The sequence below is a fragment of the Dromiciops gliroides genome, chromosome 2, assembly GCF_019393635.1.
Source record: "Dromiciops gliroides isolate mDroGli1 chromosome 2, mDroGli1.pri, whole genome shotgun sequence".
Taxonomy (NCBI): domain Eukaryota; kingdom Metazoa; phylum Chordata; class Mammalia; order Microbiotheria; family Microbiotheriidae; genus Dromiciops; species Dromiciops gliroides.
Window position 1 is genome coordinate 352,548,105 of NC_057862.1, and position 66,478 is coordinate 352,614,582.

General features: G+C 36.2%; 1 protein-coding gene across 1 annotated transcript; it reads right to left on the minus strand.

The window, feature by feature from the left end:
- Positions 1-27,320: 27,320 nt before the first annotated feature.
- Positions 27,321-39,969, minus strand: LOC122743404 (serine protease inhibitor Kazal-type 6-like). Its single transcript, XM_043988342.1, has 5 exons — positions 39,912-39,969; positions 38,177-38,202; positions 30,791-30,865; positions 28,308-28,423; positions 27,321-27,366 (listed from the first exon to the last, which is right to left on the minus strand). The coding sequence occupies exons 1-5, from the start codon at positions 39,967-39,969 to the stop codon at positions 27,321-27,323; spliced, it is 321 nt and encodes a 106-aa protein (XP_043844277.1).
- Positions 39,970-66,478: the final 26,509 nt, after the last annotated feature.

Here is a 66,478-nt window from a genome sequence, read left to right on the forward strand (position 1 = left end):
TATAGATATAGATATCAGTTTAGTTTGGACCCCTCTCACAGGCCTAAAGTCAATAGATGTGTATCTATAGTGTAATCCCTTGAAGAAAAGTAAATGCGAAAGATGAATAAGGTAAGGGAGTAGGACAATGAAGAAGTAGAGACTAGAGAGGATGGTCTACACACAATACCAGTCAAGTTTCAGCATTTTTCTTGATGATTTAATGCCACCTTTCTACCACTTTTCCTGTGAAAGAAAGAGACTGACATGACAGTCATAAAAGAGCAGAGCTGGAAGTGATCTCAGAGCTCATCTAGTTAAACCATTTGATTTCATAGACGAGAAGTGAATAGTCCAAAGAGGTGAAGGAATTGGTCCAGATCACACAGTATCTATGTGTCAGACATAGACCTAGGAGAACACAGGTCTCCCAAGTCCCCACCAGGGTTCTTTTGCATAAGAACATAAGCTTTTACTCCTCAGCCACAACAACAGGGTAGATTGTTGAGATAAACATTAGCCCATGTAGTCCGGCCATCTGAATCTAGCAATACTTGTCTAAAGCTCTCTACTTGTTGGCTAAGCTACTGTCAACCTGTGTAACTAGACAGGTATCTGCATAATTAAGTTCAATGAAATTGTTAATTTCCTTGTTTTAATATTTAAATTTAAGTGGCTTCGAAATAAATACTTTGGCTTGAATTATCCAAATATTTCACTGTTTGACATGAGTAGGAAGCATGACATTTTAGAAGGAACAGTTGATTTGGATTTATGACACCTGGTTTATATTCTGGACTTTTCAACTTGTTAGCTGTGTAATCTTGGATCAGTTCCTTATCTTCTCTATTTTCTCATTTTTCTCACCTATAAAATGAGAACATAGAAAAAGATAATCTTTGAGGTTCTTTCTATCTCTAACGTTCTCCAGCAGCAGGAGTTTCTGTGGCCAGTTTTTGGCAGCTGTAAACCTATGCCTTTCCCACTAGATGGCAGCATTATAATAAGTTTGACTTTATAGGAGCCATTGTACAAACTTTGTGGAAATCTAGGGTTTTTTTAACTAGATGGGACCCTAGAACCTGGAACATGGGATGTCAGAGCTGGGAGGAGCCTTAGAACACAGAACATAGAATGTCAAACTGGAAGAAACCATTCAGTGACCTGGTCCACCCTCCCACTATACATTTGTGGAGAAGAGATCAATGACTTACACCATTGCTTTGCCAAAAGGCATACTGGTCATAGTTCTGGCCATCTAAACCACAGTAAGGGTTAAATTTTCTGGTGCAAAATATTTTGGGGTCTTCAAATTCACTGCAGTTCACCTTACTATAAAAAAGAAGTCTTATAGCATTCCCAGAGGATGGATGGTCCTGTCATAAAGTCAGTATATTTTCTGTAAAGCTAAAGCCAAATCCTTTATATACCAGTTTTTACATTTAAACTATTCAAGAGGGTAATCTTTCTCAGCTATATTACATCTTCTCTACTTGAAAATAGAGACAATTGATCACAATAAAATCATATTAATAATGCTTAGTCATCATGATGAACATTCAATTTTGTACATTTATGTCATATAGAGATATGGTGGGGGTAGGATAGGAGAAGGTAGTTTTTTCCCTGTATTGAATGGCTCCAAATTGCTGAGGAGTTGGTATATGGCCAACCTACCTCCAAGATCCTCCTTGGTGAGCCCATCTAAAATGAAACTATATGATAGTTCTTGAATTCAGAAACAATAACTATGTTTGTGTGGTTAGGTTTATTGACTGCTATTGGGAAGGATATAAACCTTAATTTTATAGATAGTGAAACTGAGGCCCAGGGGGAACACTGATTTATCCAAGGATAGTGACAGAGTAGAAAGCAGAACCCAGGTTTCCTGAAGCCCAGACCAATATATTCTTGCCTATTTAAGATGATAAGGTTATCACTGGACTGTGCTGTCTACACTCTGGCCATGATCCTAATTTCCCTCCTGTAACTTTAGAGTCCAACCCCTCTAACAATGGGCTTTGACAGATGAGTGTTTGCTTTATCTTTCCTGGAAAGAGGCTTCCATGTCATTTCTTGATAATCTCTATAATGCTCCACCACATGCATAACTCCCCCGTCTCACCTGACCCCCTTCTTGCATTCTTTTATGCATTGTTATCCTTCATTACAATAGGACCTCCTTCAGAGCAAGGACTGCCTTGTTTGCTTATATTTATATCTTTGGTGTTTATAACAATGCTTGGCACATAATAAGCTCTTAATAAATATTATATCTTTTTGTCTGTCTGTGTATATGCTATACCAAGTTAGAGCAATTTGGAACTGTCCTAAAAAAAACACCAAATTGTTTTTGTTCTTTCACTGGCTATACCACTACTAGGCCTACAATCCATAGAAATAAAGGAAAGAGGAAAAAAAAGATCTATTTGTATAAAAAACATTTAGAGCAACTATTTTCATAATATTTTTTTCTTTTTTTCTTTCTTTTTTTTTTTTTAGTGAGGCAATTGGGGTTAAGTGACTTGCCCAGGGTCACACAGCTAGTAAGTGTTAAGTGTCTGAGGCAGGATTTGAACTCGGGTACTCCTGACTCCAGGGCTGGTGCTCTATCCACTGTGCCACCTAGCTGCCCCCATAATAATTTTTTCATAAAAGGGGCTTTCTACCTATTTGAGAATAGATATACTATGGTAAATGACTGTAATGGATTATTACTGCACCATATGAAAGGAAAAAAATGGTTGTTTTCAGAGGCAACTGAAAAGCCTCAATGAAGAGATGAAGCACGAGGTAAGTAGGACTAGAACAATTTATATCACATTAAAAAGAAAAATAATTTGGACTGATTTTTAGAACTCTGATCAGTGCAATGTTCAATAATGAGCTCAGAGGACTGAAGATCAAGAGTGCTACCTACCTCCTGACAGAAGATTCATAAACTAAAAGTCCAGAATAAGGCATACATTTTGGGATATGGACAACTTGTAAATCTATGCATATTTGTTGTGGGGATTTTCTTTTTTTTAATTACTCATTGAGACAGGATAAGTAGGAGGAAGAGATAACAAATGGTTGCAAAATAAATTAATATATTAACAAATGAATGAATAGATAAATGAATAAATAGATGAAGGAAGGAAGAAAGAAAGAAAAAGATAAAGGGAGGGAGGGAGAAAAGGATTTGTTTAAAGGCATGTAAAATTAAAATATGTAGTTTTTTCCTGGAAAACTAATATTCACCCATCCTGATTTCTTTAAGAATCTAGAGCTTTGCACAGCCCATAAAATCATAATGTTTATGGAATTTATTATTATCGTTAATTATAATAGTACAACTTACATAGTACCATGTAGTACCATAAAGTACTTTCCTCATAACAATCCTTTGATGTAGGTATTGCAAGTCTTATTATATCCATAAAATGAGATAAAGAAGCTAAGGCTTGGGAAATTTAAGTGACTTTACCTAGGTCACATGCCAAGCTAGTGTTAGAGATGAGGCATGAATCCAATCATCTTCAGATTCTAATTCCATTGGTCTCTCTACTACATCATTCCCTCTCATTTTACAGAAGAGGGAAAAAGCCCTTAGAAAGGTAATGTCTTGCCCTAAATCTTGCAAGTTAAGTAAAAGAACTGGAATTGTTACTCCAAGTCCAGAATTCCTTCAGTAATACCAGATCCAAGGTGCCAACCTTAAACCCTTGTGTTACCACCAGAGGTTAGGGAGCAACCTGTGTCACCAATGTGTCCCTCTTCCCCAAACAAAGGTACGTATACACACACACACACACACACACACACACACACACACACACACACACGCACGCACGCACATACACACTCATGATACTTATACCAATAGCAGCAGATTGAGTTTGTGAAAATCAGGTCTATCAAGGTAATAGGAGAAATGAAAACAATTAGTAATTTATAGTTTGAGGAGTGTTTTTCTCCTAACTAGCTCCCCCTATATTATTGTTTGAACTGTTTAGGATAGGATCCCCCTACTTGCTTCAGGCTAATATTCCTAATATGGAGGAAATTCTTCAGAGCACAAAAGGAGGATGAAACAATCTTTAAACGCAACAAGATGACTCATTTTCTTCACTAAATGTCAAAACCAGAAAGGATCTCAAAACATAAATTATAAGATGGAAGAGACAGAATGTACCTTAGAGTCGATCTATCACAACCATTGAGTCATTCCTTTTCTTCCCTAATAACTTTGCCCAAGATGATGCATCAAATTAAGAAAAGACTTGGCTGCAGAGGTACTGACTCTCAACTTAAGCTTCTTTCCACAACTGCATTGGTCAGAGTAGTCAATTACCAAAAGGATTCAGCCTATTTACCGGCCTTGTGTACCAAACCAATCTTTGCATGACAAAAGCCACCAAAGTATAACAATTGATACAGGGTATGGGATAATATTGACAGAGCAACATTTTGATTGGTTATACAAATACTGGTCATCAAGTTGGTTCTCAAAACTGTTTTGACTAACCACATGCAGAAATGAGCTTATTCCCTAACCCAGGAAATATGTTATCCTTGTGTCTAAGAAAAACATTGACAAATTGGTGTAGGTACAGAGCAAGGTACCCAGCATGCTAAGTGGAATAGAAACTGTGCTATATGAAGAAATCAGAGTGTTAAGTCCAGAGGAGGGAAGATTTCAGGGCATACATTGGTGATCTTGTTAGTTACTTTTTAAGGAGTGCCATACTGTAGGTGAAGGGTTACACATGTTTGTTACATAGTTTGTTACATATATTTTGGGGATAGTAATGAATGGTGGGAGATATCAGTTGTATAACATAGAAATAGCACTGGACTTGGAGATCAAAGGATCATATGATAGGTTTTAGAGTAATTATGGACATTAGAGATTATCTAGTCCTCATTTTATAGCTTAGGATATAGTCTCAAAAAGATTAAGTAACTTTATGAATTGCCTAAGTCATTTAAATTTTATGAAGCAGAGTCATGGTTTATTGACTCCAAGTCCATAGGTTCCATTTGAACGAGGTCTTGCAAAATGTGCAGCATTTCAATTAAGTTTGTTGTGGAGCACAGGACTGGTTAGGATATCATAGATGTGGGGAGCACAATCTATGACAGAATCTAAGATCCTACCCAGCTCTCATCCCATGAAACTATGATTCACCTATCATTCCATAGTCTACTTAACAATGCAGACAGTGTTTTCTCCCTACATATTTAATAAGACAGTCTCAAGCACTTCCAAGGGCAAACAAAGCTTTAAGGTACTTCCCTCATTTACTACCTTTGTTCTTCTATCGAGGAGTGGAGCCTTCTTTGGATTTCAGGTAAGAAAAATATTATAATGGCTACCCTGCCTCTTTTCCCTGTCAACAAGAACAAAGAGAAGGATGTCATCACTTTCTTTCTATGAACCCATAAAACAATAAAGAACAATTGAAGTGCATTGAAAAGAAAAATAGCCTCAGTCTATAAACAGCTCTATAAATATGACATGAGAGGGAAAATCACAGAGAGGTAGGCAATAACACTATAAAATGTATTTTCAATTTAAGCAGCAATTTCAAAATGTGAGGTAATGAACCTCATTTTAACAAACATTATAACTCAAGGGTGTTGTCCTTCAAATGACTGGAAGTCCTTAGAAGCTTACCTTTCCATAGAACTTTAATGTTTACAAAGTATTTCACTCAAAATTAAACAATACATCCAAGTAAGCCATGGAATATAAAATGTGAAGGGACTTTAAAAATCTTCCAGTCCAACCCCATCTTTTGAGGCCAAGTTAAATGACTGGCCCAAGGAAACATAATTAGTAAGTAGCAGGTCCAAACTTTGAATCAAAGTCTTCGTATTCTCCATCTAGAATTCTGTCTTCCACATACTGTAGACTACTAGAATTTGGAAAGCTTTGATTTCCAGGAAACAGGGTCAAGATGGCACTCAGCTGAGCTCTCCCAAAATTCTCCTCCAAACAACATTAAAATAATGCCTCAGATCAAATTGTGGAGCAAACAGAAGGTCAGATTGAGGCATTCTTTTAAATTAAAGCAATTTATAAGATTGGAAAGAGAGATCTGTGGCATGGGGATAGAAGCTGACCAAAAACCTACATGGATGAAACAACAGTGGTGAGTTCAGGTGGTGGTGAAGAAAATCAGCAGTAGCTTTAAAGAGTTCTCAAACCAGAGATGGTAAGTGGACCTGGCAACTAGTCAGAAAGTGATTACAGGTGACCTCTATACTAGCACAAATCACAGGAATAGATGCTGGTTGGCAACTCCATTGTCTAAACCAAATTCTAGGTCATGGTTCAAGGACAGACAGGAGACTTTCAATCAAGAGGGAGTGGGAGCCATTAAGGGCAACCATCTGGCAACTCCATTGCCTATACCCATTTCCAAGTCATAGTTCAAGAGAAGAGAGAAGTACTTTTAGTTAAGAGGGAGCAAAAAAAACATAATGGGCAGTATCACTTTTGGTCACAAAGGATGAGGGACAATGAGAAATAGTATTACTTCTGGTCCCAAGGGATCAGGAACTGTGAGGAACAGTATTGACTGCAATTTCACAGGATAAGGGACCCTTTCTTGAGTAGGGACCAGGGTGTAGAAAAGAACAGCAGTGACCAACCTCTCCCTAGATCACACCATTTTGGAAGCACTGACAACTTCCAAACCTCCAGAACTAGTTCTGAAAACAATAGTGTGTAAAAGAATGAAGCTTGGGACAGTGCCTATACCCAAACACTCACCCCATGAACAGAGTCCAACTTAACATGAAATTCAAAATCAAGAAATAGGGTGTATAAATGAGTAAACAAGAACAAAAAAAAAGAAAGCTACCATGGTGCCAGGGAAGATAAAAAGCTACTATGTTGAGAAGAATGATCAAGACACAAACTCTGAGTAAGGCAATACAGTCAAAACAATAATAAGCAAAGTGTCAAAGAAAAATGTGATTTGGATACAATCCCTAAAGAATTCCTGGAAGAGCAAAACTGATTTTTGAAATAAAATAAGAGTGATAGAGGAAAAATTTATGTAAAAATGAAAGCAAAGGAAGAAAGTTATAAGAGAATTATGACAGAAAGTTAACAACTTAGTAAAGGAAGCACAAAAATACTGAAGAAAATAATACCTAAAAATAGAATTTGTCAGGTGGAAAAAGAGGTACAAAAAAACTCACTGAAAAAAATAATTTCTCAAAAATTAAAAATTGGCAAATAAAAGCTAACAACTCCATGGGACATCAATAAACAATAAGACAAATTCAAAAGACTGAAAAAGTAGAAGAAAATGTGAAATATCATATTGGAAAAACAATTAACTTGTAAAATAAAGGAGAGAGAATTTAAGAATTATTAAGGTACCTAAAAACCATGATTTTTTTTTAAAAAAGGTATTATATAAAAGTTATGATGAACATCATAACTGGAAAAAAACCTGGAAAGACATACATGAACTGAAGCAGAATGGAATATATTGTATATGAAATAACAGCAGTAGTATAAGATTATCTGCTGGGAAGCACGTGGTTATTTTCAGCAAAGAAATGATCAAATATAACTCTGAAGAACTTATGAAAATTGCAGTCCACCTACAAAGAAAGAACTGATGGTATCTGAAAACAGACTGAAACACATTTTTTGTTCACAATTCCTTAATCTGAAGTTTTGTTTTTATCTGTTTTCTCTCACAGCATAGCTAATGTGGACACGTTTTCCGTGACTACTCATGTATAATTTATATTGAATTGCTTGAGTTCTTAGGGGTGGGGGTGGGAAGAAGGGGAGGAAGAGAAAGTGGAACACAAAGTTTTAAAAAATTGATGTCAAAATTTGTTTTTACATGTAAAATAAAATTCTAAACAGAGAAAAATTTAATGAAATAAATAAAAAGCCTACACATCACATTTCAAGAAATTATCATGGAAAGCTGCCTCAATATCCTAGAATCAGAAGGTAAAATAGGAATTGAAAGAATCCACTCATCATCACCTAAAAGAGATTTTTTTAAAAATGAGCTATAAGGTCAAAGAGAAAAATTCTTCTAGAAGTTAGAAAAAATATCATTCAAATATTGTAGTCACAGTCAGGATCAAACAATAATTTAACATCTACCATGTTATAAAAGCATGGGGCTTGGAATATGATATTCCAGGAGGCAAAGGAGTTGGGATTACAACCAAAAATAAACTACCCAACAAAATTGAATATAATCCTGCAAGAAAAAATGGATATTTAATAAAATAGAAAACTTTCAAGCATTCCTGTTGAAAATAATAGAAATTTTGACTTTTGACGTCGAAATTCAAGAATCAAGAGGAGCATAACAAGGTAAGCATGAGAGGGAAAGTAAAAGGGACTCATTAAGTCTAAACTCTTTACCTCTCTCTATGGGAAGATACATGCTACTTCTAAAAACTTTATCATTATTGGGATAGTTAAAAGGCTTTTGCAAAGAAAGAGAGGGCAAGAATCAAGTTGACTTGGGTGGGATAATGTAAAAACAATGGATATGTGAGAAAGTCAGATGCCATAAGAGAAGATGAATAGAGAAGAATGGGGAAAATAATCTCACATAAAAGAGGTGCTCAAGAAGAGTTTTACATTATAGAGAGGAATGATGGGGAGTGTAGGCAAGGCTTGAACCTTACATTTAAATTGGTTCAGAGAGGGAAAATATATACATACTCAACTAATAATGAAACAAATCTCACAGAACAGGGAAGTAGAAGGGAAAGGAGACAAGGGAAAGGTAGCTTGTGATAAAAAGGAGGCCAGATAAAAGAAGACAGTGGTCAAAAGCAAAATAGACTTTAAAGGAGAGACAGGATAAAAAGAGTCAGAGAAGGATAAAGAGAAAAAATAGGATGGAGAAAATACAGTTATTAATCATAACTGTGAATATGAATGGGATGACTCATCTGTAAAATGGAAGCAGATAGCATAAAGTATTAGAAACCAGAATCCAACATTACGTTGTTTAAAAAGGAACAACACTTGAAACAGACACACACAGAGTCAAAATAAGGGGCTAGAGCAGAATCTATTATGCTTCAACTGAAGTAAAAATGTCAGGGGTAGAAGTCATTATCTCAGACAAAGCAAAGGCAAAAAATAGACCTCATTAAAAGAGAGGATAAAGAAAGCCACATTTAGCTAAATAGTACCATAAACAATAAATTAATATCTGTACTGAACATATATATACCACATGGCATAACATTCAAATTCATGAAGGAAAAGTTAAACAAGTGATATAGTGGGAAAATGGGGTATGGGTTGGGGTTGGGGTTCTTGGGAATTCCTCTTTAAAGAATTACACCCTCTTGCACACAAAACATAGTTAGAACAAGGTGATAGTTTATTTAGGAGCAAGGGAAGGGAAGGGTGGGGGAAGGGAAACCATGAAAGAAATCCTTGGACTTTTCATGGGGAGATTTGGCATAAAGCACATGGCTCAGAGGTACCAAATCTCCTCGAACAGGAGACCGGAAGGTACTTTTATAGAGGACTGATGGGGGTGGACCATCTGCCCATGAAAAGTTCCTTTAGTGAGAGAGGACCATCCCCCACTGGTGGTAGCTGGGGGAATTGGGTGAGCAGTGGAGGACCATCCCCCACTGGTAGTGACTAAAGGAATTGGGTGAGGGGTGGCTACGGATCCCTCTTCAGGACACAAAGGCCGAAGCCACACCCAAACTTATCTCCCCAGGATAAGGGAGACGGGAATGAAGGGTAGGAATCCCAAGCTAGCTCAGTCCGATTTGGTTCCTCTAGGCGTTATCTGTCCTCTGGTTTAGTTTCTCAAGGAGAAGATTCCTCGGTGTGCCCCAGAGAAATTCTGGGGTGCTCTGCGCCCCATGACACAAGTTAAGGCAGGAAAAAAAACAAATAGTAAAAATATACTAGTGGGTGACCTCAAATTTCCCCTTTCTGGATTAGATAAATCTAACCATAAAAAAATAAGAAAGAAGTTAAAGAAAGTAATAGATTTCTAGAAAAGTTAGATAGCATAAATCTTGAGAATATTGAATAAGAATACAAAGGAGTATACATTTTTCTCAGCTGTGAATGGTACCTTCATAAAAATTGACTATATATTAGTATATTTTTTTACCTCACAACTAAATTCAAAAAAGTAAAGATATTAAATGCATCCTTTTTGGATCATAACACAATAAAAATTACTTTGAATATATGCCCTTTGAAATATAGATTAAAACTAATTTAAAAGCAAATAATATAACCCTAAAAATGAGTGTCAAAAATCAAAGAAATAATCATTTCATCAAAGGAAATAACTATAAACAGATTTGGATGCAGACAAAGCAGTACTTTGGGAAATTTTATATAATTGAACACATATCCAAGAAATAGCAGTTCAATGATTGGGGCATGCATCTAAAATATTCTATAAAATGTACAAATTAAAAATTCCCAATAAAACACCAAAATAAAAATCCTGAAAATCAAAGAAAATATTAAAAAATAAATATAAAAATTGAACTAATAATTAAAATGAAGATATGCTTTTATGAAAAAATAATAAAATAGATAAACAATTGGTTAATTTCATTTGAAGAAAAAGAAAGAATATCAAAATTCCAGTCTCAAAAATGAAAAGGACAAATGAACAACCATTGAAGATGAAATTAAAGCAATTATTAGGAACTATTTTGCCAAACTTTGTGCCAATAAAACTGACAATGAAATGGATGAATGATTGCAATATTTTACAATCCACAGATTTACAGAAAGTAAAATACTATCTTCAGGTAACCTTATTTTAGAAAAAGAAATAGAACAAGTTAAAACAATTGGTTGTACTACTTTATAAACTATTTGAAAAAAATAGGCAAAGAAGGAATCCTATCAACTGACTTCTGTAACACAAATATTGATTTAAAATTTTTAAAATTTATTTGATATATAACTATATGTTATACATATATCAAACATAGACACATATATGACATATGTAATGTAAATTTTCTGCATTATTACATTTAGATAAACCAAGAGATTTTCTAATGCATATAACTTAGTATTTTAATTCCCTAAATAACTATTTCATAAATAACAAATACATAACAATTTATATAAATAATTTATGATAAATTGGTTTAAACATGATTACTATATAAATAATACCTAAATAACTCATAAATGCACAACATATATATGTGTGTGTGTCTATGTGTATAAATACACATATAACTCCTGTACACTTCCACAACATGACCCTCCCCCACCTTTCCAGAATAAACATTTTTATTTATATTTTTCTATACAAATATTGTTTTGATCCCTAAATCAGGGATAGAAAAAGCAGAAAAAGAAAACTGTAGACCAATTTCCCTAATGACTATTGAGTAATTAAAAGAATACTAACAATGAGACTATAATAATATATCACAAAGGTCATAGACTATGATTGTGTTGCATTTATATGAGGAAAGAAGGGATGGTTCAATGTTCAAAAAATTATAAGCACAATAATCCAAATCAATAACAAAAACAACAAAATTATATAATTATATCAATAGTTGCAGAAAAACTTTTGCCAAAATACATCACATTCTTATGTAAAACATTAAAAAACATTGGAAGAAAAACCTGGGCAGCTAGGTTATGCAAAGAATAAAAGTACCAGACTTGGACTAAGGAAGATTCATCAAATCTGGCCTCAGATACTTATTGGTTATGTGACCTTGGCACGTCACTTAACCCTATTTACCTCAGTTTCCCCATCTGTAAAATGAGCTGAAGAAGGAAATGGCAAACCACTCCAGTACCTCTTCCAAGAAAGCCCCAAATGAGGGTCACAAAGAGTCAGACATGACTGAAACAAATAAATTACAACAAATATAAAACCAAGATGAATGGGGGGAAAAAAAACCTAGAAACTTTCCCAACAGAATGAGGGGTGAAGTAAGTATATTCATTATCGCTGTCATTGCTAGAAATATTAGCTATGTAAATAAGGCAAAAATAAAGGAATAAGCATATGTAACAAAGAAGCACATCTATCACTTTTTACACATTATGTGATGGTATACTTAGAGAGCTCTAGCGAGTCAAACAAAACAAAAAAATCAGACAAAACAATTAACAACTTAAGCAAAGTTGTAAGATATAATATATCCCTAACCACATAATCAACATTTCTTTATATTATCAACAAATGCAGGCAGGAAGAAATGGAAAGAAAAGGCACATTTAAAATTCCTCTACCGGCCAATAGACACACAGGAACTATATGAACTCAGTTTATACATATATATATATATATATATATATATATATATTTCTTCCAGAAATAATGTATGATCTAAAGAACTAGAGAGATTCATTGCTTATAAGTTTAATATCAATATGATAAAAATAATTATACTACTTACATTAATTTACTTTTTTATGCCATACTAATCAGACTACCAAAAAATTACAGGTCTAGAAAAAATAACAAAGTTCATCTGTAGAAACACAGAGACATGAATATTAAAAGAATCAATGGGGGTGGAAGAGAGAAGGAATGGGGGCTTACCAGTACCAGATCTCAAAGTATACTACAAAATGGAAAGCATCAAAATAGTTTGGCAGCGTATAAGAAATAGAGTGCTTGATCAATGAAATAGATTAGGTATGCAATATAGAAAAGCAAATTTGCACAGTAACTAATCATTTGATAAACACAAAGATCTAATCTATTGGGCAAGAACTCAGTATTTGACAAAAACAGCCTGGAAAATTGGAAAGTAGTTTGGCAAATACTAGGCATAGATCAACATCTGATACCCGGTATAACATCTAATAAGCTAAAAATGGATACATGATTTAGACATAAAAGGTGACATCATAAACAAATTGGGGGAACTTAGAAAAAAATTACCTGTCAGATCTCTGGATAGGGAAAGTGTTCATGACCAAACAAGAGACAGAGAAAAGCATAGGAAATAAAATGGATAGTTTTTGATTACATGAAATTTAAAAGGCTTTGAACAAGCAAAACAAATGCAGTAAAAATTAGGAAGAAGAAAAAATATATGTATTTTATAGTAAGTTTCTTTGATAAAGAATACATGTCTCCAATATATTCAACACTGAACAAAATTTATAAAAATAAGAGACATTATCCAATTGATAAATGATAAAGGGATATGAACAGGCAATTTACAGAAGAAATCAAAGTTATCAATAGTCATATTAAAATGCTCTAAATCTCTAATAATTAGAGAAATGCAAATTGAAACAACTCTGACTTATCACTTCATACCCATCCATTTGCCTAAGATAATACAAAATGAAAATGATAAATGCTGGAGAGGATGTGGAAAAATTGGGATTCTAATGCACTGCTTGTGGAGCTACAAACTAATCCAAACATTCTGGAGAATAATTTTGAACCATGCCCAAAGGACTATAAAGCAGTGCATACATACCCTTTGACCCACTAATACCACTAGTAGGTCTAAACCCCAAAGAGACCAAAGGAAAAGTAAATGGACCAATGTGTAGAAAAAATATTTATAGCAGCTCTCGTTGTGTTGGTAAACTGAAAATATGCATTAATTGGGGTATGGCTGCATAAGTTATGGTACATGATTTTGATGCAATACTATTGTGCTATAAGAAATTATGAAAGGGATGGCTTCAGAGAAACCTGATAAGATTTACATGAAATAACTAAAAGTGAAGTGAGCAGAACAATTAGAGCAATTTATATATTAACAGCAATATTGTAATGATAATCAACCATGAAAGACTTAGTAACTCTGATCAATACAATGATCAACAATTCCAAAGGACCCATGATGAAAAATGCTATCCACCTTTAGATAAAGAGTTAATGGACACTGAGTGGTAATAGCAGTATATTTTTTTCTCTTTATTTTTCCTGATTTTTTTCCTGCAACATGAGTGATATGGAAATATATTTTGCAGGACTGCAAATGTAAAAGGAGTGTTATATTTTTCCTTTATCTTGGGTGTCTTCTTTATATGTAAAATGAGAGAATTTGGAATACACACACATATATACACATACACATATACATACACACATATATACATAAAGAAATGGAAAAGTATAAGTGACTGATGAAAAAATCCAGTTTGTGAGTGGCAGAACCAGGTTTAAAATTAGGTACTTTGGGCAGCTAGATGGCGCAGTGGATAAAGCACCAGCCCTGGACTCAAGAGTACCTGAGTTCAAATCTGGCCTCAGACACTTGACACTTACTAGCTGTGTGACCCTGGGCAAGTCACTTAACCCTCATTGCCCAGTGGAAACAAACAAACAAACAAAAAAACCCCCAAAACTAGGTACTTTGACTTGAAAGTCAGGAAGTTTCATATCTGTCTCATCCATCCCTTTCTTTACACTCACATCTCACCTATCACATCCTTGCATTTAGATTCCTATGTCTCTAATCCAGCCTCTGTCCAGATGCCAAATGGTCATTTATTTTTATTATAATAATAATAACAAACATATTTATTTAAATTTTTGAGTTCCAAATCCATCCCTACTTTTCTCCCTCCCCTCCCCACTCTCTGAGGCAGTAAGGAATCACATATAGGTTATACATGTGAAATCATGTAAAGCATTACCATATTAATTATTTTGTACAAGAAAACAAATAAAAGAAAATATAAAATGGGGCAGCTAGGTGGCACAGTAGATAGAGCACAGGCCCTGGATTCAGCAGGACCTGAGTTCAAATCCATCCTCAGACCCTTGACACTTACTAGCTGTGTGACCCTAGGCAAGTCATTTAACCCCAATAGCCTCACCCCCCAAAAAAATCTTAAAAAAAAAAGAAAATATAAAATAAAGTAATATATAGTATGCTTCAGTCTGTGTTCAGTCAATATGAGGTGGATTGTATGTTTTATCATTAGTCCTTTGGGATTGTCTTTGATCATTGTATTGCTGAGAATAGTTGTCATTCACAGTTCTTCATCAAACAATATTGTCAAAAAAAGCAATATTGCTGTCACTGTGCACAATGTTCTCCTAGTTCTGCTCACTTCACTAGATAATCAGTGTATATAAGTCTTTCCAGGCATTTCTGAAATCATCCTGCTTGTCATTTCTTATAACACTATAATATTCCATCACAATTATATACTGCAGTTTATTTAGCTATTCCCCAATTGATGGGTATTCCTTTGATTTCCAATTCTTGGCCACTACAAAAAGAGGTGATATAAATATTTTTGTACAAAAAGGTCTTTTTCTATTTGTGGGGATATTTTTGGGTTATAAACCTAGCAATAGAATTACTGGATCAAAGGGTATGCACAGTTTTATAGTGCTTTGGGCGTAGGTCCTAATTGCTCCCCAGAATGTTGGATATGTTCACAATACCATCAACAGTGGATTAATGTCCTAATTTTCCCACATCCCCTCCAAAATCCAACATTTTCCTTTTTTGTTACATTTTCCACTCTGAGAAGTGTGAGGTTATACCTGTGATGAAATAATGGGATTTAGCAGATACTCAAAGACCCACCTGGAGATTAATCTATACTGATTGAATCAAGTGAGAGTGTTCCTGATTAAAGCAGGCTCATGGAGGAGGACTTCAGGAAGAACTCAACCAGGCTGGAACTCTAGGCTAGACTGGAGCTGAAGCTTCTGATTTAAGGTTTCTGATTTAGATTTTAAACATCACATACCTCAGAGTTGTTTTAATTTGCATTTCCCTGATCAATAATGATCTAGAACATTTTTTCATATGATTATAGATAGCTTTGATTTATTTTTTCAAAACTACCTGCTCATATCCTTTGATCATTTATCAATTGGGAAATGACTTGTATTTTTATAAATTTGACTCAGTTCTCTATATGTTTGGGAAATTAGGCATTTATCAGAGATACGTTTTAAAAATTCTTTCCCAGTTTTTTTTTTTCTTTCCTGGTTACAATAGTTTTGTTTCTGCAAAAGCTTTATATAATCAATATTATCTATTATACATTTTGTAATGGTCTCTATATCTTCTTTCGTCCTAAATTCTTCCTCTGTCCATAAATGTAACAGATAAACTATTCAATGCTCTCTTAATTTCCTTATGGCATCACCCTTTGTGTGTAAATCATGTACCCATTTTGACCTTATTTTAGTATATAGTATGAGATTTTGTATGATAATTTGTGTGGCCATGGAAGTGATTTTATAAATCACCTAGTCAAATCCACTCATTTTTAAAATAAGAAAACTGAAACCTATGGATGAAAAATAGTTCATTCAGAGTCATTCAGTTATTATCAGCAGAGACTCAAATCCAAGTACTTTGGTGCCTGATCTCTTAACCCTCTAGTCCAGGATTCTTTATACTTCATCAAGCTGTCTTCTATTCATTTATTGCTCATTGGAAATGATTATCACTTCTCTAATAAGGAAAATGATGGAATAAGGAAGATGGGACTGAGGTAGAAGGCAACTTACATCCAGAGTATATTTTGAAGTCTCATAAATTTTTATACTTAAGAATATGTTTGTTTCATATCTTCTGAAAGATTCCTAGTCTCTCAAAACTAAAAGATATTTCAGAGGTCATCTAATCTATTTCCTATTGGAATAAAGAATTCCTAATAGGTGGTCATTCAATCTCCACCTGAACAATTGAAATGGCATAGAACCCTCTACTTTTAAGGCATATAATTCAATTGTAATTAACAATTTTTGACCATTGTTATTAACAATTGGTTATTAATACTGGCTTAGATATATTTATTGCTTTATGATTACAAAGTAAACTGAAATCAGCATCTCACTTGTTCCTCCTGACAGCTCTGTGAGTTATGTAGAATTTCTTTTCTTTACTCAAATAAAGAAACTGAGGCACAATGAGAAATACTTACTCAAGGTGAACTAGTAAATGGTTAATGTGAAATTTGAACCTAGGTTCTTAAATATAAATCTAGATCTTTCTGATGAACTACATCTGGAAATTCTCCTTTTCCTTATATCAAAATCAGACTGCCAGGGGCAGCTAGGTGGTGCAGTGGATAGAGCACTGGCCCTGGGGTCAGGAGGACCTGAGTTAAAATTTGATCTCAGACACTTGACACTAGCCGTGTGATCCTGGGCAAGTCACTTAACTCTCATTGTCCCACCAAAACAAAACAAAACAAAACAAACAAGCCAAAAAATCAAAATGCCTCCCTGGCAACTTCTCTCTATTTTTCTTAACTCTGAGAAAGTTGTCAGTTTCAAGGGCAAGCTGGTAGTGATGGAGGAAAAGGGACATATTTTGTACATGGTTAAAAAACTGGGTAGACCTGTTCTCTTTGAAATATAATTATCACTATCATGAGAAGCCAGGAAGCCTCTTAAATGTCTATGAAGTCACTGCTCAGTGAGAATGAAAAGTTTGCCAACATCTATAAATCCCTGGGGAAGATCAGAATAAGTCACTGTTGACTATATTTAGTCCTAGGAAGATGTTATTATAAGCAATAGTGGGTTCAACCTCACAGTCCAATTCCCAGAATTGTTTAATCTTACCATAGCATTCCTTACCTTCTCTGTCAGAAAGAAGCCTTGCCTGGAACATCATGGGCATGGAAGAAACACAATAGAAGATATGCTCAGTTGGTCAGTGATGATGATGATAAGTAAAATTATAACATCTATAGAGATTTAAGATTTTCAAGGTAAATTTCCATAACAACCTTGTGAAGCCAGTAGTGTAGGTACTGTCATCCCCAGTTTATAGTAAGGACATTGAGTCTCGAAGATGGGATAAGATTTTCCCAGAATCACAAAATTAGTTACTTTCAGAACCAGGATGTTAACATTGTTATAATAGTATCTCTCATTATCTTAGTGCTTTAAATTTCAATTGAAAAACATATTGTATTTGGAGTCAGAACACCTGTTTTGGGATATAGGCTCTGCCACAACATCAGTTACCTATGTTATCTTTTGTAATGATCACTATCCCTTTTTTAGTTAAGAATATATCTCCTTTTCAAGAATAGTAGTGAAGCCTGTAATATTGGCTCCTGGGGAGGCTGAGACTGGTACATCACTTAATCTCTGGTGTTACAAGTTGCAGTAAGGCTAAAGCCAATTGGGACCCTGCATGAAGGTTACACTAATCTAGTAACTCTCCAGTAATGGGAGGCCACCAGGCTAAGGAGAGAGAAACCATCTCCAAAGCCTCCATGCCCATCAGCAATGAGATTAGAGTCATTAGTGGCTTTTGCATTTCCAGCCTAGAAAAAATAAAGAAAACTAGTCTCAAAAGCAATTATTAAAAAGTAAATAGATATAGATCTATAGATATATCTAGATCTAAATTTATGTGTGTCTATATATATATGCACATATATAAATAAATATATGAATATTCATACACATATTGACATGCATATAATAGTTCTCCAAGCAATTAGAAAGATATATGTGTAGATATATAGTACAATTTTTACTCTATGATGTAATAATTGGAATGACGCCACCTACTGGAGACTGACTCTAGGAAAGTTCTGCCATGAAGCGAAGGTCTTTGAGGGCAAGACCAGGAGTCTTTTCTTTGGCATCAGGAAGTGATGTCTGCTTGTGGGAGGAAGAAGGAAGAGATGGGGGCTCTGTCTTGCACTCTTTCCTGAGGGCTCCTGAGGAGAAGGGAGCTAGAAATGCACTCTCCCTTTAATAGATAGGAATCTAAGCCTTTCTCTCTCTCTTTATCAAATTCTTATTCTCCTTAATAAATGCTTAAAAGTCTAACTCTTGCTAAAGCTTATAATTTGTTGGTGACCACTCATTAGATATTTTAGACAGTTTAGCTAGAATTTTAGCCCTTAACAATGATAATTAATATTAAACTCAATATTGAGTATGAATATTTTGTACAATAAAATATGATAATAATAATAGTAACTAACATTTATAAAACATCGATTATGTCCCAGATAGTATGCTAAGCACTTTACAATTATTATCTCATTTGATCCCCACAACAATCTCGGGAGGTAGGTGTTATTATTATAATACCCATTTTACAGATGAATAAACTGAAGGCAAAAAGAGATTAAGTTATTTGCCCAGGGTCACACAGGTAGTATCTAAGGTCAGATTTGCACTTGTATCTTCTTAACTACAGGCTCAGTGCTCTCACTCTATCCACTGTGCCTCCAACTATCAGTCTACTTTCTGCCCAGTAGTTTCTTTTGTGATTTTAATAAACAAAATAAGGTCTTATTAATTAGTGAATTTATATTTTCAGGCTTATTGAACACTTTGTTATAGAGTTCCATGGTTTCTGATTGTCCTGCACCAACAGTATTCCTTTTGATCTATTTCTCTATTTTTAAATATACCAAACGTTTCTAATGAATTTTGCTTTACAATATGCTTTGTGGTCTGGAGCTTCTACAACTCATTTATTTTTATTTGTTTCATTACTTACCTTGATAATTAAGATCTTTAATTTCTACCAAAAATTTCCATTTTCATTTTATCAAGTTCTATAAGTATCAATTACATATGTATAACCTATATATGATTGTTTACCACCTCAGGATGGGGGAAGGAAGAGAGGGAGGGATAGAATTTGGAATTCAAAATTTTAAATATTTTTTTAATTCCATAAATTATTCTTTTGATCAAATGATTAATAAAGCACTAAAACAGTAAATTAACTTTGATAGCATCATATTGACATAGCCCAGGTATGAACATCAAGTATTTATCTGGCTACTTAACGAGTTTTTAATTTCTTTACGGGGGAATTTTTAATTAAATTGATATAAATATTTTGTATGTTTTCATAGAATATTCTCCAAAATATTTTATTCAATTGTTTTGAATGTGATTTCTCTTTCTATCAATTTCTATTAGAGCTTGTTATTATTATATAGAAATTTTGTTGATTTTTGAGGATTGATTTTGTAACCTGTAACATTGCTGAAGGTATTAATGCCTTCACTTTCTATCTTTGTTAGTTCCCTAATATTTGCTAAGTAAACCAACTGGTTATTAGGAAATATCAACAATTTTTTTGCATGCTATGTGATGTTGAGTTATTCACTTCCTCTCTCTGGACCTCAGTTTCCTTCTTTATAAAATGGATTGAATAAAGTTTGTTAACATTCTAACTTCATAGAACTGAGATAGTTTTGAACATCCCTTTCAGAGCTAACAAGTTCTTCTACCCCCCAAGAACCTATCATTATCTAGCCAGGTCTCTTTTTTCATACATGAGAGTGAATTTTATATGTGAGGCACAGGAAAAATGACTTGTCCAAGGTCAAATAAGTAAAAAAAAAAAAAAAGGATTTGACGCCAGGTCCTGAATCTAAACCCAGTACTATTCAGTTATTACTGAGAAGTACTTTGCTTTGTCCAATGAAGATTTCAATCTCAGTGTTGGCAGGAAAGGTCTATTTCACTGCGAGAGAAGTCTTTTCTTTTTTTAGGGCAATGAGTGTTAAGTGACTTGCCTAGGGTCACACAGCTAGTAAGTGTCAAGTGTCTGCATCTGGATTTGAACTCAGGTCCTGCTGAATCTAGGACCAGTGCTTTATCCACTGTGCCACCTAGCCACCCCCTATTTCACTGGGATGAGAGTAGAGTGCAATCCAATACAGGCTATTCCCCAGCAAGCCAACAGCCAACCTTAGCAACAAGTGAATTGGTAGCAGTGCTTCAGAAACTCTCAGTCCATAGATGGTAAGGAGGTGACTGCAGAGGACCTTTTGCTGGCACTGGGTACAGAATTCTGTTGCTTTATCCATAAACAGTTCTAGGTTACAGTCCTAGGATGAGGAGAAGCACTAGCAGAATTGGGCACCGTGGCCACACTTCCAGGGTAGAAAAGAGTGCATGGTTGTCCACAGACCAGAGTACAGGCCAGGAGAGCAGGGACCACACCTCTCCTTGGTTCATACAAGCTTGGGAGAACTAGAAGCTTATAGACCTCTAAAACTAGCTCTGGAAATAGCAGTACAAACCCCCTGAAATTTGGCACAGTACCCCCTCCACCCTGGAAGCAGAGCCCAACTTTAACATCAAGTTAAAAGTTGAAACGTAGTCTGGAAAAATGGGAAAAAAACACAGAGCCTGACTATAAAAAGTTACTAAGGTGACAGGGAAAAATCAACAAACTAACTCAGAAGACAAGAAAGAATTTTCCTAGGAAACATCATCATCTGCATTTAGAGAGTTTTTCCCCTCCCCAAAATGGCTTTGAATGAATTTGTGTATATACATGCATGTATATTCATACATATATGTGTATATATCTTATATATGCACACACATTACATGTGTGCATGTGTATACATATATCTCTACATGTAGGCATATAAATGTGAATGCATATATACTCATATACAGAATACACACATATATACTGATGTACTTGTGTGTGTGTGTGTGTGTGTATAGTACATGTTGTACATCTATTCCCTCAATACAATGTAAACTCTGTGGGGTGGGAGACTATATTTTTTTTCCTTTGTACACCTAGGGTCTTGCACAAAGATGTAGAAGACACTTTAAAAATCACTTCACAAATTAAACTGAATTGAAATGAAGCAACAACACAGGCCTATTGAGGTTCTTAGGAATTCCTTTGTCATATTCAGAAGGAACCAAAAAATCATTTTTAAGCTTACTTAGCAACATTGCAAAATATACATGCATTGAAGTGTGTGCTGCTAACTGTGGAATAGACAGGATCATAATTTTGGTCACACATGTGGTGATATTTTTTCAAGCTGCCTATAGTCGGATTGCAAAAATCACAATGACACACAAAGAGCCTTGTGATTTCAGGACCTACCATGTCAGACCTACAATAATGAGCAATAAAGTTATCAGGGCATCTTGTGCCTTTGGACAAAGTAATTACAGAAATATGAGATTACAAAGCCAAGAATGCCTCTGTTAAGGGTTAAAATTCTAGCTAAACTGTCTAAAATATTTAATGAGTGGTCGCCAATCAATTACAAGCTTTAGCAAGAGTTAGACTTTTAAGCATTTATTAAGGAGAATAAGAATTTGGTAAAGAGAGAGAGAAAGGCCTAGATTCCTATCTATTAAAGGGAGAGCACATTTCTAGCTCCCTTCTCCGCCAGCGTCCTCAGGAAAGAAGCCCGAGACTCCGCGCCAGTCTCTTCCTTCCTCCTCCCACTAGTCTGCGTCACTTCCTGATACCAAAGACAAGACTCCTGGTCTTGCCCTCAAAGACCTTCGCTTCATGGGCAGAACTCTTCTACAGTTAGTATCCAGCAGGTGGCGTTATTCCAATCGTTACACCTCTGGGTTAAGGGTACAGTGATGTAAAGTGAAGAAAGCAAAATCAGGTTAAAAAAAAAAGACAGTGTAGTCTACAACGATGTAAATGGGAAAGAGAACAATGACAAAAAGTGAATACTGAATTGTGTACAATTATAATGACCGAGAATAACTCCAATGAAGTGATCAAATCCAGAATCCTCTGCTTGGCACTCAACTCCTTTCATAACTCTGCCCTCTCCCATATTTCCAGTCTTCTTACCTTATTCTCTGATACATACTCTTTGACCCAGTGATATAGACCCCTGGCTGTTCCACAAAGAAGACACTACAGCTCATAGCTCTGGGCATTTTCTCTGTCTCCCATGCCTGGAATGTGCTCCTTCCTCATCTCTGCTTTCTGTCTTCCTTGGCGTCATTTCAGTGACAACTAAAATTCCATCTTTTATAAAAAGCCACTTTCAACCTCCTTTAATTCTGGTGCTTTCCTTTTTACATTATGTATTCTGTATATAGCTTATTTCTCCACATTTCTTTGTTTCCTCCATTATATTGTGGGCTCTGTGATGGAAGGGACTGTCTTTTGCCTTGTTTTGTATCTTCATGTTTAAAATAGTGCTTGGCACATAGTAGTGCGTGATAAACATTTAGTGACTAAGGTAGCAGAAGGCAAAGGCTTAACTTCCATTTCTTAGAAGGGACTATGGACTTGGAATAGTGCATACTTTGTTGGACTTACTTGCATTATTTTAATGAAGCTGCTTTTTTAGTCAGTAAACAAATATTTATTAAGTGCTTTCTATGTGTTGGGTGTGAGAATCAGGGTGCCACCCCTGTGCTGAGAAAGACTTTGTGAGAACCAGGGTAATACCCCCCTAGGGAGAAAGCATGTGCCTAGAGTCTGGAAGCTGTCTGGCATCCAGAAGTTACATCTATTCATAGAACCACCTGTAAGTCATGTCAATCAATGCTACCAGCCATTTAGCTTGGAGCTGTGTGTGGGGACTGCCCCTCTTGTGGCCCCGCAGAGAGCTTCTGCTCTAGGAGACTGGGGATCTGCCTGCTTTTGGGTTGCTGGGACTGCTGGCGGTGGCAGAAAAACTTGGGAGAAGAAGGAGACCAGGTTGAATTCATCTCTCCTGTAGGGTGTCTAGGCTTTTTCGTTCTGAACTACATGTGATCTTTCTCTCTCTTTTGCTAACTTCTAATATACTTTAATAAATGCTTAATGCCCAAAGACTGGTGCTTCTAATAAGCTTCTAATTTAAGGCCACCATGCATTAGATTTTAGTCATAAAAGTTAGATTTTAAACATCACATGGGCACTATGCTAAGCACTGAGGATACAAAGGACAGCAAAAAATAAAAACAGACTAACAAACAAACAAAAACAAGTCCCTTCCCTCAAGGGGCTCACACCCTAATGTCAGGGACAACATGCAACAACTACATATAATAAGCTATGTACAGGATAAATTGAAAATAATCAACATAGAGAAGGCACAAGAATTCATGGGAATTAGGAAAGGCTTCCTGCCAAGTGTTTTGTTGTTGTTGTTGTTGTTGTTGTTTTGTTTTTTATCTAGGATTTGAAAGAAGAGAGGGAGTGGACATTAGAAGCAAGAATATTTCAGACATGGAGAACAGCCATAGAAAATGTCTAGGGAATGTGCGTCTTGTTCCAGGAACTACAAGGAGCCTGGTATCAATGGATCAAAGAGTAGCTAGAGGAAATGAGAATATAAGATATAAGAAGAATGGGAAAGGGGTTGGAGTGAAATTAGTTATGAAGGTCTTTTAACACCAAACTGAAGATTTTGTATTTGATCCTGGACATAATAGGGAGGCCCTGGAGTTTATTAAGTTAGAGTGGTGGGGCGGCTAGGTGGTGCAGTGAATAAAGCACCAGCCCTGGATTCAGGAGTACCTGAGTTCAAATCCGGCCTCAGACACTTGACACTTACTAGCTGTGTGACCCTGGGCAAGTCACTTAACCCCCATTGCCCCCCCCCCCAAAAAAAAAAACACAAACAAATCCAAAGGTTCTTTCTGTAGGGTTTGGGGGAGATTTTGGGGGCAGCTAGGTGGCGCAGTGGATAAAGCACTGGGCCTGGATTCAGGAGTACCCGAGTTCAAAGCCGACCTCAGACACTTGACACTTAACTAGCTGTGTGACCCTGGGCAAGTCACTTAACCCCCATTGCCCTTAGCAAAAAAAAAAAAAAAAAGTCAGAGTGGTGACATAATCAGCTATGCACTTTAAGAAAATCTGCCAGAGTTGCAAATGAGAAGAGCAGGGGTCTCAGGTCATGCACAAGAGACAAAGTTTAATTGTGGGATGTTAAGCATATATACAAAAACATATCAGAAGGCTGGTCAGTGTATCTATGTCAGTGGAACAAACTTAAGCAATATAACATTAGAACTTTCACAATGATGATTATCAGGAACAGGGTTCTTTTTGGGTGCGTATTTTCAGTTAGCATGACCAAAACACTCTGTTACTCCATTCTATCTAATCTTGTACTTGATAACTTGTACTTCTGTATCTTAGCTACTGCCCTGACATCATGTTGCTGGGTGGTTATTCAAGTAAAGAAATGTCATACTATAATTTGTTAAACTATCTAACCCCCACAAAGATCACTTTGGCAGCTCAGTGGAAGATGGACTAGAGTAGAGAGAGGCTTTTTGCAAAGGGTCCAGCCAGAAAGCAACTGTAGCAGTCCAGATGTGAAGGAACAAGAGCCTTCAGCAGGGTGGAGACAGTGTCAGAAGAGATAAATCAGCATCCATCTATCTATTTATTCATTCATCCCTTCATTTGCTTGACTGTTTATTTGTTTGTTTAAAGAATGTCTCCCTATCTCCACTGAGTTAGAATTGCAGCAGCCTATTTCAGCTACAAACTCCTAAACTCAGGCAATCCATCTGCCTCAACCACCCCAGGATCAAGGATTATGGGTATGGACCACGATGCCCAGATTGGACATTTGCAATGTCCTTTCTAAAGTGAGATTCTCCAGAGCTCAGCACAATAAAGCAAATATATTTTGATCAGGACATCAGCATTACCCACATTTATCATTTTGGGAACTATCAAATCCAAATATTTCACTTTGTAACCTTGCTCTAACCTATAATTCTAGCCTTATTATACATTATTCCTCTTCACCTACCTCTTCCATACAACCAAATTGATCTTTTTGCTCTTTGTCTCAGAGAATATTCTATCTACCATCTCTGGACATGTCCCAAACCTTGCTTGTACTCCATATTCACTTCTGTCTCAGCATTTCTTTATTACTTTGAATCTTGGTTGAAGCATTACCACCTACAAATGACCCCTCCTAATCCTCTAGGCCCACTAAAATAACCTTGCATTTTTATAATATATGTTCATATGTATATATATATATATGTATATAAGTTGACTCCTCTTAAAGAATGAGAGATATTTGAAAGCAGGGAATATTTATTTTTTTATATATCCAGCCTATACCACAGTGACTAGCACATAGTAGGTATAAATGGATGTTTATTAATTCTTTCTATGCCAATCTCAATGTATTATAAGAACAAATTAGTTTCTTTTAGCTGTCAGATGATTGTTAATTCATGTTTATTTTGCAATCCATCAATTTTTCCACATGAAATGCTGTCTAGATTCATTTGCCCTATCCTATTTTTATTGATAACTTTTATTTTCGTATTACTTTCATTTGTAAATATATTTCTTACTCTTTCCCACCCAGAGATCCATCTTTCATTTTGAAAAAGTTTTTAAAAAAAGAATAGGAGGGGAGAGTAGATCCATAAAACTAACCAACACGTCAAAAGAGTCTGACTATATATTTCATGTTCCACATCCATAATCCCTCACCTCTGTTAAGAAATTAACCTTTATGTCTTCAAGTGATTTTTTTAAAGAAGGGAAGGAAGGAAATAAGCATTTTGTAATTTTATTTTTATTTTTTTGGAGGGCAATGAGGGTTAAGTGACTTGCCCAGGGTCACACAGCTAGTAAGTGTCAAGTGTCTGAGGCTGGATTTGAACTCAGGTACTCCTGAATCCAGGGCCGGTGCTCTATCCACTGTGCCACCTAGCTGCCCTGTCTTCAACTGATTTTTAAAACTCCAAATGCTTTCTTATATTGCTCTCTCAGTTTTTACTTATCCTCTGATTTGAGGCTGTCAAGAACTTTTTTTAGTTCATGATTCTGTCATTTTTGTTAGCTATCCTTTTTTCCCTGTTAGTTATAGTTTTATTAGTATAATATAACACATCAGACTTCATTCAAGTCATTGAAAATATATGTTAAATAGAGAATTCCAATGACGGACACCTGGGATGTTTGACTAGACCTCCTTCAACCATATTGACATTTATTCCCAAATCTCTATCCTTTTGGTCCACTACCTCTACTTCTGAAACAACCTTTTTTCACCCATCTATCAGTAAAAACATTATGAGAGACTTTGTCCAATACTTTGGTGAAATTCAGAAATGCTTCAGCTACAATATGCCCTGATCTATAATGTAGCAATCTTATTAAGAAAGGAAATTAGTTTAGTCTAGCATGGCTTACTATTGATGAACTCTTATTGTTTGGGAGTGATGATTGCCTTCTTTTCTAAGGGGTCACAAATCATCTCTTTAATAATGTTGGCATAGATAGAGAAAATGAGGTTCAGAAAGAGAAAATGACCTGCATAGTTTTTATGGCTGGTTAGTGGCAGAGCTGGTATTTGAACCCAGACCATCTATTGCTATCTCAGGATTCTTTCTGCTATCCTGCATATCTCTCTGTGCATTTCCATCTGTTGAAATGAAAACAAGACTCAGACTTCTGTTGAATGTGTTTTATTCATATAGATTATGTCAGAGGGCAGATATGTAAATTGGTTTAGGTTGAAGCCCCTTCCCCAGGCCTGAAGTCAGTAAAAGATGTGAATTTGTAGTGTGATGCCTCATAGAAAAATAAGGCAAAAGAGAAATAATGAAAGGGATCAGGACAATGGAAGAGTAAAAACTGGAAGGTGGTCCACATGCAACACTAGTCAAGCTTCAGCATTTTCCCTGATGCTTTAATGTCACCTTTCCACCACTTTCCCTGTGAAAGAGACACACATAAATTTAATAGTTATAGAAGAAGAGAGTTAGAAGTGACCTCAGAGCTCATCTAGTGAAACCACCTGATTTCATACATGAAAAATAGTGCTTCCAAGAGATGAGGTCATAAGAAATCAAAGTCAGACCTAGGAGAGCACAGATTCCCTAAATCCCAATGCAGGATTCCCCGCCCGCCCCAATAAGACCATAAACATTTATCCCTTGGCAGCAGCAACAGGGTAGGAAGATCTTAAAATAACCACTAGTCTCTGTGGCTGAGCCATCTAAATCTAGTAAAAACCAAGCCTAAAGCTCTCTTTTTTATTCCTGAGCTGATGCCAGCCTATGACCCTGGACAGATATCATGAAACTTTTACTTTGATTGTTTTAATATTTCGAATTAAAGAGGTTTCAATGAAATGAATACATTTGCTCGAATTATTGAAATAATTCATGATAATTAAATAACATGAATATTTTGTCTGACATGAGTAAGAAATATGGCATTTTAGAAGGAAAATTGAGAAAATTAAGAACACCTGGTGTAAATTTTTGGGCTTTCTCACTTGTTAACACTGTGACCTCTGTTTAGTCCCTTACCTTCCCAATGATCTTATCTTCCTCATCTATAAAAAAATCATCGTTGAGGTTCCTTCTAGTTCTAACATTCTCCAATAACATGAGATTCTGTGACCATGATATTTTGGCAGATACACACATTCTATCCCCTAGCTGACAGAATTATAATAAGGGTGACTCTGTAATAGTCTTTGAACCAGTTTTATGGAAAACTTGGGACCTTAGATGGGACCTGAGAACTTCAACATGGAATGTAGAAGCTAGGAAAGACCTTAGAACATAAAATGTTAGGCTCAAAGGCATTTCTGAGTTACCTAGTCCATCCTCTTACTTTACACATGGGGAAACAGGTCAATTACTTACACCATTGCTTTACAGAAGGAACACTTGTTGCCGTAAGTCTGTCCATTGGAGCCACAATGAGGGTTAGATTCTCTGGTGCAGTATACTTTAGGGTCTCGAAATTCACCGCAGTCCACCTAGCATAGTACCATAGAATGATGTCTCACAGAAACCCCAAAATAACCATGTTTGCAAAGTCAATATATTTTCCATTAAGCTAAAAAGAACCCCTTTATGTACCAGTTTTATGCTTAAGCCATTTGGGAAGAAGATCTTTTTCAATTGCATACCTGTGCCTCTGCTTTTATAAATAGAAATTGACTATGGTTTAATCTTCTTATCAACAATGCTGGGTCATCATATAAGGGCCAAATTTGGAACATTGCTGTCATAAAGGAATATGTTGTTGGAGGAGGGAGGAGGGAGGTAATCTTTTCCCTGTACTGAATGTCCCCAGATTGCTATCTGAGGAGCTGGTATGTGGCAAACCTACCTCCAAGATGATATTTCTTGGTAAACCCCTTTAAGATTATACTATATAAGGGGCAGCTAGGTGGCACAGTGGATAGAGCACTGGCCCTGGAGTCAGGAAGAACTGAGTTCAAGTCCGGCCTCAGACACTTAACACTTACTAGCTGTGTGACCCTGGGCAAGTCACTTAACCCCAATTGCCTCACTAAAAACAAAACAAAACAAACAAAAAAAAAGATTATACTATATGATAGTTCATGGATTTAGAGACAATAATCACATTTAGGTGCTTAGACTGACACCTACTGGAAAGGACATTATAGAACATATAATGCGAACTTTAATTTTACAGATAGAGAAACTGAGGGCAAGAGGGAACAGTGATTTTTCCAAGGCCACAAAGAAAGATAGTGGTAGAGAAAGAAATAGAACCCAGATGTCCTGATGTACAGCCCAATACTCTTGCCTTTATAGGAGAATAAAGCCATCTCTGCACCATGCTGTCAACACTCTGGCCATAATCCTATCTTTCCCCCACTGTAACTGAGGAAGTTAACCCCTGGGACACTGGCCTCTGACATAAGTGTTTGCTTTATATTTCCTAGAACCGGGCCATCATGCCACTTCCTGACCATCTCCTAAGCATGCAGCCACATGTATACATGTATAATTCCCCACTCTCACCTTTTCAGCTTTCATTTATCTATCATTTTCCCCTTATTAACATCAAACTCCTTGAGGGCAAGGAGTGCCTTGCTTGATAATATTCATATCCTCAGTGCTTAGAATATTGCTTGGCACATAGCAAGTGCTTAATAAATGTTCTATTCTCTAAAACCCCAAGTTAAAGCAATTTGGAATTGTTCAAATGCATCACTAAGCTGTCCATAACCTTTGATCAAGCTATGCCACTACTGTATCTATATCCCAAAGGGATCAAGAAAAAAGGAAAAGCATTCATATAAATAAAAATAATTATAACAATTGTTTTCTTAGAAACTTTTCATGATAACTTCTTTTTCATAAAAGGAAGTATCTACATATTGGGGAACATATAAACTGTAGTATGTGAATGTGATGAAATATATTGCACCATAAGAAAGGATTAAAGGAATAGGTTCAGAGGAGAACTATATATATGACAAACACCGCAATTTAAAACATGTAGGGTTTATTTCTTGGAAAACTTAATATTTATCCACCCTAATTTCTTTAGTAATGTAGAACTTTGCACAGCCCATAAAAATCAAGTGTTTGTGGGATTTATTATTATTGTTAAACATAATAGTACATTTATATATCATCATAAAACACTTTTTTCACAGCCATCTTTTGATGTATGTAGTGCAAGTCTTGTTATTATATTCCCATAAAATGGGATGAAAAAGCTATCTCAGGAAATTTAAGTGACTTTACCTAAGGTAACATGTGTAGCTAGTGGTGGAGATGAGGCATGAATCCAAGTCATCTTCAGATTTTAATACCATTGGTCCTTCTACTAAACTTTTCCCTCTCATTTTACAAGAGGGAAAAGAAGACCTCAGAGAAGTAGTGATTTACCCCAAATCTCACAGGTTATATAGAAGAGCTGGGATTGTTACTCCAAATCAAGAGCCCTTTTCAGTAACACCATATGAAAGCTGCCAACCTCAATCCTTTTTGGTCCCACCAGAGATTAGGGAACTGCTTATGCCACCAACCAGTCCCTCCTTCACCATACACACACACACACACACACACACACACACACACACAAACACACCCCTACACATACAACGGTGGCAGCAGATTGAGTTGGTGAAAATCAGGCCCTTCTAAGGTATAAAGTGGTTTTAATTCCTAATTAAATAGTATGACATATAGTCCAACAAGTATACTTTGTGTGGGTCCCTACTATTCTCTCTTACTGCCTAAGAAGGGATATTTTGTCCAGGACAGATATTAAAATTTAACTCAGAACTCATTGAAAAGGTCATCTTGCCTTAATGGATATAGTTATTAATAAAAAAGAAAGAAAATTTAAAGTCCCTTACTTGAGAGAGATGATTCCTTAAGACACTTTTCCCAAACACTCGGCCCGATAACCTTGGAATCCAGGCTCTTTTGTCCTTTGGCAAAGGAGATAAGGAAGAGGCACTAGTGGCCTTGTCTTAATTCAGTCACCTTTCACCTAATCTACTGCGTAGGATTTTAGCTAGAGACCTGGGATTCTCTCACAGTTCCCTGGGGAAGTATGCAGGATGAGGGACTTGAGCTGCTGAGAAAGGCCAAGGTAGAAAAGAGGACTGGGGTTGGGGGGTTACCCAAGAGATTTGACTTCATCACCCATCAATTCCCCTGGTGACTGGGGTTGAGAAAAGGTACTTCTCTCTGAGTCTCTGTGATGGGCAATATATAATTGCCACCCTCAGGGTGGCCAGAGTGCCTGGTCTGTTAGCCCCAAAACAGTCCCTAGTAAGAAACCACTAATCATGTCTTTTTGGGACTTGAAGAGAGAATATAGAAAATATAATGTTAGATCTAAAAGAGAATATAGAAGTCAGAATGCCAGAGCCTGGGGAAATCTGAGAGGTCACCTAATCCAGACTTCTTATTTTACAGATGAGGAATTTCAAGGTGAATTAAAGTATTTTCCCAGTGCCATATTGGTAAATATTTTAACCCATGCCCTTTGTCTCCTAATCTAATAATTTTCTCATTATCAATGAGGACAATACGAAAGTCCTGTAGTTTCCAAGATATTTATAAATTGTGAACTTTTTAAACTTAGAATCTGACCTCCCTTTTTAGGGTTTACCACTTGAGTTTTGCTAGTCATTGAACTTCACAGGAAAAAAACAGGCTCCATGGTGATCCTGTCTAAACATAATATCATGACATTTCACATTTCATTATCATGGTACAGTGTGCAAAATATTTTCCTTGCAATATACCATGGAACATAAGGAATGATATATGACTATCCTAATTTTGTAGAGGAGGAAACTGAAGCTCAGAAAGGAGAAAAGCTGGTTGGGAGAATGAGGATATGTTCCTGCCCTCATAATTTCCTAAAGTTAGCAACAGTCATTTTCTTCCCCTCCCCATAGGCCAAGGTCAGTGCAATTTTCTGAGACTTCCTCTTTAGACAGGACAGCCCACAGGGATTCAATTCAATTTGAGTTTGACACCAGTATCTGATCCAACCCCTTCCTTATTTAGATAAGGAGAGACAGAGACAGAGAGAGAGAGAGAGAGAGAGAGAGACAGAGAGAGACAGAGAGAGACACTCTTATTCAAGGCCAAAAAACTACTAACAAGATCTAGGCCTTGAACCCAGGTACACCAGCTCTAAAACCAATATTTTAACATATTTTTGATGATCTATTCAGACAATGAAGATAAGGAACTTGCCTACTGGTCACTATTTTATTTGCCAACCCCATCCTACCTCCCCACGTACATTTTTCTGAAGGTTGATGGAATAAATGAGTCATAGAATTGTGTGTCAATATACACTCTGGCATGTAGGCTTCCCTGATCCTTCTAGCATCTGGACTCTGGGACCATTCCTGCACCCTCTTCCCCATCAGGGAAGTGATCATATGGATCAGCTGGAGGCAGGGAATAGGATGTAATATCAACATCAAGGAGGGTGTAATACTACTCCTTAACCTTGGCCCCCAACTTCAACCTTGATAAACAGTCCTCTTTGTTTAAACCTTGTTTTTAACTACCAAACACTCTTTATTTAGTACCAGTTTCTGTTCTTCCTCTATAATTTAATAAAGTATCATATCCAAATTTATCCCCCATCTGACCATGGCCCCTAACCCCTTCCCTATCAAACTATGGTCCCCATATCTTCTTACCCAGCCCTGGTTTTCAATATTTTCACTTAACCTTGGTCCCACATTCCACCATTCACCCATTTCAATCCTGGTTCCAGAACCCATTCATTCAATTCTTGATCCCTAACTCTCCCTCTCCAACCCTGGTTCATAATACTTCTCATGTAGTACTGGTCCTCAGCCCTTTTCATATTCAGTTCTGACTCCATTATCTCTTTCCGAACTTTGTCCTCAAGTTCCCAAACTTGGTTCCCAATATATACCATCCAAACAATCTTCCTCTTACCCCCATGCTATGATGGTCCCCAGACAGCTGGGCAGCACAGTGTATAGAGTATTGGGCCTGTAGTTAGAAAGACTCATCTTCCTGAGTTCAAATCCAACTTCAGACACTTACAGCTTAGCTGTGTGACTCTGAGCAAGTCAGTTCAACCTTTTTGCCTCAGTTTCTTCATTTGTAAAATGAGTTGAAGAAGAAAACGGCAAACCACTCCACTATTTTTGTCTAGAAAATCCCAAATGAAGGCATAAAGAGCCAGGCATGACTGCAAAATGACATCCTTGGTGCCCCATATGCCTCATCTAATCTTAATCTCTGAAATCTAATCTTTAACTACCCCATCCCTATCTAACCCTGGCCATTAACCTCAAACTGTTCCTGAAAGTGTCTTTGTAAAAGGCATTCCTGGTAGCATGTTAGAAAATTTGGATAGATACATTCCCCCCTTCTGTTTAATGATGTCTTGGTTAAAAAACAAAACAAAACAAACAACTTCTTGGATTTCTTAGGCATCTCCAGGAAATGCTGAGAGTCAATTTCTAGTTATAATATTAAATCTTTTGAGCTGGAAGGTAGAAGACCTCAAATTATTCCAGTTCTGTCTCTGTAACAATGTGTGATCATGGGCAAATCACAAACTCTCCAAGTCTCACATTCTTTTCTGTAAAATGAGGGCATTAACCTTGATGGTCTTGAAGGTCTCTTCTAGCTCTAACATACTAAGACATAGCTCACAGAAGCTCATCTTGATGTTACAAGACCTGGTTTAGAATCCTAGCTCTGCCCTTAGCTGTGTGATCCTGAGTAAGTCTCTGAGCATTAGCTTCCTTATATTACAGCCCAGTTGTTTTAATAAAATTACTTCAAGTCTTAGGGGAGGATGCATTGCTTTTGCCAAGAATAGTACTAGGAATAGCAATGGTAACTAAAATTTCAGCTCCCAGACCAAATTATTGGTGCAAGGCTGTCTGTGTTCATAGTCACCACACTAGCCTATGACTATGTCCATAAAATCTCTATACATAAGTCAACAAAAATTTATTAATTGCTTCATGTGCCAGGTGAGTCTGTACTCACGGTTTGCTGTATCAATAGGCTTATGCCAAGCTTCAGGCTGAGCTAATTCCTATACACTATGGGCAAGTTTCAGTAATAAATTCCACAAAGCTTAGACTTGGCTTTCTCAAAATGTATCGGGAAGAATCCTGTATTTAGGGTATTTTATTTTCTTTTTAGGATTTTTTTTATAGCTCTCTCTTATCTATCAAAAGCTTCCTAACAAAGAGATGTATATCTAAATTGTACTGTAAAATATTTTTTTTAATTTATGAAAGACAGTGAAATATAGTATAAAGAACTTTGGTTCTGAGTTAGGTAACTTGGTTTTCAGTCTGGGTTCTGAACTTTACTTTTTGTATGACCTTGGATGAATTACTTGTTTTCTCTGTGTGATGACCTCATCTGTAAAGTGGGTATAATAATAATGCAATCCCCGCCCCTCACAAGACTGTTCTCAAGAAAACATAATGACATAAGAATAAAGCAGAAAGGGACCTTAGTGGTCCCTACTCCCTCATTTTATACATGAGGAAATTGAGATCCAGAGATTACATGACTTGCCTAAGGTTTATACAGGGAGTGACAAAAGCAAGTCTTCTCACTCCAAATTCAGTGCTAATTCCACTGTACCTCTAAATCTTAGAATGCTATAGCCATCAAATCTGTTGCTGTCATCATCTGTGTCATGGCTATTTGTGTATGTGGTTCATGGTATTTCTGTATTCTAAGCTCCCTGAAGTCACATTTAGTCATCTTTGCATCCGGAACAAGTCATGATAGAAGGAGGGTGCTTAATAATTATTTGTCATTTTTGGATGGCAACACTTGGTTTTCAATTTTACCTCCATTTCCTACTTATTACATGATGGTAGCCAAGTCATTCTCACTCTTAAGACTTCTGTTTCCTCCACTATAAAATGAATGGATTGGAGTAGAAGACTCCTTATAGTTCTAAATTGATGATAACCAAGGTCTATCTATATCCTAAAAGGCATACTAGCCCTGTCCCTAATATCAGCACGAAGTAGTAGAAAGAGGGTTTTGGAGTCAATGAACATTGGGCTTCTACTTTACTACCTAAGTGACCTTAACCTTTCTGGGCCTCAGCTTTCTCCTCTGTGAAAAGTCAAGAAGATACCTGGTGTCCTTCGCAGCTCCCTTATTCTAGGAGGCAAATCCAAAGAGATTAAAAATAGATTCTCAAAACAAGAAGAAATCTTTGAAGTATTGGCCAGCCTAAATCTACTTGGGAGAACAAAATGATAGTTTTATGTATTTTGAAACATTGATCCATATATAGATAATTGAACGGTTAATCACAGTCCATTCTGATCTATTTGTTAAACTATCTCTTGAGTACACTTTCATACTCTAATAATTTAAAAGCAATTAAAATACATCTACTTAAATTAGTTATTCAGACATTTCAATATAACTTTCTTTCCCCAAAGTTTAGAATCATGCATTAAGGATTTTAAGATCAAAGAACTGAAAACTGAAAGGGACCTAGCCAATTTTCTAGTCCAAACACTCTCATTTGACAAAGGCAGAAACTGGGGCCAAAGATGTGCAGTGATTTGTCCAAGATTATACATGAAGTATTGTGTAGGAGAAATAGTATTAAGCCAAGACTCAGAGGAAGGACCTGGGCTTGATTTAATTAAATTCAACAAATATTTATTAAGCATCTAATATGCATAAGGAACTGTGCTGGGCACTGGAAATTTGTTCAAAAAAATAGTCCCTGCTCTCAATCAGCTGGTGTTCTAGGAAGGGAAGACAGGACTATGAGTATGGAAAGAGGGAGAGAAGAAGGAAGACAGATAGAGGAAAAGACAAACACAAAAATTAGAAACAGATACAGAGAGACAGAGAGAGGGGGGAGAAAGAAAGGAGAGAGACAAAAAGAGACAAACAGAAAGACAAAAAGAGATCACATCCTGCTGGGAGTCAGTTGAACCTGGCTTCTAGTCCTAACTCTAGCCCTCAATCACAACATAACCATTTTATATATTGCAGGTTAAAAGTGAACCAATTTACCAGTAAGGTCCTTTCTAGTCTTAAGATTTTATTGTTTCCATGACCTTATAATACTTTATCTCTTTGAGACTTAACAAAAGGAAGAAGCCTGACCAAATGATACCTAAGGTCCCTTTCAACTCCAGATCCTAAATAGTTGAGTCAGGATTTGAAACTAGGTTTCTTCTGACTGCAAACCCAGTACTCTTTCCATGACACCCAAAGTTAATGTAGGAATAGGGTAGAAAACATTTAATTCTGGGAGATTTTTTTTCTTTTACTTGAGCAATCAAGAGCAAAGAAGTTAAAGTGGATGTTTTCACCTTCTCTCCAACACATTTCAGGGAAAACAGACTACTCAGGAACTGACCTTGAGGGGACAAAGATGGCTTTGATGTGTTCTAAAAGGGAGATTTTGTCATCTGCCTTGCAGGTATAGGTAGTGTGAAGCTCATCCTAACAGGGTATACCTCAATCCATCATTCATATTCAAATGAGAGACTCTTAGACCTGGAATAAAGCCTTGGAATATGCTGAGTCTGATCCAATAACTTTAAAGGGGAAGAAACTTGGGCCCAAAGAGAAGCAATTTGTTCAAAATCATATAGTAAATTTATGATTAATAGAGGCTACAACCAGACCTCTTGACTTTTTCAGTAAGGTCTTTTGACATTACAACATTCTACCCTGCCCAGCTGTGTTCTGCTACAACATGGATTTACCAGTCGCATAAGAGAAATCAAGGAGAATGTCTGATGCACATGTGGTGTCCGTGCTGTGAGTTACTATCATTGCATAGACCTGTATCTAGACCTCTATTGAGGAAGCTAGGTGGCACAGTGAGGAAGTTTATTGCACCTAGAGTCAGGAGCACCTCCATTCAAATCCAGCTTCAGATATTCACTAGCTGTATTTAGCCTTTGTCTACCTCAGTCTCCTTATTTATAAAATGGGAATGATAACATTCCAGGGTTGTTCTGAGAAAAAAAAAGATAAAATTATATCTATAAAATCTTTTTCAGACCTTAAAGTGTGCTATAAATGCTAGTTTTTACTATTTATTTTTATTGTTGTTATAATCATAATTATCATTATCATCATTATCATTGTTATCATTGTTAATTTATGCCTATACAAATGTGCAAAATCAGAAAACATTGTATCTTAAGAGCTGGAAGAGATCTTAGAAATGCTTTTAGAGGAATAAACTGAAGCCTAGAGTGAAGTACAGTTTTGAGAACAAGGGATACGATCATTCTGTTTTCCTCTGCCCTAGTTAGGCCATATCATAAATACTATGTCAGGTTGCAAGTGTGACAGTTGAAAAAGGATGTTCATAAACTTCAACATTTATAAATGAAGGCAGCTAGGAAAGTCAGTGGATCAGAAATCATGTCCTCCCAGAATTTGTCAAAGGAGCTGAGAATGATTAGCCTGAAGGAAAGAAGACTTAGGGGAAAAATCAATTTCTTAAAACATTTGAAGGACTATCATGTTTTTTTAGATTTATTTTGCTTGGTTCCAGAGGACAAAACCAGGTATAATGGGGAAATTTTACAAAGAGTTGAATTTCAATTTAATCTAAGAACTAATTAACAATTAGAATTGTCCCAAAGAAAGGTGGGCTGCCAAAAGAGGTAGTGAGCTCTTTATCATTGGACATCTTCAAGTAGAGGTTGGATCCATACCTGTTTGGGCCTTACTTAGAGATGTCATAGAAGATATTCTGGTATAAATAGGACTAGATGTGTCCCAAAATCCATTCCTGCTCTGATGTTCTCTAAGTGACTTGCTCATAGTAAAATAATATGTTACACTTTACATAGTTGAAGCCAAAATGTGGTCTGGTGCAGGGGAGAGAACACTGCATCTGGAGTCAGAAGACTTTGGTTCAAATCCTTACTCTACCACACATGACCTAATATGATAGTTTCCTTATCTTCATAGTGGGGGTGTTGAACTAGCTGATTTTAAAGATACCTTTGAGTTCTAAAAACTATGATCCTAGAGTTTTGTTGGATGTATCCACCAGACAGTTAGGGTAAGTTGGACCCCTTCATATCTCTACCAGTTTAGATTCAATGGTCTAGGAATCCCATCTGTATTGATAAGGCTCACATACTCATGGGTTCGGTCTCATATTTTTTGTGTTCAACCCCAAGCCAGATTCTCACATTTGCATAGAGGTGAATTGCTTGATCTGGAAAAAGGGAGAAGTAACACATACTGACCTTCCCTCCTCCTTGACTGCTGACATCTGGAAAAACAAAAGCACAAAACCTATACAATGAAATTCCCAAAGCTTCAGTGAAGGAAAAGTTTGGTATCTAGAGAGATTATTGACTTATCAAAGAAAGAGGACAGTAGTAATGACAATATCAGAGTAATCAGTTTTAAGACATTTCACTAGTATTTACCCCCAAGGCTACTAAGGATGAAATCATTCTGAAACTAGAAAAGGAAATGGCCATGGTCAGGAACTGACTGACAAGTGGTATGGTCGTGTTTAAAGCAGGTGAGAAAACCTAGGTTCCAGCCCTGACTTTGACACTGACTCTTTGTATGACTTTGGGAAAGATATTCTCCCTATCTGGGCTTCAAGTTCTTCCTCTTTAAAATGTATGCCCCTATTTGCTCCAGGCTCAGGGTCCAGGAAGAGATGAAATTTTTAGGAGCACAAGAGGAGGGTTAAATAGTCTTTAAATCCAATGAGATGGCACATATCTTTCTTCAGAGAATGTCAAGACTTCTTAGAACATGAAGTACAGGATAAAAGAGCTAGAAGGTACCTGGAGTTCATCTATCACAACCATTGAATCATTCCTTTTACTTCCTAAGAACTTTACCCAAGGTCATGCATCAAATTAGTGGCAGAGTTGAGATCTGAATGCAGAGTGATGACTCTCAACCTAAGACTCTTTCTACTACTCCATGGTAGGGGGAAGTAGGTCAGGAAGAGTGAATAACCAAATTATTCAATCTCTTTACTAGCTTTGTGGAGCAAGACAATCTTTTTTCATATGACAAAAGCTACCCAATTGGAACAGTCAATACAGAGTGTGGGGTAATACTGACATAGCAATATTTTGATCAGATATAAAAATATTGATTATTAAGATGGTCCCCAAGACTGTTTTGGCTAACCATATGTAGACATAGACTCATTCCCTAACCCAGTAAATCTTCCATTCCTGTGCCCAAGGAAAGCATTGACAAATTAGAGTAGGTACAGAGGAATGTGTCCAGGATGCTAACTTGAATAAAATCTGCTCTATGTGAGGAAATTAGAGTGTTGAACCTGGAAGAGGGAAGACTGTAGGGCATACTTTCATTGCCTTGCCAGCTCTTTTTTTAAAGTATTACCATGTAGATGAGAGATTAAGCTTGTTTGTCTTGCCCCCAGAGTTTAGAACTAGGAATGATGGGTAGAAGGTGGATCCCAAAAGTGACTTGACTGAAAAGTAAATATTTCAATGATCACATCATTCCCTAATCCAATGCATCTGCCATCTCTGTGCCAAGGAAGAAACCTTCCTGTGCCCTAGAAATTTTGGCCTAGAAACTGACAGTTTTCTAAGTGAGGTCTGACTAACATGGAAGACAGTGGAAATTTAGCTTCCCTAATTCTCACCTCTAGGCTTCTATTACTGTAGCTTAAGATTTCATTAGTTAATTTGACTGCCATGTCACACTATTGACAATAGCAGACAATTCTGGTCTATTAAGACCTTCCCACACCCCCACCTCAGGAACTTCACATGTGAATTGTCTGTCTAGCTACATCTCCTCACATCCTGTCCTTCAAAATGAACTTATGCAGAGCCAGTCCCTCTACCATTTTGGAAAGTGCTGATTCCTTTAAAGATCTGTCCATTATCAGGCCCCGCCCTGACCAGAAAAGTGTAGTTGCCAAATAAGTGGAATACTAACAAACTACTAATAAACCCAACAATCATAGTAACTCACCTGAGAAGAAGCATAAAAGGGCCAGAGAAAGAAGTACAAAGGCAGCTGTTGCTTTCATGGTGGCCAAGAGAGGCTGTTCTAGTTAAACCTGCGATAGTGAAGAAGTGTTCCACATAGCACACGTATATATAGACATAGTATTGGGAGTGGGAATCCCCACCTTGTTTATAAAATCAAATTCTAAAGTCACCTCCAACCCTAAAAAGGGAAGATATTTATTGGGGCATGTCATGAACTTAAAGGAATGTTTTATGCTCCACATCATTGTGAGAAATTAGACCAATTATAAGAGTCGCACCTTAGATCTCATTCATTAAGAGGATACAGCCTTCAAGGGACAGGTAATCTCCATTTTTCTGACCAACCAGTCCCTTTCTCCAGATTTCCACTGCCTTCAAGCAGGTGAGTCACTGCAGAAGGTGAATCACTGGGGAAATTCTGGCTGATCTCTGTATGGAGCTTTCCAGCTGAGACCTATTAACATTGGTCCTAGTAACTCACTCTAAAGGAATGATGGGGCTTGATGAAGCAATTGTTGAATGTGACTTAAACTTTGGAAGGGTCTTAATCCTCCTAAAAGTGGTGGGAAAGGGGCAGTAATTCTTTTTTTATTCCTCGCAGTTATTTAAATGTCACTAAGGAGTCCAGTGGAATAAGCATCAAACAATGACAAGATGCTCTTCTAATTCATTAGCTAGATACAGTCAGGGGGTGGGATTAGATGGTGGGAGATGGTAGTATAATGGAAAGAACAATGGATTTGGGGGTCAAAGTATCATAGGATCCTATGTTTTAGAGTAGTAAAGGACCTTAAAGATGATCTAGTCTTCATTTTACGTATGAGAAACTGAATCTCAAAGAAGAAAATTTACTTTCATGAATTACCCAAGTGATTAAAATTTTAAGCAGTGGAATTTGAGCAATGTTCATTAAATCTAAGTCCTTAGGTGCTAGTTAAAGGAAACTTGAAAAATAGGCAACATTTCAATTAGTCAATATTGTTATGGGGTACAGAATGGGATAGGATATTAAAGGTGTGGGGGGCAGAGTAAGATTCTTTGCACTACACTGTCCTCGAACACCTAATACCAAATCCAGACTATAGATTATTAGTTGTGTAAATCTGGGCAAGTTACTCACTACTCTGTGCCTCAATGTCTTACTCTGTAAAATGGGTCTAATATTATTTCTGCTACTAACATCTAATTCGCAGAGTTGTTTTGAGCAAAAAATTAAATAGTATAGGGGCAGCTAGATGGCGCAGTGGTTAAACACTGGCCCTGGATTCAGGAGTACCTGAGTTCAAATCTGGCCTCAGACACTTGACACTTACTAGCTGTGTGACCCTGGGCAAGTCACAGGCCATTGCCTGCAAGAAAACAAAAAACAAAAAACAAACAAAAAAAAATTAAATAGTATAAAAATTAAATAGTATGGATTATTAGTAGTTTTTATTTTCTGAAGTTGAAATCTTTTTATTAATAAGATCTAAATGTGAGTCATGTCATTCTTTTATATTTTTATCTTTTGCTATCTAACACTTTCTTTAAATCAATTCAGATTCTTACTCTCCCTCAAAGCTTTTCCTGACTTCCCTAGTTAGAAGTGATCTTCCCATCTGATCTCATAACACATTTTGTTATTTCCCTTTTAGATATTTATATTCCAATTAGTTTTATGTATCTATATTTTGTTTATATATGTATGTGTATATATATGTATGTATGTGTGCATGTATATATATACCCACTATTCTAAGCAACCTCTAGAAGAAATATATATATACTATATATGTATATAATATATATATATATATATTTCTTCTAGAGGTTGCTTAGAATAGTGGATAGATAGATGACCTAGAAACCAGAAATAATTTTTAAAATAACAGCTAATATTCCTAGATCTCTTCAAGGTTTCCAAAATGCTTAAACATACATTGTGCATATTGTCTCCAAAAAACCTATAATAAGTAGGTACTATCATTATCATCTCCATTTTACAGATGAGGAAACTGAGAAAAGAATGATTAAGTGATTTAGCCAAAATTACACAGTTTGTAAGTGTCTAGGGAAGGATTCAAATTCTCTCCTTTCCAACTCTAAGTCCAGCACCTTGAATTCCAGTCCCATTCCTGTATATACTTAGTTATGTCATCTTGGGCAAGTCACTTAACTTCTCAGGAACCCAGGTGAACCACTTAAATTATAAATTTTAGAGAACATACTCATTTACATTGGTAAAAGGAGTTTCCTCATCAGAAATTTCAGTATCTTTTCTGGTTTTTTGTTTGTTTGTTTGGGTTTTTGTTGTTGTTGTTGTTGTTTTGTGGGGCAATGAGGGTCACACAGCTAGTAAGTGTTAAGTGCCTGATTCTGGATTTGAACTCAGGTCCTCCTGAATCCAAGGCTGGTGCTTTATCCACTGCACCACCTAGCTGCCCCCCTCAGTACCTTTTCTTATTCCTAAACTCTCTTACTTGATATAATCCCTGAGCACAGGACTCTGTCTTCTTAATAATATTTACCTTCTTTTCAGTGCTAAATACAAATGGGGTCATGAAAAAAAATAAGTGAAGGAACAAATGAAGGAATGGAAAAAATAAGTGTTTGCTATAATCCAGACACCTTGCTAAATTTAATAAATAATTGTTAAATGAATTAATAATTGAATCTTATAGCCCACCCACCATCATCCCATCTGACCCTCTTCCCCCACCCTGTCCCTTACTCTAGTCTGTGCTGATGTTTAAACAAAACATTGCCTGTAGGATAATTATAGACTCCTCAGTCTGAAATTCAAAGCTAGCCCTGGTCTGGCCAACACCTACCTCTTTGACTTAAACACACTTTACTCCCTTTCACATAGTGCAGTCATAGTCCAAAATCAACGAGGTACTCACTATCCTCCAAACATGCCACCACACATTCTTATCTCTCTATCTTAACTTACCCTGCTCCTCACACCTGGATATCTGGTCTTCCTCAGCAATACTTATGACCTAACAGAATTCTTCCCATCTTTCAAGGTCTATCTCAAATATCATTTCCATCATTAAGTCTTCTACTACTTTGCTGAATTGAGAATGACTTTTTTCTCATATGATATCATAACATTTTCAAATCCTCTTATTTGCTTATCATATTTGGTTGGTATTATATTCATCTAGTATATTTTCTACCCCATTCCCAACATTGTAAGTTGGTTGAGGGAAGGAGCTTTGTCTTTCTTTAGTTAATATCTTTTCAAATGCAAAGAAGAGTGATGGCTTTCCTCTAGCAAGTGTTTATGACATGAATGGACCCAGCATCTGAGATGCCATCCAGAAGTTGTGGCTATTTGCAGCTGGAATATTGTGCACAGTTATGACCCCACAGTTTTAGGAAGGCCACTGGCATATCCAATCCATATCCATATCCTTTATAGGAATATATGTTGCTTTCTCTGACAGAATGTAATCTCCTTGAGGGTAGGGAAGATTTCATCTTTGTGCCTGTATCTCCAAATCCTACTGTTGTTCATGTAATATGTCACTTAATAAATGTTTATTAACTAAGTGACTTACTGGTAGCAAGAGGCAGCAAGAAGGAATAGTCGTAAGAGTATTGGACTTGAACTTAAGAAAGCTTGAGTTAAAATCCTACCTGAAACACTTACCAGCTGTGTAACCCTGGCAAAAGAGTCACTTTGCACTCTTTGCCTCAGTTTCCCTGTATGTAAAATGAAGGGATTAGACTAGCTAGCTTCTAAGGTCACTTACAGCTCTAAATTTATGATCTTATGAAATTCAAAACCCTGAAAAAGATGAACCCAGGAAATACTTTCTAACATTTGGAGCTAAAGAAAAGTGGAGTGGGCTAGTTGAAAGGTGGTATGTTTCCCATCATTGGAGATCTTCAAGGAGAACTTGACTAACTATTTGTTAGGTATTCTGTATGAGTATTTGTTTCTAGGTAGGAGTTAGCCTAGATGACTGCTAAAGTCCTTTTAAATTCCACAGATCTGTAACCTTTCAAAATCAGGGCTAAGGGTCAACTAGGTGGTACAGTGGATAAAGCACTGGCCCTGGATTCAGAAGGACCTGAGTTCAAATCCGTCCTCGGACACTTGACACTTGCTAGCGGTGTGACCCTGGGCAAGTCGGTTAACCCTACCAAAAAAAAAAAAAAAAGAAATCAGGGCTAAAAAGAAGGAAATTGACTTTGGTGCCAAAGGTAAACCAGAAGAATTCAGCAACCCAAGCAATACAAGGCTCAGTCTATCTATGCTCATGAGAGTTGGTCACTGTTTTGTTCAGCAGGTTCCAATTAAGCCAAACCAATGAACTCCTCTCTCTTTGTGGTCAGACAAGATATTCTCTCCCCTTGGATAAGGAGAAGACAGACGAACAATTTCTAAGTCACATCTGAGTAATTAATGAGGCTCTGGACTGTGCTGAAATCCAGGCAGCATGAATATCATGAAAGGAACCCTAGATTTTGAGCCAGAAGACCTAGGATCATAATACTAACTAGGTGAAGTTAAGAAAGCTACTTTACCACTCTAGGCTTCAACATCTCACCTAACAAAATGAAGAGATTAAGAGATAATAACAATAGCTCACATGTATACAGCACTTTGAAGTATGCAAAGTATCTTACACAAATGATTTCATCTGAGCCCACAACAATCCCATGTAGTAGGTGCTATAATTATCCCCATTTTATAGAGAAGGAAACTGAGGCTTATAAGGGATAAGTGACACAGCCAGTAAGTATCTGGGGCAAGAATTAAACCAAAGTTTATGTTCAGGATTTCATGATGCTATCTAAGGTCCCACTCAGATCCTATTCCCTGATTCATGATCTATATATCATTCCATAATTTATCCAAAAATGGAGATGATGTTGTCTCTCTACTCATTTATTAAGTCATTCTCAGGCACTTCCAAGGGTGAATCCTTGAGATGGCCCCCTCTCCTACCCTCTTTGTTTTTCTATCAAGGAACAGGGCCTTCTTTGGGTTGCAGGAATCCTATGAAGGCTGGCAGATCAAAGAGACACATAGCATCACTTTCTATGAACTTTTATAATAATAATAAACAATCAAGGTACATTTGGGAGAGAAAAAAGATCTAGTCTAGCAACAGCTCTGTAAATATGAAAAGAAAGAGGAAATCAGAGTGGGGTATGTAAGAACCCTATAAAATGTATTTCCAATTAAGCATCCAGGATAATTTTGAAATGAGAGGTAATGAGCCTCATTTTAACAAACACACCACAACTCATGGGTGTTGTCCTTTGTAAGGAGCTAAAATTCTAGCTAGTCTGTCTAAAAGAACTAATGAGTGGTCGCCAATAAATTATAAGCTTTAGCAAGAGTTTAGACTTTTAAGCATTTATTAAAGAGAATATGAATTTGGTGAAGAGAGTGAAAAAGACCTAGATTCATCTATCTATTAAAGGGAGAGCACATTTCTAGCTTTACTCTCCACCAGAGTCCTGACAAAAGAGAGAACCAACTTCACCCCCTCTTCATCCCACAGGCAAACTTCATTTGCTGATGCCAAAGAAAAGCCGTGAGGCTTGCCCTCAGATGCCTTCTCTTCATGGTGGAGCTTTCCTACAGTAAGTCTCCAGCAGGTGGCGTCATTCCAATCATTACACCTTCAAAAGACTAGCAGTCCTTGGCAATTTACGCTTCCACAGAACTTTGATTTTTACATAGCATTTCCTTCAAAATTAACCTAAAAATCCAAGTAAGCCATAGAATCTAGAGGCCAAGAGATGTTAAGTGATGGGCCCAAGAAAACAGTTCCCCATCCAGTGTTCTTTCTCTTCTCTTCTCTCATACAACATAGACCATTGGAACTGTGAAGGCTCTTCAAAATAAACTACAACTCGCTTATTGTAGAGATGGGGAAAGGAAGGCCCAGAAAGTTTTAAGTGACTGATGCAAAAAATCACAGAGTGAGAATAGCAGAGTCAGGTTTCCGAACCAGGCACTCTGACTTCAAAGTCAGGGATTTTCATATCTAACTAAGGCACCTTTTACTTTCCATTCACATTGCACTATAATGCAGACTCTTATTACTTCTCACCTGATCTACTGCATGGTGTTCCTGCATCTACGTTCCTCTGCCTCCAATCTAGCCTGGGCTTAGCTGTCAAATGGATATTTTTAAGATAGTGGCCAGATCATGTCACTCCCCAGTTCAAGAGACTTTGATGGCTTACTATTGCCTCTCAGATGAAGTACATACTCTTCTCTGAGGTTTAGCATCCTTCACAAGTTGCCAGCAGCCTTTTTCACACTCCTCCTCTTCCTCATGCACACTATGCTCCAATCAAACTGCCTGAGTTGTTATTCCATTTCCTGGCTGTTTCTTTGCACAGGCTGCTCCTTATGCCTAGAATCCTCTCCCTCTTCACCTCTACCTCTTTTAACCCCTACCTCCATTCAAGACCTCAGTCTGAGTCACCCCCTACAAGAAGCCTTTCTTTATTCTTGAAATTGTTAGCTCTTCTCCTACTCAGTTCCCTCTCCCAAAATAAAAGCATCATTTCATATTTGTTTTGCATATATTTTTGTGTTGACTTTTCTATGTATCTGTTGTTTCCTTCTGGATGTTTCCATCTAGTCATTTGAAGTCAGGGACTTCTTAACTTTAGGACTTAGCACAGTGCCTGCCTGACGCAGGTCTTATTGGGAGTTTCGATAACTTTGGTTCTAGGACTCTAAATCCAACATTCTTTAATAGGGGAGAGAAGACTGACCTGGACAGATAATGCTGGGAAAAGGAAGAAGGCAACGGGGGGACAGGAAGAGACGGGACTAAATTGGTGAGGTTTAGGGGGACGGCTGAGGAAGATGCTCAAGAAAGAGCATAAAACTGAAAGGACAACAAGACAGGAATAGGAAAGGGAAAAGGAAAGGGTGCATGAGAGCAAGTGGGAGGGGAAGCAGTAGGAAAGGGAGTGAAAAGCAGAAGAATATAAGTGGTATCTGTGATCTTGCACTAGTTATTACTTCTCTTGGGCCTTATTAGTTTTAAATACAGCAGAGAAGTCTAGGTCCCTTCCAATTCTGATAATTTATGTTTTCGCAACTTTGGGTCATTCTCTTCACCAATTTTGAAGCTAGCGTGTTAAATCTATTGTCACACTATTTTAGAGATTTGTGACCCATTGTTCCCCAAAGGCAGCTAATAACTTTAAGAGTCCATCGGACATATGGAGAGGTAGAAGTTTTACCCCAACCAGAAACACAACAAGGAGTCCAGCCTGGAACTCCTATTCCCATTTATGCTGTGGGGCTCCCCAGAAGCAGACAGGGAACAAATGCCCACCAGTCTGGCATGGTTTAGGATGAAGCCTAAGTTAGCAATTGGGAGTGAGGGGAAGCCCCAAGTGGACATCATTGCCTTGTGTTCTGCTGCTACTCCATTTCTCCCAACTCTATGCTTGGTGAATGAATAAAAATTCACCTCATCCATTCCATGCAAGGAAGAAAGGAAACAAAGTATATTAATGAAACTTTTTTTTCCCTTTACATTGCACAGTAGAAGAAAAAGTGGGGGCAGCTAGATGGCGCAGGGGCAGCTAGATGGTGCAGTGGATAGAGCACTGGCCCTGGAGTCAGGAGGACCTGAGTTCAAATCTGACCTCAGACACTTAACACTTACTAGCTGTGTGACCCTGGGCAAGTCACTTAACCCCAATTGCCTCACCAAAAACAAACCAAAAAAAATAAAGAAGAAAAAGTGGAAGGGAAAAAAAGATAAGAAGGGCAGTTGTGATACTGCTATTTTAAATTTGCTGTATGCTTTTTTTTTTTTTTTTTTTGCTGGGCAATTGGGGTTAAGTGACTTGCCCAGGGTCACACAGCTAGTAAGTGTTAAGTGTCTGAGGCCAGATTTGAACTCAGGTCCTCCTGAATCCAGGGCCAGTGCTCTATCCACTGTGCTGCCTAGATGCCCCCCCCCGTATACTTTTTTAAAAGTTCCACACAGTAGATTAAAAATTTCATGTAATCCTCTTTCTGTCAACCTAAGTATATGGGTGTGTTTGTGGTTGGGCATTAAAGCTTAAAACAAATATTTAAAACTTTAAAACAAAAAAAACCTTTAAAAACAAAAAATTTAAAGTAAACCTTTAAAACAAAAGTAAAAAGTTTAAAAGAAAAAGTTATATGGGAATTTTTGAAAAAGAAATGGTACATTGAATCTCTAGACATTGGGGAGCTTTGTCTACAATCATAAAGAAATTCAGGTGGGGCATGTAGGTGGTGCAGTGGATAAAGCACCAGCCCTGGATTCAGGAGGACCTGAATTCAAATCTTGACACTTGACACTTACTAGCTGTGTGACCCCGGGCAAGTCACTTAGCCCTCATTGCCCCCACAAATAAATAATCAAACAATAAATAAATGGATGAATGAATGAATAAATGAATGAATGGATGGATGGATGAATAAATTAATGAATAAATAAATAAATAAATAAATGAAACAAATGGATGGTAAATGAAGGACTTCAGGTGTGCTGTGTCTAATGTTATTGGTTCTCTTGGGCATTGATCAAAACTTATGGATATATAAACACATATAGTGAAAAGCCTGGAAGATTTATGTGGGGAAACAAGATATTAGAAGAATGTGACCTGGGTCTGGAGATCATGTCACATAAGAATCAGTTGAAAGAACTGGAAATCTTTAGCAGAACTAGAACTAGTATTTAGCACCTGACCCAGAGAGATATATTGTGGATGGAACACTGAACATGGAGTCAGGAAGAGTGGGGTTCAAAACCTGCCTCAGACATTTATGAACTATGTGACCTGGGCAAGTCACATTCTCTCTGGGCTTCAGTTTTCTCTTTGGTAAAATAAAGCAATTATAGTAGGTAACCTTTGCAGGTTTATATATTCTTCTCATCTCTACTTACAGTATCTGCTGCCCCCAACCCTGGTTTCATCCTCAATTTGATCATTTGGCCCCATTTCAGACCTGGAAATCCCTACCATAGGGGTGCATGGGATCACCCGGAAGAAGGCAGTACACACAGGCTGTTTTCTCCCCTTTCCTTATCCCATTCCCATAGTAAACTCAACCCTAGAGCTCCTTTGTCTTTCTCCTTGACCTTCTACTTCCCGTGTACCCTCTAGAATCCCTCTCTAAATGCTGTGTGGGAAGAAGCTTATTTGATGTAGTCCAGCCCTGCCACTTACTAGTTATGTGACCTTGGGCAAATCACTTTACACTTTTCTGGAATTCAGTTTCCTCAACATAAAAGGAAGTGTTTGAACTAGGTAGCTTCTAAATTCCTTTCCAACACTAAAACTACAATCTTTTTCATCAATTTAGGTACACACTGAAACTTAATTTCCTCTTGAAGAAACTTTTGGCATCTTCTCCAAAGGTGGCTCCTCCTCTTATGCCCTCTGACATGCCAGGTGAGGAAGTTGCTAACTGCTTGGTCCCCATTGTCACTTTCAGACCCTCTCTCTATGGAAGCTAGGTGGCACAGTGGATAGAAACTGAATTTGGAGTCATAAAGATATGTGTTCATATCCAACCTTGGGGCATTTACTAGCTGTATAACCCTGGACAAGTCATGTAAGCCCTGTTATCTTTGGTTTTCTAAACTATAAATTAAGGATAATGATAGCTTTTCACTCCCATAGTTGTTGTGAAGATCAAAAGAAATAATATTTGTAAAATACTTAGCCTAGTGCCTGGCATGTTGTAGGTACTTAATATATGCTTGCACCCTCCCTCCCTCTCTCTCTCCCCTCTCCTTCCTTTTTTCCTTCCTTCCTCCTTTCCTTTCTCCCTTCCTTCTATCTTTCCTTCCTCCTTTCCTTTTTCTTCTTTCCTTCCTTCTTTCTTTCCTCTCTCCCTCTTTTCCTCCTTTCCTTCTTTCTCTCCTTTCTCCTTTCCTCCCTTCCTTTCTTTTTGCCCCCTCCCTCTTTTTCCTTCCCTCCTTCCTTCCTTTCCTCCTTCCTTCCCTCCTTCCTTCCCTCCTTCCTTCCTTCCTTCCTTCCTTCCTTCCTTCCTTCCTTCCTTCCTTCCTTCCTTCCTTCCTTCCTTCCTTCCTTGCTTTCTCTACCACTACCACTCAATAATCACCTCACTTCCTTTTAAGTTCATTTCATCCTGCCCAGAGCTTTTTTGTTTTCATCAAGACACCTTCAAGCCACAATCACTCTTTCCCACTAAGTTCAATCCCTGGTTCACTGTCTATTTCTCTACTGAAAACCCTACTCTTAACCTTCAGTTCCTCAGTCTTCCCAAGTTCCATTAAGTTTATATTTAGTCTTCCACAACTAAGCCTAATAGTGGCCCTACCTTAGGTTTCTCCCATCCCTCTTCCCACCACCTCCCTTCAGAAGAATTTATCTCACATGTCATAATCACTATTTTAGTATGTACAGTCTTCAAGCATATGAAGGGCTGTCAGGAGGAAAGGGGAATAATCTTCTTCTGTTTATCTCCAAAGGACAGGACCAGGAGCAATGGGTGGGAATTAAAGGGAGATAGATTTTAGCTCAAAAGGAGGCACATCTAACAATCAGTGGTGTTTAACCATGGAAGTGGCTTCCTCATGAGGTAGTGAAGTCTCCTTCACTCAGTGTGCTCAATCAGAGGATGGATAATTAGTAGTCGGAACTATGGTGCAGGGAATTACTATCATGAATGAAAAGTTGCACTAAAAGCCCTTGAGTTACTTTCTAGTTCTGAGATTTTGTGATTGCATTACTCCAATTTTCTCAAAGTAGCAAAAGAAATTTCTTGGCCATACGACCATGATGTGTCAATTACTAGACCCAATGGGGCCAGGAAGGCAGCTGTGATTATTTTCAGAAATCAAAACCTCCTTTCCTATCATCACAGTCTTTAAGAGAGATCTCTCCTGGGGTATCTCATCTTCTTAATTTCTCTACTTCTCTAGTTCTGTCTCTGGTATGATTGTTTTCTCCATTATCTATGCTGGAAACCTCAGAACCATCTGTGACACCCCTCACATACAACCAGTTGCCAAGTACTATCTATTCTTTGCATAATCTTCTGAATATGTTGCCTCCTTTCCATTCTCTTGACCAAAAACCTTAGATTAGGTCCTTATTGCTTCATTCCAGGATTATTTTTTTTCTCCTACCTAGTGTCCTTGCCTTTAGACTCTTCCCCCACAACCTATTCTTCCCATACGTGCCATTCAATAACCATAATGGACTGACTTCTCTGTTCATAACACTCCTCCCATTCAAAACTTTAAGTGACCCCCTAATGCCTATTTTTGGGGAAAGCATAAACTCTTCATTCTGGCATTAAAGCCTCTCTACAGAGAGCGGTCCTTTGTCAACTGATAGCGCAGTGGATAGAGTGTTGGGCCTGGAGTCAGGAAGATCTGGGTGCAAATATCGCCCTAAACACTTACTGGCTGTGTGACCCTGGGCAAGTCATAAAACCTCTCTCAGTTCCCTCAAAATAGGGATGAAAGCATGTACCTGACAGAGTTTTAGTGAGAATCAAATGAGATAATATTTTAAAAGCACTTAGCACAGTGCCTGGCACATAGTAGGCTTATTATCTCACTTCTCTCTGCATCTTTCTATCCAGCCTTATTTCCCCTCCATGGACTTTATGGTTAAGATAGACTAGAATATTCCAATAATCCTAAAAGGTAGGTGCTGTTTTAGTCTCCATTTTACAGAAGGTGAAACTCAGGATCTAACAGAGTAAATGACTTTCTCTTGCTTACACACTGGTAATCATTAATAATGTCAATAATTATGATATAATTAACATTTGGATAATGTTGGAGTCACCATAATAAAGTGGAAAGTATACTGGCTAGAGAGTCATAATATATCAATTCAAATACCCCCATTGATACTTATTGGCCAAAGGACCTTGGGCAAGTCCTTTCTCTTCTGTCATCCTCAATTTCCCCATCTTTAAAATGAGGATAATGATCCCACCTACCTCACAGGATCAAATGAGATAAAATATGTAAAATTCTTTATAAAACGTAAAGCTTATTAGCCATTTTGTTCTAAATAATTTTTTGCAGGGCAATAAGGGTTAAGTGACTTTCCCAGGGTCACATGGCTAGTAAATGTTAAGTGTCTGAGACCAGATTTGACTTTGGGTCCTCCTGAATCCAGGGCTAGTGCTTAATCCACTGGGCTACCTAGGTTCCCTCTAAATAAATTTTTATTGGTCTTTATTTTTACATCAAAAAGGATAGACTAGAACACTATTTATTCCTCTTCTTACCTCCTTTCTTCTTAACAAGTAAAATTAATATTGCCATGTAAAAAAATAGAATAGAAAAAAGTAACATACATGAAACTAAAGTTTGTTTCATACAACTTTGTTTTCCATTTATATATGTGATATATTCAACAGGTAAGTTTCTTTTTATCCTGTTATTACACTGTTAGGTAGCCATTTTTTTACATTTGAAAATAAGCTTTCTTGGTGTGTTTCCCTTTTATGTATCACCATAGTTTCTCTGTGTATCTCTCCCTCTCCCCTTGTCAGAGAGCCATTCAATATAACAAATAACATAAAAGAAGGGTAAAATATAAGTAAAATTGAAAATGCATTGAAAAAGTCTAAAAAATATGCACAGTGGGTGCCAGTTATTGGCCCCTCACCTCAGCAAAGTGGTGGGTTGTTCTTCCTTTGTTTTTGAAGAGGATCAATGACGTCACAGATGAGGTCTTGACTTGTGTGTGAATTGAAATTATGTGATGCAGAATTACAAAAAGGCAACAGCTTTACTTCTCGCTTCCAGAGTAATTGAAATCTAGTGGCTCTAAGACAAAAGTCAGGAAGGCTGGCAACAACTGGGGCTGCCGTGGATGACTTTGGCATCTTCAAAGTCTGACGAAGCTCAAGTCTCTTCACAGTGCCTTCTTCATGACCATTTGAACAAGTTCTTCTCATTCACCCATTAAGCCAGGGAAAATCTTCACATGCTTGAAGTAGACATTCCCCTAACTCACTGACTGGTTTGAAGTCTTTCAATGACCTTCAGTTAGTTTAACCCAATTGCCAACTTGGTTTTACCAGGATGCAACTGCTGTGCATGCTACAGCTTTTTGAAGTCACAGGTGAAAATTGGGTGGCAGGTGGATACCAAAGGTGGATGAGCAGCCCTGAAAAGAGCTGGACAAACTCTCCCACCAGAGGTACCAGTCCTATTTGAACACCATAAAAATAAGATGACAACAGATTGAATTGGAAAGTTTCCTAGTAGCCTTTAATAAACACTAGAAAAAGATTTCAAATTGATCTCTATCATGGAATCTATGACATATCTTAAACAATAGTCAGGATTTCTTAGTAGGCAATAATAATGGCTCTAAAATCTCCAGACCTGAAGGCAGGTTGTTATATTAACTAAAGTAACTCGATTTACCTAATACTCAATAATGGATTTTTTTCCATAAGTGTCAAATCAAAGTAAAAACAAACAAACAAAATCCCCAACTTTTATATCTCTTTTAGATCTACATTTAGATTGGAATGTCACAACCACTTGTTATCAATAAAGGATCCTAACTCAAGGAAAGAATCACTCTGTATCTACCATCTGTTTGTCATTAACATTTTGTTAACCACCAGATTAATAGAATTTTTATTGATTCTCATTTTTATATTTTGAAAGGTTTTACTGCCTTATCAATGCTTTACAGATAATTCTTTAAGTAAATACATTCCAGAATGATGATTTTCAAAGTTAGGAACAACATAATTTTGACATTATGACAAGTACCTTTTAAGGAACTAGAAAGACAGAAGTCAATTAAACACCAAATAATTAATGAACACAAAAGCAAATTCTCTGTCATGTATCTAAAAAGGTTTCTGAGAAGTTTACCTAATATTTAAGCCTGTTTAATGAAGAGCAACAAATAAGCAACTATATTACAGTGTTTGTACACATAACAGTATTATGTAGTCTTTCTCAATTAACTTGAAATTTTAAAATAATTATTTTCTTTTTAAAAATAGACTTCTATTGTTCTCTTTTGCTTTTATATCACCACATGTCCCATTCTGTTGCTCCCTTGCAATTCTTCTCAGTCAACCTTTATAATAAAGAATTTTAAAGAGGAAGAAAAAAAGTTATATACAATTTAAGCAATTCTTATATAAAGTGTTCTATATCTATAACATTAATTTTTCCTGTACTCCACTGAAAGGGTATGTGAGGGTTATATGTCTTTTTTGTTTGTTTTAAAATGTTTTATTGAGTTTTCTTTACATCACCTTAGTTTCTCACAGTATCCCTCCCTCCCTGGTACAAACATCCAACATAACAACCGGTATTATTTAAAGATAAAAAAAATTAAAAGAAGAAAAAATTATATATCTGTATATGTATAAAATAACCCCATATACACATGTACACACACACACACACACACATATATATATATATATAGAGAGAGAGAGAGAGAGAGAGAGAGAGAGAGAGAGAGAGAGATTGTTTATACATATTGGATACCAAATCCTCATTAGAAAGTTTTGATACAAAGGGTTTTTTTTCCCAATTTGACTACTTTCTTGCCCTAGGTATATTAATTTTATCTATGCAGAAGCTTTTCTGTTCCATATAATCAGTTATCTAGTTTATCTTTTGTAATTTATACGTCTCCTATGAATAGTTGTGAGAGGTATGTGATTTGCTTTTCTATTTTTTAAAAAAAATATGAGTCTTAAAATTAAGGTCATATGCATTTAAGATATATTGTAATTTGTTAGTCTAAGCCTATTTTCTGACAGATCGCTTTCTAGTATTTTTTGTTTGTTTTGTTTTGTTTTGGGGGGGTGGTAAGACGGTTGTTTGAGGAGATTTTTTGTTTGTTTTTAATGAAATAGGTATCTCTTTTCCCAAGTAATTTATGTTTTCTGCTTTGTTGAACACTTGGTTATTTGATTCCATTTGTTTCTATTCTATTTGATTCCACTTGTTTCTATTCTCCCTTTTCTCATCTGGTCTACTAATCTACCTCTCTACTTATTAAAATTTCCAATTCTGGTATTTGGCTATAAAATTCCTGGAGGTTTTCCTTTTGGGATCTCTTTCAGGAGGTGATCAGTGGATTCTTTAAATTTCTATTTTAGCTTCTGCTTTTAGAATATCAGGGCAATTTTCCTTCACAATCTCTTGGAGGATGTTGTCTAAGCTCTTGTTTTGGTCATGGTCTGATGGTATCAGAACAGATGGAAACACATTTTTTGATTTTTTTTCCTCATTGACAATTAATTAATCTGAAGTTTGTTTGTGTTTTTTTTTTTACTTTTTTTCTCTCACAACCTAGCTAATGTGGGAATGTTATCCATGACTACTCATGTATAACTTATTTTTAATTGCTTGAGTTCTTGTGGGTGGGAAGTGGGGAGAGGGAGGAAGAGAGGTTGGAACACAAAGTTTTAAAAAGTGAATGTTAAAATTTGTTTTTTACATATATTTTGGAAAATAAAATTCCATTCAAAAAAAGAAAAAAAATTCCAATTCGTTTTGATGACTGCTGCTTTAAAGTATAACTTGAGATCTGGAAGTACTGTTCCCTTTTATCTGTACCTATTTTCATTTTTTCTCTTAATTTTCTTTTTTCCTTGATATTTATTATTCCAAATGAATTTTATTATTTTGTCAAGTAATAAAAAGTATCCCTTTATTAATTTGGTATAGCATTAATACAATAAATTGACTTTGGTAGTATTGTCATTGTTTTATTATATAGGCATTGCCCAGTCATAAGCACTAAATTCTTCCAGCTTTTTAAGATGCTCTTTATTTCTTTATTAGGCACTTTGTACAAATATTTCCTATATTTTAGCATATTAATTCCCCGATACTCTAGGTACCTTGTAGTTATTTGAAGTGATATTTAATTTTCTATTATTGTCTCTAAAGTTTTGTTGTTATATAGAAATAAAGTTAATTTTTGAGGATTTTATAGCCCACAAGTTCAAATTGTTTTTAATGCCACCTCCTAATGGTCTCTCTATTGTTTCATTGTTGTCCTTGGTTGCTATATTTGTTGACCTTTTTTGGATTTCTATTACATGGAATATTTGAAAAGCAAATGATTCCTCCTAGCTTGGTTTGCTTTCTAGGAATGTTTCCTTTTTTATTGGAATGTCCATATTTTTTCATTTATTGTTAGGCTGGTATTTGCAGGGTAGATCACCTTGGGATGCATTTTAAGCTTCATTGCTCTTCAAAACACATTTTCATTCTCTCTTGTGGTTTCTAGTGGGCACAGAATATTCTTGTGTTATTCAAATGTCCTTTCTTTTATATTTTAAGCTCTTCTTCCTGGTCATGTGTAGAAATTGCTGTTCATCAGTAGAATTGTTAGCCAGTTGTGTTTTTGTAGCATAAGGCTTTTTTGTCTATCTGAAGATTATATTTTCTTATATTATTTGTTGCAATATAATGTTTAGGGGTTTTGAATTGTCATTTTCTTCTGGAAGCCCTAACATCTTTAAACTGTCTCTACACAGCATATCTTCAAGACTAATATGTCTTGCCTATGTGGAGAGAATGTTTTTATGTTATTGTTTTTTTGTTTCTCTTCTTCAAGATTGTCCTTTGTTTCTGTGTATTTGCATTCCAAGTAAGTTTTCTTCTCTTTTGTTTCTATGTTGAGGTTTGTCACCATGAATTCAAGTCTTTCTATTCTTCAAATTACAGATCATATATTCTATTTTTAAACTATTAGAGAACATCCTCCTGTGGTTATATGTTCTCTTTAAAATCCATAGAGTCCTCAGTCTTATGGAACATTGATTCATTTCCCTTTGTCTTGCAATGTTTATTGATAGAGAACTGAATCCTTTCCTATACATAACCTGGTAGCCCATTTTTCTTCTATTACTAGTATCCTAACCATTGATTTATCTGATTGTTCAAGGTCTTTTATTCAGTTTTCTTCCACCTCAGATCTTTGATGATTTCAGTCTTCCCCCACTAATTTTCTCCCAATGCTCACCTTCTGTCTCCTTCCCCTTTAACAGAAGTTCCCCAGGGCTAGATCTCAAAGCTGTCTAAGCCTCCTCCCATGGTAGGTATTTAATTCATGGTTGATCCACATAGGTCTCTTTCTCAAGTAATTTCTAGGGAGACAAAACTGGATCCAGGTGTATACTGGGCCTTTTTCCCCTCAGGCTTAGTGTTAAAGCCACACAACCCCACATATGTATCTTACTCCAGTTCCTTCTGTTCCTCCATTCTCTGTTCAACCTTTGTTATGGCACATAGTACTGCTACTCCTCACTGCTGTCACAGCCTGAACACATTTATCCTGCTTGAATCGCTGCCACACTGGGAGGATGTGGGGTGGTGTTAAAGGGAGTTTGATTACAAGGGTGAATGATCTTACATAGCTCTGCTTCAAGGAGCAGAGGGGGGATGATAAAGTAAACAAGGTCTGGAGTAGCGATTAGTTTTATCTGCTTTTGCTTCATTGAGTGTTTACTTTGTTTGAGTTCTTGAGTGCCCTACACCATGAAACACCTAGACTGTTGAAATAGTTTTGTGCCTAGGATACAATTCCTATTTTGGAGAGTTTTGAGAGAACATGAGGATCAGAGAAAATATCTAGACCTCTGCCTTGTTCATGTGACCACTCTATCATTAACTTTATGCTCTCACGTATTTCTCTCACTGCCCTTTTATAACTGATCATAGACTCCAAAGCAGAGTAAAAGGGGAAAAGGAAATAAAATATTTAAGGTGCCATGAAATCTGTGCATTAATGGTCACTAACTTATAATATGGAAAACAATGGATTATCTATTTCATTCTCACTGCCTTACTTCATCTCAAATCAAAAAAAATATTTTAGTGTACTATGTATAGGTAAACACTGGGCTTCTTGGGGTGTGGAGGTATGGAAAAGGTACACTTGATCTAAGACTTAATACACATCCACAAAAAAAGAATTAATACAGAAGAGTAGCTCCCCTATGAGATTAACTTTTATCTATACTTCACTTCCTGCCACTTCCCCATCCACAACTTCTGCTTCAAAGAAAAATTAGAACCAAAACTTTAAATAAAAATGTTTATTATATTAAAAAGACTAATTCAAAGTCTGCTTTCTCCATTAAATCATCCCTGATTAGAGAAGTGTTTGTTCTCTTATATCTCTTCATTTTTATCATGCTTGTTCTTTATAATGTTGCAATATTTACTTTTGATTTGTTTATGGTTATTTCCATTGACATTGTTGTCCTTGTGTACTGTTTTCTGGGCTCTGCTTACTTCCCTCTACATCATTTCATGTAGATATTTCAAAGGTTCTCTATATTTATCACGTCGATCATTTCTTACAGTACAGTGGTATCTATTACATATATGTACCTCAATGTGTAAATTTAAAAGAAGTCCTGCTTATCTGTATTTTCTTCTGGCTTTCCTTCTCTTCTCTTTATGCACTAAAAAAGTTTTACTAATTTTTATGATTTGTTTTCTTTTTGTGTGGTGTGTGGCAATGCTATCTCAAGTTTTCCTCTTACAACCCCCTTCCATTTACAAAATATGAAACCAAAACACTTGTAATAAAATATGCAATTGAAAAATACTCAAAGAAAAAAAATCCTACCTTGGACTTGTCCAAAAGTATATAGTCTTTTTTGAGTTTTTTCCTTTTTTGTTCTGTTTCTCCTAGCACAGCATGACTAATGCAGAAATATGTTTAATGTGATAATACATATATAACCTATATCATATTGCTTGCTATCTTGGGGAGGGAAGCGGGAGGGGAGGGATGGAGAAAAAATTGAAACTAGAAATCTTATAAAAACAAATGTTGCAAACTATTTCTACATGTAACTCGAAAATAATAAAATTCTTTTATGGAAAAAAACCCATATATTGTCATTTTTCACCTGGAATTCATCACCTTTCTGTCAGGAGATGGGCAACATTTTTATTTTGTATTACTTCTCTGGAGTCATTGATAAGAGTTCTTAAGGTTTTTGAAGTTGTTTTACTTTACAATGTTGTCATTATTGTATAAATTGTTCATCTTTTTCTACTCAATTCACTATGCCCATCCATATAAAGATTCCCCAGTTGCTCAGACCCATTCTTTTAATCATATCTTATGAAGCAATAATATTTGTTACATTTAGGTATGACACTTTGTTCAAGCATGGAAGTGACTTTATAAATCAACGAGTCAAATCCCCTTGTTTTATAGATGAGAAAATTGAAGCCCATAGATGAAAAGTGGTTCATTCAAGATTACACAAAGCTACTATCAGATTAGATTCAAACATGAGCAGTTTGACCCCTGACCCCAAAACCCTTAGTGCAGAGTGTCTTTACACTCCAAGAAGCTTCCAAATCATTCATTGCTTACTTGAAATGATGACCAGTTCTCTAATGAGGAAAATTCTGAAATAAGGATGATCAATCGAGGAGAGGGAGACTGCAACTTGGATCCAGAGTATGCTTTAAAATCTCATGAATCTTTAGACTTAATATATTTGTTTCACATTAATAATAATATGAATATCTTTTGATTCTTAGTCCCTCAATGCTGAAAGATATATCAGAGGTCAACTAATCTAATTACTATTGGAATCAAGAATCCCTAATAGGTCATTCAGTCTCTACTTGAACAACTGCAATGACAGAGAAGTCTATTTCTCAGGCAGCTCATTCAATTGTTGGACAGCAGATTATTAATAATAGCTTATATTTATTTATTGCTTTATGATTACTAAGTGAATTAAAATTATTACCTCATTTGTTCCTCATGACAACTCTGTGTATTATGTCTCTGTATTTATGTCCTTTACTTGTATAAGGAAACTGAGACACAAAATGAGAGGATTTACTCACGGTGAGCTTGTAAAAGACTAATATGGGGTTTGAATCTAGGTCTCTTAAGTAGGAATCCAGTTCTTTCCACTGTAATGTATCTAGACATTCTTCTTGTCTTTGTATTAATATCAAACTGCCTCCCTGGCAACGTCTATTTCCCTTAGTTCTGGGAAAAGAGTCAGAGTCAAGGATAAACTAATAGGAATGGGAAAATAGGACATATTTTAAACACAGCTAAAAAACTGGGTTGGCCTCTTCTTTCTGAAAGGTAATTATAACTGTCATGAGAAGCCAGGAAGCCTCTTAAATATCTGCAAAGACGCTGCTCAATGAGAGGGGAAAGTTTGCCAAAGTCTATAAACCCTGGGGGAAGCTCAGAACAAGTCACTGTTGAATATATTCAATCCCAGAAAGATGTCATTACAAACAATGGCAGGTTCAACCTCATAGTCTGACTCTCAGAATCATTCAATTCCACCCAGATACTCCCCACCCTCTGGGCCAAGAACAGGCCCTGCCCAGGACATCATAGGCATGGTGTAAACACAATAGAAGTTATACTCTTTTAGTGACAATAAAAAAAAATAATAATAAATATAATTTCTATAGAATCTTAAGGTTTTCAAAGTATTTTTGTAACAATCCTGTCAAGCCAGTAGTGTAATGCCATCATCCCCAGTTTACAGATGAGAGAGTTAAGCTCAGAGAGTAGAAGAAACTTCCCCAAGCATCACACAATTTGTTAGCATACAGGCTAGGATATTAACATTAATGTTACGATATTATTTGCTATTATTCTAGTGCTTTAATTTTCCAAGGAAAAAAATACTGAAGTGAGAGGACCCAGATTTGGATGTAGGATCTCTTACTTAATATCTGATCTTGGGTAACTTCCTTTTTCTATGGGCCACCTTTGTTTTTGTTTTTATTTTGTTTATTTTTTCCTGTGTAAATTAAGTGAGTGGGTTAGATACTCTCTAGGATTCTGTTCAGGTCTAAAATTCATCCCTCTTCACTAATAAGATGAAAACCAGAATCATAGTCTTCTTTTTCATCCCTACCCAGAGATTCTTTGAACACCCTGGGCTCTAGTTACTTAATCTCCCCAAAACATGAACTCTGTTGCTACCTCTCAAGTTTATGTTAAGCATGTGCAGGAATGTTCATACCTTAAACAGACTTCTCCAATCCCATCCCTTATCATTTGTGCATGATAACTCTATAAATTCAATTTATTTCTAAAACCATTATATTCCTATCATATGTAAGGCTTTCTGCTCATGTCTGGGACACCAAAACTAAAAAGAAACATAGTGCTTACCCTGAAGAGGTTTACAATAATGAAAAAGATAGTAGAAAAAGATCTTCTGGGCAGAAGATCTATGTTTGAGTCCCAGCACTACCACTTATTAGTTATATGACCTGAGAGAAATCAAGGCCCCTCCCAGATCCTTAAGTTCCTTGTCTGAATATAGCCCAAGAATCTCTGGGAAGCAGATAAGTTGCATGACAAAATAAAATAACATTCATTACACTGCTGTTGTTTTATATCTAGCTTTCTTTCTTTTATTATTAGTGATTTGGAGAATTCTTTTATATGATTGTTAAGAGTTTCCAAGGTTTTATAACAGGTGCTTCTTTCCATCCTTTGTCCACTTATCTATTGGAGAATGGCTTTTGGATACATGTAAGTATGTATGTATATATGCATGTATGTATTTGAGATATGTATTTCCCCATTTGGCTATTTCCCTTCTTATCCTAGTTGCATTCATTTTGTCTGTGTAGAAACTTTTCAATTTCCTCTCATCAAAATTGTCTATTTTATCTTTTGTAATAACCTCATCCTTTGGGTAAGAACACATCTATTTATTCAGGGTGGGTAAAACTACTAACATTGGTTCCTGGAGAGGCTGAGGCTGATGTATCACTTAAGCTCAGGAATCCTGAGCTGTGGTATAGCTAAAGTCAATTGAGTGCCTGAATTAGAGTTTCACTAATATGCTAAATTCCCAGAAGTTGGCGGCCACCAGGGGAAGAAGAAGGAAATAATTACATGTCAAAAATAGAGCAGGTCAAAGCTTCCATGGCTATTAGCAGTGAGATTAGGATCATAAGTGGCTTCTGCATTTCCAGCCTAGAGAAGATAAGGAGACCTCAAAAACAATTATCGGGACAGCTAGGTGGCAGAGTGGATAAAGCACCAGCCCTGGATTCAGGAGTACCCAAGTTCAAATCTGGCCTCAGACACTTGACACTTACTAGCTGTGTGACCCTGGGAAAGTCACTTAACCCCAATTTCCCTGCAAAAAAAATTATAAAAAAGTAGATAGGTAAGTATATAGATATATAGATATAGATATGTATCTATTGATTTATAAGTGAATATGTAAATAAACATGGATGTCTATATACATATATGTTCACACACAAATAATCACTTTCATAGCAATTGGTAGAATTGGCTAATATGACAAAAAGGGAAAATTATAAATGTTGGAGAAGATGTGGGAAAATTGGAACACTAATGCACTGATGGTGAAGTTATGGACTGATCTAACCATTCTGGAGAGCAATTTGGAACCATGCCCAAAAGGTTATAAAACTGTGCATACCCTTTGACCTCGCAATAACACTACTAGGTCTATATTCCAAAGAGATCATAAAAAATGGAAAAGGACCCACATGTACAAAAATATTTATAGCTGCTCTTTTTCTGGTGGCAAGAAATTGGAAATTGAGTGGATGCCCATCAATTGGGGAATGGTTAAACATGTTGTGGTATATCGATGTAATGGAATACTATTGTGCTGTAAGAAATAATAAGCAGATGGATTTCGGAAAAACCTGGAAAGACTTACATAAATTGATGCTGAGTGAAATGAGCAGAACCAAGAGAACATTTTACATAGTATCAACAACATTATGTGATGATCAACTGTGATAGACTTAACTCTTCTCAGCAATACAATGATCTAAGACAATGTCAAAAGACTTATGGTGGAAAATGATCTCCACATTCAGAAAAAGAACCACAAGGTATGAATGCAAATTGAAGCATACTATTCGCACTTTTGTTGCTTTTTTTGTTGTTGTTGTTGTTTCTTTATTCTTGTTTTTTTTCTTTTGTTCTGATTCTTCTCTTACAACATGACTAATGTGGAAATAAATATGTTTAACATGATTGTAATGTATAACCTATATCAGATTGCTTGCTGGCTTTGGGAGGGGGAGGGAAGGGATTATGGGAGAAAAATTTGGAACTAAAAAAAAAATCTTTACATGTAATTGGAAAAAAAATGTAAATCATTATTTTTTTAAATTTAAAATATCAATTGGTAGATATATGTGTGTAATATAAAATAATAATGCAATTATCCTATAATAATTAATATTAAGCTCAAGTATCCATTATGAATTTATTGTGGAATATAGTATAGTAATAGTTGCTAACAGTTATATAGAACTGACTATGTTCCAGGAACTATACTAAGCACTATTTAATTATCACCTGATTTGATCCTCACAATTACAGCGGTGCTATTGTTATCCTGACTTTACAGAAAAAGAAACTGAGGGGAAACAGAGGTCTAGTGATATACCCAGGGTCAAAGAGCATAATGTCTGAGGTTGGATTAGCACTTGAATCTTCCTAATTACAGGCTCTGCACTCTCTCATCTTCCCTCTATCTACTCTACCAACAAACAGCTTATAGCGAGTATAAAATTTTCCTCTGTTTAATTTCTGCCCAACTATTTTCATTTTTCCAGTAGTTTGTTTTGTTTTTAATTAAATAATGTCTTATTTACTGATAGTTTATGTTTTCTGGTTTATTGAACATTTGATTATTGAATTCCATGGTTTCTGAGGTTTTTCCCCTTTTAAAATCTATTCTATTAATCTACTTCTCTATTTTGTTTAATGATTCTTACTTTATAATATAGTTTGAATTCTGGAGCTGCTATTCCCCCTTCATCGCTACTTGTTTCATTATTTCCCTTGATAGTTTGGATCTTTTATTTCTACAAACTAACTTTGTTACCATTTTATCAAATTCTATAAAGAATTCCATTGATCAATTGATTAGTATAGCATTAAAACTATAAATTAACTTTGATACCACTGCCAGTTTTATTATATTAGCATAGTCCAGCCATGAGAACTGAGTCTTCATTTAGCTATTTAAATTGTTCTTTATTTCTCCAAGGAATAATTTTAACTGAAACTATACAAGTCTTTTGTGTATTTTGGTAGATGGATCCCCAAATTTTTTTAAAATTTTATTTGTTTTGATTGGAATTTCTCTTTATTATTTTGTTATTACATAGAAATGCTATTGACTTTTGAGGGATTATTTTGTAGCCTACAACATTGTTGAAGCTATTAATGACTTCAATCCATATCTTTGATAATTCCCTAGGATTTGCTAAGTGTATCATTGCATCAGCAAGGAATATAACTTCTTTGCCTTTGCTTATACCTTTATTTTAGTGTTTTGTGGCTATTTCTAACATTATAGAACTTTACTCCTGTATTTACTGAGAAAAATTCTAATGCTTTTGATATTTTAATGATATTTTTCTAAAAGTTCCCTCTATTCCAATACTTTTTTGGTTCATTAATCCTGTCCTTTTCTACTTTGTTAATGTATATTTTGAGAAGATATAATTTTTCACTCAGAACTGCTTTATCTCTCCCAGGAAGTCTGGCATGTTGTTTTACACTGATTATTTTATTTCACTTAATTATGGTTTCTATGATTTATTCTTTAATTATTTAGAATTTCACTGACAAATCTCCATTTGGGTTTGCTCCCCAAATTCATTACTATTTTTATTGCATTATGATATATAATGGATATATTTATTATTATTTTTTAAATTTATTTGTAATATTTCTGTGCTCTTATACATGGTCAATTTTTTTTTGTTTCATCTGATGATAAGAAATATGGGTATGTTTTATTATTTAGAAGATTTCTTTTAGCTCTAATTTCTCCAGAAATTTCTTCAATTTAATATTTTTCTTTTTTTATCTTTCTATTATATTTATTGTAAAGTGAGACAGTGACATTGAAGTCTCCTGTCATTACTATGTTATTGTCTGTTTTCTTGCAAGTCAGCTTTTTTCCCCTTCATGAATTTGGCTGCTAAGACATTTAAAGCAAAGAAATTTAATATGGATATTCTTTTGTTGTCTATGGTTCCTTTTAGCATGTTATTTCCTTCTTTATCTCTATGTTGTAATTTTGGATTTTTTGCTTCATCTCACATTTCACTTTTTGTTTCATATCATAAATAGTGAATTTCATTATAGTTCTTAATGTTTATTCTATGTATGTGTTTTAGGAGTATTTTATACATTCAATTAATTTAGGTTTTGATTTGTTATCTAATCTATTACCCTTATTTTATTAGATTTTTTTCATCTAAAGTTATGAAATTTTTATTTTTATTTTCTTCCAATGGTCATTAATATTTATTCTGAATTAAGATTTTAATTTTTTTCTTTCTCTTTAAAGATAGTATTTTGTCTTCAGTAATTTTTGCTCAATCTACTTTAAGGCAGCTCTTTTTCCTATATGCTAGATTCCCCTTCTTCTTAAGTCTCCCATCTTACTCCATTTTACTCCTTTCTTCAGTTTTGAAGTACCACTCAAAAATTTTTTTATTCAATCCTTCCCTTTTTAAAAAACTCTCAGTTAAGTTAAAATTTCCTTCTCTTCAACTTTTTTTTATTGAATAGAATTTTATTTTCCAAAATATGTGTAAAAACAAATTTTAACATCAATTTTTAAAAAAAAATTTGTGTTCCAACTTCTCTTCCTCCTCCATTCCCACCCCCCACCCACTAGAATTCAAGCATTTCAAAAAAAAGTTATACATGAGTGGTCATGGAAAATATTCCCACATTAGCTAGGTTGTTAGAGAAAACAGTCAAAAAACCCCAAAACTTCAGATTGAGGAATTGTCAAAGAGGAAAAACACTTTTTTTAAAATTGTGTTTGCAGGGGCAGCTAGGTGGCACAGTGGACAGAGCACCCGGCCCTGGAATCAGGAGTGTTCAAATTCGGCCTCAGACACTCAACACCCACCAGCTGCGTGACCCTGGGCAAGCCACTCAACCCCAATTGCCTCACCAAAAAATCCCCCCCCCAAAAAAAAAACCAAAATGTGTTTCCATCTATTTTCAGATACTATGACTTCTTTCTCTGTAGATGGGTTGCCATTTTCATAAGTCCTTCAGGGTTATATTGGATCATTGCCTTGCTGAAAATAACCACATGCTTCCCAGCAGATCATCTTACACTATTGCTGTTATTTTGTATACAGTACATTTCACTCTGCTTCAGTTCATGTAGGTCTTTCCAGGTTTTTCTGATAGTATCCTGTTCATCATAACCTAATTAAAGTACCTTAAACTTGACAAAGAATTTTCCTCATATTAGCCCAGCAAAGTCGGTACCATATGTTTTGCCATTATATTCAATCATCATAACTATTTTCCTCTGTCCTATTCCCTTCCCATGATATTTACTCTATTTTCTATCTTCTTTTAAACTATTCCTCCTCAAAAGTGTTTTACTTCTGACTGTCCCCTCCCCTACTCTGCACTCCCTTTTTTCCCACCCTTTCTTCCTTATCCTCTTCCCCTCATACTTTCCTGTAAGGTTAAATAGATTACTCCTCCCAACTGGGTGTGAATGTTATTCCCTCCATGAGCCTC

Bases quoted from the DNA above. Each gene is read 5' to 3' on its own strand.
- LOC122743404 (XM_043988342.1), bottom strand. From the start codon at position 39,969: ATGAAAGCAACAGCTGCCTTTGTACTTCTTTCTCTGGCCCTTTTATGC. The intron at 30,866-38,176 runs GTCAGTATGTGT...CCTTTGCCAAAG, and splicing joins GCAGTCAAGGAGGAGGGAAG to GACAAAAGAGCCTGGATTCC. The intron at 27,367-28,307 runs GTAAGTAATTGA...TCTCTTTCACAG, and splicing joins TCCTTCTGTAAAGCAATGGT to GGAAAGTGGTGGAAAGGTGA.